Consider the following 70,692-nt stretch of genomic DNA (forward strand, 5'->3'; position numbering starts at 1 on the left):
TACGCAGTAGCCTGACGGCTTCGCTAGCACCCACAGCTTATAGCCAAACTTTATAGGCTTCCCATGAATGTATTGTTTTGCGCCATGTTTTTCAAAGTATGGTAGCCTACCATGCTTTCATCCACACTCACATGTTGTTCAGGTTTGTAGTTTGCAAGGCATTGTTTGTTCACTGCAGCAAAGAATGGCCGGAGTTTGGAAAATTTGTCACTTTTGTCTAATTGCTGGTTGTCAGAAAGATTGTTGGGAATGCTCCCATTCTCAACGATATCCAATTCAGCATTAGCCAACAACTGTCTACCACATAGATTGTCTGGAATACAATCCATTTCACCACCATCATCTTCATCTGTATCCATGCCATCATCTTCAGGAGGAAATATAACTAAATTTGCTTTAGACACGACTTCTGATTTTGATTCTTCATCAGTTTCTAACCTTTCAAGAGCTTCCAATGCTTCAAAAACTGTCAATTTGTTGCTATCATGCAAATGTTTTGCCATTGCTATGCTGCATGAAATCAAAAGATGTATGATATATCACTACTTTTAACTTCAAAATGAAACAGTTATACCATATTATGTTCACCAATTGACCTAGATTAAGTTTTCGTTTCCTAATATATCAACGTTTTGCTTGAGAATCAAAATATTTGCAAAATAACCCCTAAACTCAACTATTCTGCACGTAATTTGTAAAATCATTTACAATTTACATGCTCCCTTCTGCCCCTAGCGTCAGTTTAAACTGACGGAAGCGGAAATGGTACAAAACTTAAACAAAAAATTAATTTCTTCTAAGTATGCAAAATATGGATACAACAATGTTAGTTCTAACTAATTTCGTGGTTTATGTCATTATAACGCAATCCAGTAAAAATTGACACCGCTATAATTACGAACAACAAAAAATATCCATTTTGGAAATTTGATCCGTTATATCCAGTCGAAGGATAAACGGAATTTCACTAAATGTACTATAGTGTTAGGTACAGACCTTACGAACCTCATAACATACTAACTGGGTTTCGACAAAACGGTTTGTAATCTAGAAACCATCTAAATGTGCTGTCAGTTTAAACTGACGGTAGGAGGATATGGGTTAACATGCCTTAACTTTTTCAGAAAAAAAGGATCAGCTTTAACGAAATCATAATATTACTTGCATGAAATATAATTAAAGTTGTAGCTGTTAATGAGATGCTGAGGACAGACTCAACTAAAAGGCTGTTACCTTCCTTGTACTATTGTGACTGAATCATATTAAATTCATTCTACATTTGCACCGACATAAGTTGTAAGCATCCACGCCACGATTTATTTTAAAAATAAATATTTTTGAAGTGTTTATGTTATGCACAATGCACATTGGATATTTTTTTCGATTTGCTTCACTTGACAAATTAGCCAAACTATTAAGTTGGTAATCAGCAACGTCTACAAGCGCTGAATCAATACAAAATAGATTTGGGTAAAACAATAATTTATTGTAAAAGAGTGAGAAGCTTAAAATGTAAATATGTTAAACTCTTTTGCAAGCTTTTGCGTTTTTTAATGATTTAATTTTTTGTGATGTACTCCATTTTTTTATTTTTTTTATTTTGTCCCAATTTTTCATTTTCATAAATTTGTTGATCAAATGAGGAAATTTTCTCACAAGTTGATTTGCAGTTCCACTAGCATTCATCGCTGGCCACTATTTGGCTACTTAAGACAATCGCAAAGCAATGTAGTATGTTTCAATAAACGTTTAAGATTGTTTAGAACAGCAGATCAAATAGTACGTCAATGTTTTTTTGAAAATCTATAAATCAGCATATTGCATTGGTACAGAAATGGTTGGAAATTGCGAAAAATTCACATAACAATGAAATCCTGTTGAAAATATGAGCAAAAAAACTGAAAATGTAAAAAAAGAGGACATTTGAGCATTTTTGGGTGTCCTCGGAGAACAATTTATTTTTCTTCAAAAAAGAGGACAAATCCTCTTAAAAGAAGACATATGGTAGCCCTACTGTCTAAGTACCAAAGGATCGGTCAACAGTCTCAATATTTTATTAGAAATCGATTTCATGAGAGGCCGTAGCCCTCACATCTTTAGTCTCGCATCAAGTCTTGTATCAGTTTTTATCTCGTATTGTAGGTCTAACTTCTACTTTTATTTGACATAACTAGTTTGATTAACAAGATAATATAGTCTCAGTTTTAATTGCAAATCTGCATCTTTTCTTCAAAAATTCCTTACATTTCCAAACTGACTCTTTTTCTTGACCGATTTTTTTTTTTACATCCTTGGTGGATCTTCCATTATTACATCATTGGTGCATATTATTAGCGAATTATAATTCGAAGATTAATTTTCAAATGTTGAATGCTGTTGTAAAAAAAAGCACATTATTATTTCTACATCAGATTTGACATAAATATTTTGATTTATTTACATTTAATAATACTTTAATCATTTTAATGTTTTCATCACTATGATCGAATTAGTAGGCCAATCGACTCCAGATCCACTAACTCAGAGAAGGTCACTCCGTTGATCGGATTTGTTGCATTGACATCGTGATAACGTCAAAATTATCATTATTGATGTGTGAATGAATAATTGTTACGTAATTAATTTAAATTTTCATCCAAATGCTGATGATGAAACGAGAATAATAACTTTTTGATTGATACAAAATACTTTTGTGCAACACTTCAACTAAAATTTCGCATCAAAATTGCAAATAATCGACAAAAGCAGTTTAGTTGAAATAACGTAAAAAATAGTTTTCCATCAAAATAAAAACAACCTTAATTATTATTCACACTTCGTTGTCAACAGTTTTATAAAATTACAAATTTACTGTGTTTATAATATTTACCACTGTCAACAAAAATCACATAAATAAACAGAAAATTAACGCATTTGTAAACAAATTTTTATGCGATAAGATTTTACTTGACTTAGGTTTAAATTTTGGTTTATGGTTACTTACAAAGCTTGTAACAGTTCTAAGCTACGGAATCACTATACTGCCATAGAAATGGTGATGCAACCAACTCCTGAATAATACTGACTTCTTTGATTTCAGCGTGTCCTGCTAGCAACCCAAACATTATTATTTGCACATGGAAACATATCAGAGTAGTGAGTTTCTTATTTTTTGGATGGTGCCATTGTCACGTAACGGTTTATCATTTTTGAAAGAAAAAATGAATGTGGTATTTTTTCAAAATATAGTAAATTATTTCATCGTACTATTTTGTTTATTTAAAGCATAATAATCTTCCTCATTTGCTGCAGTTACGGCGAAATTATAGTTTTTAAGAGAACTCTCAGCATCTTCTTCCTGTTGGTATTGTCAGTTAATAATCAGGTGTTTGACATTTTTACTCAGGCCAATTCACGAACAAGTGCTGTACCTTTCTGATAACAGATCGTCATTCCAACAACCAATTTAACTTTTTTGAAAGAAATTCTAAATTGGTGTTCTGTTACAACAAATCAACTAACTGCCTACTGATGAACATGTAGCGCATGACCTGATGTGAACTTTATTTAATGGCAGATACAAGTAATTACGTATAACTGTATGCAGGATACAGAAAATCAAGAAATATAAGCCTAACAAATAAGACGATTCAACTAACAAAAGTAATTTATGTATTTATCCTCTAATTTATAGGCTTCTCACTACCGTTGCTGAAATATTTTTATTTCTGTGTGAAATCTGTAAACAGTCCTTGTATTATAAGTACGTTTTTAGGTATGTGTTTAAAAGCAGAGATGACGTAATTATAAATCAAAACTTCGTGCATTGGTATATCCCACTTGCATAAGTGCAATAGCGGATTAGAGCATATTTTAGCATTTTTATTAACAAAAGGAAGATTTTTATTGTATTGCTTTATTAATTTCATTTCAGAAAATTTTAAGCTAGCAATACACTTCCTCAATAGATACACTTCAATTTCTTCTATCCAAGCGCAGAACCAATTACTTTAATCGCTATCACCGCAAAATAATAGCTACTCTTTCATAGTCATCATTCCCTTTCATAATGGGAAAGACTTTTCTAAAACTTTAAATTGTAAGGTATTGCCGGAAAATCCAGAACGTATTTTACAATGAAACAATTGTGCTGTGTATCATATGCAAACATTTTGTTATGGTGCGAACGCTAGAAACAAAGAGAGGGTGGTTATAATTGTGTTCAGCTCAAAATTAAAGGATATAATTGAGTCTAAGATAAAAGTGCCCGTTTTTATTTTAAAAATCGTTCAGCAATTAAAAAGTCTTCTAAGGCGGGCATTTTGAGTCAGTTTGCGTGATATTTATAAACAACTTTTAGTGCGCAAACACGATGCCCATCGTGAACGTGATATAGAGCAGCGCTGTCGAAGAACCTTTACAACTGCCTCACGGAGAGATTATGCAAATTACGAGGTTTCAAAATAATGATTTATGTGCTGAGTTAATCGTGATCAATGATCATAATGCAGCATTCAATCTATCTCTAAGTTAAGAACGAAGCAAAACAACATAAGCTACTTGCTCATAATCCTTCGTAAATAAAATTCGCCCAGTTGTGATAGCTGTCCTGCAAATGCCAACACGAGTATCTTGGTTAAAAAAAGTACGATTGACGCAAAAGTGCTTCAAAGATGCACATTAGCAAATTATGTTAGCAGCAAGAACATATTTTATCAATCATAAATGAAGTTTTTTTTCAGTAGCGCATGAAGAGCCTTGTGATTTGATTTTTCGGCTTCAACCATTTTGCGATTAATTATGTTTTAGCCTATTTTAGTTTCACATTAATATTATCATAACATAATATTTTCATTTTAACCCATTATATTTTGATTTCATCTGCAACTATGGACACATTAGAAAATTCATCAGACCGCCCCGGAGGTAAATGCTTTTTGTCACATCAAGGCTTACGCCCGGTGGTTGAAGATTTAGATTAAGTGGATTGGCAGACAAGGAAGCCAATCTTCGTGTCCACCTTTAGGCATGTAATTAAATATCCTAGCAAAGACACATTCGCATGCTTTTGAGCGGTGTCGAACCGACGCCCTTTCAACTGTCGTACCAGGGCTCTCACCACTCAGTGTGATCAACAAACAAAGAAAAACAATGTCGAATCAGTGTGGTCCAAAACTGCGAGCATGAAGGGCCACATTAAGGTTTGAGTAAAATTTTACCGGCAGCACAAAAAAATGATTTTCAGCTTGTTTACAATTCAAAGCAGTGATTTTCAATTAGTAAAGAACATACAACACAGAACACATCAACAAAATAGCGAACCAAAACAATTTATGGTTTCTTGCTGTGTCAATCTGCTTTAAATTTCGTGGTCGCTCGACGTAAGCAGGCAGCCATTGTGTTCGCAGTGTTGCCAACCACGCTGAATGAATGGGTACCAATTTTTTTCTAAATGGGTACCAAATTGATAAACAGAGTACCAAATTTTTTTCACTTTTAAAAAAACCAAAATTGTTACTCACTTCAATAAAAATCCGTACTTTGCTGCAAACTTAACTGTCAAATTACCAATCAGCACCAATTTCTTCATTTAAACCCTCGTCTGGCAGCTACTTTTGACAAAAATATTTTTTTGCTAGGATTCGAAAAAAAAACACCTTCATCCCTCGCTAAGACATAAGTCGACCAAACCGAATACCATTATCAATATCAATACCAATAACAAAAAAATTCTAAATGCCAACTTGGCGCTTTGCTCATTGTCAGGTTGTCAAGCTTTTCCGATGTTGAAAAAAAGTACAATACGAATGATAAAAACCAAAAATTAAAAATGGTACTAAATAGTACAAAATTTTATGCAGAGTACCAAATCATTTTTTAGAGTACCAATGCAGCCAAAATAGTACCAAATTTTTTACTTTTTGTACTCCAGAGTACCAATTGGCAACGCTAGTTCAGCGTGTCACTTTTCAATTACTTCATAATTGAGCCGCTTTTGCAAATATATGTGCTACCAAACATAGAGCATTGGAGCATGTCTTCAGTGCAAAGTCTTTTAAGCTAAACTCCTTGGGAACGGATATTAGGCTACTTGCAAGCACACCACACACTGTAGTTTACCACCGCTATTGGCAAAAAATGCCCTTTTCTCAAATAGAATGGAACTCTGTGATTTTCTTTGACACTTTTCTTTTGACACTCATTTAATTAATAAATTACTTCACTTGGCTAAATAGATAAGTGCAGCTAACTTACGACAGAATTCAAGCGTTTGTGCCAGCAACATAGAGCAAAAATCAATGCAAGTCTATATCGTCACAAACTGTCCAAAAGTCATTATCTACCCTATAATAGTTACCTATTGCACTTTGATGACGTGCTTCTCATTTAGGGTTATGGCTAGTGCAATGCATTTATGTAAAACGCAGGTATGTATAGGTGTATGAGAGCGCCTGTTGATTTTGCACTGGAAAATCTAGCGTGCTGGAAGTGTTCACGGTCCTCACAAAAGCTGCTCACTGGCAGCTTCCTGCTCGCGTGCCAGGGCTTGGACTGTCCGTAGCTAATAGCTACGTCACGGCTGCAAACGCTGGTGAAGGCTTGTTTATTTCACAGAATAAGTCGTTCACAGAGATAGTTGTTTGCTTTTAGTGGTTTGGTGGTAAGAGACTCTCATTGTCACGTCAAAATGGTGTGGACTAGAATCGATGAGGTGTTTACTGAGAGCGTAGGAGTTCGTCTTGAAGACTTAAGAAAAAGAATATTAGGTAGGCCTACTTTGCCTTTTTCTCCACTTCTAATCTTCCTTTCAGGAATACACTTGGACTTTATGAAGCAATGGAGCTGTCATGGCGACTGTACTTCATCTTTTAACAAATTGAAGCCATCACAGCTACATCTGAAAATCGTTCATCCAGACACAAGTTGTGGTATAATCTAAAAAAGATTTATAAAACAATTTCAGTAAAGAGGTTGCTTTATTGTTAAACTACGCAAAACCAACCAGCAACAATACATTTATGATGTTACAAAAAATAGAAAACTACAATTTTTTTCGACTATTCATCATCTAGCCATATTCACCTATTAAAAAGAAAGACTTACATTGCGCAAAAACAAGTAATTTGAGAGAAAATATTACGTCGTATCATAAATAAAGACACAACATGTCATTTAATTAAAATGTTGAGGTTTGTTTGGTAACGAGCACTCGTATATTGAAAATAGCCTTGTTAAAAAGTTATTACTTCAAATTTCTCGTTTTGCTAAACAAAAGGAGTAGCCTACCGTAACGATGAAGATTCTCTTAGTTCAAGTTTTGCTTGATTATCTGCGACCTTCCCACCAAAGGAGGAGTTTTCGTGACCGCAAAGGACTTAGCTGATTCGCATTTACTTCTAAATCTTCGGCCAAATGTCAGCCCAAAACATTTTATGACGTCATTCGTTTATTTAGTCAAAACATTAATCGTGTTTTGAATTTATGTTGCAAGAGGTGTCCATTAATCCAGGTTTTAATTACGTCATGATTATGCTAAAAGAAGAGTTTTCTTTTGTTGAAAGTTTCGTGATTTGTTTATGTTTCTTATATGATTTGTTTATGTCAAAAACATTTTAGGTTAATGTTTAACTATTAGCAAAGATATGGCCTAATGTTATCTTTGTTACGAATAAAATAGGAGCTGTTGACTTTTGTAGTTGCATTTATGTAGCAATTCTTCGAAGTATCTACAAAAATGTTTCAGAGTTAGATATAAGCCTTTAAAAAGGCTTACTTATATGTTTTTCCAGTCAATTATAAAGCAGTTTGTTTATCAATCAAAAGTTTATCTGCCACGATTGGTTATTGTGAGATCAACAATTGCTTACTCGTAAGAACATTACATGCAATCAACTTTTAAGGCAGAAGATGACCTTTCTCGTAATAAAATTATATCAAAGTTAATAACAAAAAACTCAAACGTTTCTGCTTCGTTCGGTTTAATGGTCACACCTCAAACAGCCGCTCCTGGTTATAAGATCAGTTTGTAAATACTGAAAAAAGTACACAAAAACAACAGAACGTAGCCTACACGCTTTTTTCTTGTTTGAACGAAGTGGTCCAGTCGTTCAGCTTAACCAGACCTTGATCACTTTTGAAAGCACGCAACAAATGATAAGATCAATGACGCTAAAAATGAGATATTGTGTTCCTCCACTATATTGCCAAAATAAATAAATTAGCTCATTTTGTACATAGAAACTAATAATTTTTCAACAATATAATTTTTTATTGTTGGTTGTACAATAATAATCAAATGTCAACTAGAAATACGTGAAAATTACTCACAAGCTGTCAAAATCCTACGCAAATCAAATGTACACAAAAAGTAAGTTTAGAAATTTATTTGAAACAAACGTCAAAAAATTCATTTAAAATCGAAAAATTGTCATTCTGTGTTTCTCGCCAGTCACGATTCACATCCATACCTCATCATTTGGAATGGGAAATGCCGTTCAGAAGCACACGCCTCATCATTGATCCTGCATGATAATCGTCGGTATTGCGGTGGTAATAAGCTGACAACCTTCAATTTTGTCTGAGTCAACAATGCCCTTTTCGTTTTCATAGATTGTACACTTATCCTACGTCACAAAAGCTACTCCGCAATAAGCGTTACCACAGCAACCGCAATGTCTATTTTTAAATGATCTAACACTTTACGTCTTGGCAAAGTCATGAGAGCATCTGTGATTTATCTGTTTTGTGGTAGCGAGAAGTTTGACGTAAATTCCCAAACACTACTAAATTTGCATCTATAGAAATATTTTTGCTTTAACAACTTTAATGAACCTTCCCACAACTCTGTGCAATGAAGCGTGACGTGGAAAACAACCACTCTGGCTGCTTCATGGGCAAGCACCAAATTGCTTGTGAATGTTTAATTACTTGTTTTGCAGATAGTAGAATCTTCGTAAAAACGTGGAATCAACGATAAAAAGCAATGAATTGACTGATGTAGCCTATTTTATTCAAGTTTCTTTTATAAGAAAAACAGGCGAAGTGATACAATGATAAGCCACTTATTAATGGGCTTTCGTAACTGTGCACAAGCTATGGCGCTTGAAAGAACTGCTGGTAGTGTGTTACTGTGTTGGTGTGAAAGCAAAATGCTGTTGGTCTAGAATTCTGATAGACTTGAAATTCCATCAAGCTCGCTTTTTTAGCCAAATTAAACAAACTTAGAATAACAATATAGATAACACTGGTTTACATAAAAAAAATTTTGTGCTCCATAGTCTGAACTTTGAAGACTGATTTAGAGTAATTTGGGGTGCTGAATCCGAATCTTACCTCAGATTTATCCTACCACGTCAGGTTTGTGAGATATGACAACAACAAATTGTTACTTTTGTCAAAAGTGGAAAATTTGGCGTTGCGTTTGCCCGTACCAGTGCTAAAACGAAAAGTTAGTGTTAGACAGGCCAAAACAGCCTAAATAAGGTTACTGGACAAGCATTGCCATAGGCCTGCTTAAATCTTTGTGGTTTCATGCAAAACATTGACGGGGGAGGAGGTCAGTTATACTTTTACCCTCCCTTTGCTTATTATTGCTGCCTTGTTACTAATATTGCTGAGAAAACAAATTGGTATCAAAATTATAGTTGGTGGGTGTATTTCAGCTACTTATGCACCACATAGCCTGGATTTCTGGATATAACACAATGTGTAGGCCCAGTGGCGTACGCAGGATTTTCTCAAGGGGGGGGCCATTGAGAGTAGCGTAGCCAGGAATTTTGAAAGGGGGGGTTTTGACGACCGGCGGGCGAAGCCCGACGGCGTTTTCGCTTAAGATGACACCCAGCGGCGGGGGGTCTGGGGGGCCTCCCCGAGAAAATTTTGAAAAATTACTTTGAATTTGGTGCATTCTGAGAGCATTTTCAACAAAAATGTGGGTATGAATATTCCTGTAAAATGGTGCTGTCAGGTGGCATAGCAAAAGGATATCATGTTTTCTTCGGCATTTTTCGGAAATAAAGCTAATTAAGTCTCTATGTTTTCTTGTTGTTAATTCCTGGCTGAGATATTTGAATGTTTGGTATTGGCAAAACTCGCTCTTTTAATGCAGTTTTGTTTAAAATTAGGCAAGTTTTTTTAGACTAAAACCATCATTCCCAAGCATAAAGAAACTGAAAGCATCATTCTCAATATCGTGACGTCACACGCGTGTCAAAGTGGGGTTGTAACCCCCAAGGCCAAACCCCCCCCCTTTGGCTATGCCACTGGCCATTGATATCCCAGACGTCTTCATGATATCCCAGTGTGGTTTTAGTTTAGAATTTATCCATTTCACTCTCACTAATCACTATAATAGGCTTACAGAACACTATGCTACATTGGCATACCTGGGGTGGGGTAGGTGGATTGGGCCATGTATTTCGTATTGGCTTAGTCTATAAAACAACATTGTTACAGTAATTGCTTTGACAGAGCAATGCAAAACATATTAAATGCATTAATCTACGTCGTTAACTACTAAAACATTTTTAAGGGGGGGGGGGGCATGGCCCAATGGCCCCCCCCTTGCGTACGCCACTGTGTAGGCCTATGTGCAATAAACGCAACGTCAAATTTTCCACTTTTGACAAAAGTAACAATTTGCTGTTATCATATCTCACAAACCTGACGTGATAGGATAAATCTGAGGTCAGATTCAGATTCAGCACCTCAACATTACTCTAAATCAGTTTTCAAAGTTCATAGAGCAAAAATCGTGTAGACCAGTGTAATGGCTATAAAATTATATTTAAGGTAGGCTATTAGCCTACGCTGCTGTAGAGGAAGCATTTTCCATGGTTTTATTGACCTTTGCTATGTTGACGTCACATGACGTGTATTATTTTCGCTGTGATTGTCAGAAATAAAAACAACTGAACTGAGCTGGACTGCTATTCAATCAGGGCCGTAGCCTAACTTCTTTAGTTGGGCCCAGATGAAATTATGGGGCCTCCGCTTTTTTTTTCTGTGCATATTATTGTTACCACGAAGCACCGGTGTCTATTGCCGTCAATTCTTACTACAATCGGATGCCGACAAACATTTATTGCTGCCATATAGGCAGTGGCGTACGCACGGGGGGCATTGGGCCATACTTCTCCTCTTCAAAAATGTTTTTTTTTTAGCGTTGTTGTGATTATGTACTGCAAACATGTTACTGTTCAAGAGTGGTCTTGGGTGGCAGAGCCGTATTAACCGCTCCGCATACCTTTCGGGGGGGGGGGGGGCACGTTTGTTTAGGAGCCAACTCATGTCCACTTGTTTAACTTTTTTTGACGATTTAAAATGAAAAAAATGTTGTAAATGCTGCTACAGAAGCTCAATATTATACTGTATCTTAAATTACGCAAGGCCCTATTTACCGCTTCCAAAACCCCAGTTAGTGAGACCACATCTCTGTTTAAGGGTCCACATTTATTCATATTTAGTTGGTAGGCTACAACGTTTTTTAGCATTTTAATATAAACAATGTTACCATATGTACTGTACTGCTATAAAAACTCGATATTTTATAGCTAAGGTTGCATCTATCGGTATCGTATTATTGATCATCATTTGAAATGACTATTTTAATTCAGCAAAACGTTATCGTTTCCTTCCCCGAGCAAAGTATACAGTACCAGTGTATTTATTTTACGTTTACCGAGCAAAGTATATAAAGTATATTTAGCTTGGTCAAAGTTGACACCTGGAAATCGAAGATGCCAATGAAAAGATGAGGAAAAGAAAGAAAAGACCAATCTTTATGTCTACCTTCCTGCCGAAACATGGAGATGTGCTTTTAGAATTGACCCAACGACCGACCATCGATGACTCACTAGACTACACATGCACAGTTAACACACTCTACAGTCTACATAGTCTATACACTATTATAGTCTATACAATGATCAAAATCTAGCTACACTTTTTGAAATCGTTATTAGGTTAATTCTTTTATACATTGTCTATTTTTGTTATTTGGTGTCTTTTGTTGAGAAGGATTTTCTGTAATTATTATAATCAAATTAGGTTGCCATTTTAGAGCCTGTCATCTCAGCAATTTTCAATTTCATAGTTTAATGTAGCATTTCACAACACGTTGCAGGTGTACTAATTTTCTTCACAGCTATTGGCACAAAATTGAAAGATGTTATTATTAATATTTGCTGACTGCTTGGCCGCTCGATGACAACGCCTGCACGACCCTGAAAAGGGTGTCGGTTTGACACCACTAGAAAGCACAGAGCTATGCCTTGGCAGGTCGCTTTAATAAAATGCTAAAGTAGGAGTAACATGTCGAACTATACAGATTGATCGATGGGAGTAGTTTTCCTGACGACTACAGTATTTCACTGCTGCCAGCTATATGTTATGTTGCATGTGAATTCGGCTATGGTACATTGTAAGTCATGTTGCCAAAATGGATGAGAATTAAACCGATTAATTATGACAATTTTTATTTCTTTTCTTTTCTTCGTAACTCCGTAGTCCTGCACGTTTCTATTCAAATGTGACTGACATCGACAAAAGATATTTGTAAACTTCGAATAAAGCGAGGCATTTTAGTGTGTTACGCCGGTCTGGTTTCAGTGGTTTGTTACGCTAATATACATTTATTTTTCCAACATTGTGACTAAGTGCGTGTGTTGCTTGAGAGTCGGTCTCTGTTCAATGGTCGACATTGTCTTCATTTATATGATAAAGCATTGGAAACTTAAAAAAAGTTGATTGTTCAAATCAGTAAACTACGGAAAGATAGCACGTGGTGCACGGCATTCAACATTCATTCAAGTGGGCCTACGTACAGCAAACAATGCAATCACATGGAGGATAAAGGTAGCGATTGCTACTGTTATACTGTACAAGTTATTTTCTGCTTCATTCTGCTGCACTTCAAGTAAAATTTCCTTCTAAATTCATATGTATTTCAAGATAAGTTTGTAAGTTAGAACAAACGTTTATGCCACAAATTAGGGATTGCTTGTCTAAACCTTATTTTGTATACACCTATTAGCTTGCCAAGCTTTAATTCATCGAACAAGAATTATGACTTTCCACTTCACTTTAGCAAAATGCTCTAAACAAGTAATTGTTCTCCTATTAGCAACCCTTAATTAGATGTTAATGTGTGGTTGAAATATTGCCATCCGTTTTATTGGAGTTAATAGCAACTTACCATGGCAAGTTAGTTTTACATATTTAGATTCTTGATAGACTTTGTTTATATTACACGGATATGTGATCTGTGGAACCGTTTTTTTTTTCTTTTCCCTCTTGCAGTTTAACTGATCAACTATAGCGAAGCGAAGGGTAGTTTTATCATAGCATCCCGTCGTTATTTTTCACATCGCTTGTTTTGCAGCAATTCGTTGATGGATATTTAGATTTCCTTTTATGCATCTTTTTTCGAAGAAACGATCAGCACCCCAGCTCCTCGCATGGGTATGACACAAGCTAAACCCAACCATGTCAGATGTGGTAACATTGGTACCGTAGCCTACAGACTTGAAGAACTCACTGCGCAGCATGATCTACTGTAGGCCACTATTTGCATCAGGCTACGATTGTAGTTGTGATTTGGGCCAATGCACTCTCTCCTGGACAAACTTAATTTTTGCTTTGGAAAGCAATGACATTCGATGTACCCACATCACGTGATCCTAATGCGAAAGCCTGTGGATTCGTATTTAATCTACAGATCGAGAAGCTGTAAGTGCACAAGCTGGTCTGACATAATCTTTGTCTGTCATTACTTCGATCTGAAGATGTAGATTGTTGCAAGAATAGATCATCAGAACCGGGAAAGCAAAATATTTACTGTTTATGTAACAATGAGTAGGAAAAGGTGTATTAAAATTATCTGCAACACAATTTGTGTCTGCAGTTGTCAAGATTGATATTATCGTCGCAATCATGTAGTCATTATTTAACACTTTTAACTGGACAAGTTGACAGTGTTGACTTGTACACAAAAGCAATTAGGATGTTTAAAACCTTCCAGTTAAACGGAGCAGCTACGTAATTGTGTGACTTGTTTTCAAATAAAGCAATAGGCTGCATTGTCTAACAAATGGCGATAGGCTACTATGGGAGAAGTTTTCTTGACATGACATGTCACCACTTCGGATAAAGTGTGATCCAGAATCTTTCTTATACGAAATATCATGCACTTTTTGTCGTTATTGTAAATTCAGCTGTTTTCTAACTTCAAATTTCTCAAGATTGTGATAAGTTTTATTTAAAAGTAAACGTATGTCAATTTTTGTGCTGATGTTTTTGAAACTCTAGTTTTTAATGCATTCTTGAAGTTGTAATGAGGATTGATCAGTGCTAAAATTTTCACGGATTTAGAATATCAAAATAGTGCTACACCTTGTTCAGGTAGCTTAGCTTCCTAATTAGAATACTGTACAATGCAATGTCAACTTTTGATCTAAAGACAAGTTTACACAAAGTTCAGCACGCATTTGATGAGAAGTTTATAGCTATAGCCTACTAAGGTAAAGGTGGTCTCATACTTGATTCCGAGTGTCGGATATGAGAAGATAAGATTCGCATTGTATTAAGCCTTCGGCATTAAGGAGAGAAGCTGGCCAGTTCCTTTTTCTTCAGCAATGCCCAATTCATTACATTCTATGTTGAAGAGAGCAGTGTTTTCAACCACCAGCTTAAGCCGGAGTCGAAGTCAAAGTATTGCTATATCATACTATCCAATGAAATTTGTGTAGCCTACATCGTATAGTTTGTTTTCCCCAGTCTCTGAAAATATATAACTTAATTGTAATACTCAGTCAGAAAAGTACTTTTAGTACAAAATGTCCGATTAAAATGAGCGATTGTTCGATCAAAACAACAATCAAAACGTTCAAAAACTGTGTTTTACTACTACGATTTCAGTTCGTGAAGTGGTTTGTTTTCTACGTCACCCTTCATTAGTTGGTTGTAGGAAAGGTCTATTGCAGTGGTGCACATTTTGCACAACCTTTTAGCTATTGCAGGCCGCATTCAGATTAATTCTACAAAGCACGGCCGCTATGGAGTTTTAAATGATTTTTTTAATTTGCGTTATTTGCGAGAAGAATTTATTCGTTAATATTCGTTATCACCATTGTTATGTACAGCGCCCAGGAGCATAGTTTGACTGTGGATGTGGCGCTATATAAATATTGTTATTATTATTATTATTAATATCTACTAAACTTATCATACTTATACCTACAGTAATAGTGCCACGAACCATCAAACGCTTTTTGAAATAAATTGATTCCGTCTGTGACATTGCAACTAGTGACTCCCTTAATTTTGCGAGCAGATAAAATTGCTAAGTTGGGAACCTCGCGAGATACAGTCTTAGTTAAGACTCCAGGTTTCCGTCCAACAATCGCGTTCGGTAGGCTACTCGTTTTTCAGGTACTTCATTTGTGAAAAGGCAGACTCGCACACGTAGCCTGAGTGCTTCCGAAAAGAACAAGAGTTTTTCTTGTCAATTCTCGCAACGTTGGATAACCAAGTGCACTTTTCCACATTTTCGACACAGATTTTCCTCGACTCGCCTAATTGTGTGACATACGACGACGAAAATGCTGCTTTGCATTATCTCCTTTAACAGTTTTAACTACTTGACTGCATATTAGACACATCATAGTAAGCTATCCGCTGCCGTCTCGATCATGAAATAATAGTAGCCTACTATAGAATAATGAAATAATTATTCTCGATCATTGAAATATTATATAGGCCTATAATTACAAGGGCATCCAATGGTTCTAGATATCCCTGTATAGGCCTAATATTTAAAATACATTTTTTGAAGTAATTTTTTCATTTCAACAACAGGGCACGGCCGCCAACACATGCTTATGAAATTACGTGTTAACGGCCACATAATTATTCATCGACGGCCGCAGGTTGAACACCGTTGGTCTATTGAAATACTGTGGAAATCGAAAACCTTCACTAGTGACCTCACATCGTGGAATTAAAGCCAGAAGAACAAGAAGTTTACAGTGTATTTTTAATGTACAGGAGGACTCCATTGATCTTGATATTTCTCTTCAAATTAGCGTGCTAAAATGCGTCACAAGACAAACCACCGGGATAATTATCAGAAGCTGCCTATACATAGTGAGACAACAATAACTTAAAGTCGTCCTACTACGCACGAAAGTCTTGTTTAGATATTTTCAGACTTTTTGCTTCTGATCGTTTCAGAATAATGACAAGCCCCAGACAGACACTTTGTAATCAAAGCGAGATTTTCTAAACATTTTTACAGAAAAATGTATTTCAGCATTTAAAGTGATTGTAATTCTATTGGATGAATGGTTAAATAATCCTTAGTCTGAAATAATCACCACAATCGTAAATTGATTACCGCAAATCACCAGAAAATAAGTCAACTACCTTGAATACATCTTTTAGGGTTTTAAAGCTTCTTAACAACCGATCTATTGCCGTCAAAATTGTTAAATTTTTTATATAAATATCTTGCAGGATTTCGATGACACGCAGAGGAAATTAGCAAACCGTCGATTCGAAATGCCGCACCCACCCATACCCTTTATTTACCAATATCTCAGCGATTTGATCAAATTTGCAATAGAAATCATTTACAGATTGGTCCATAATCATTCACTAAATACAAGGGACAATTAATAAAATGTCACGTTTGCTTCTGTGATTTTTTTCTAAAACCGAAAATTAATTATCTGAAGCTAAATTTATCCAAATTCCAGCTAAGCGGAAATTAGACGTGTCTTATGCGTAAGGCGGTGCTGGGATGGCGCAACGGATAAGACGTTGGCTTTTCAGCTGTAAACCTGGTTCGACTCCAGGCTTCACCTGGTTATTGAAAACACCGCTCACCTCTACCTAGGGTGTAATAAATTGGGTGGGCGTAGTTGCTGAAGTAAAGGCGGCCGAGAGAAAGGAACTGGCCACCCTACTCTCCTTAGTGCCGAAGGCTTAGTACAATAGTACAATGAGAATCTTATCTTCTTATACCCGACACTTGAATCAAGTATGGACCCCTTTTACCTTTTTATGCGTATGCATTGTTTAGCAACTATCAACATTCCTAAGCTCCATGCATGGAGTAGGTATACGTATTCTGCTTTTGCAGTATTTTCGTAGCCTATACGGTAGTCAAAACTTTCGTTTTTGTTGCTGCATTACTTTGCAATTGGCGGACTAGGTTATACCGGTAACAAAAATAAATCAATAAGTTATTATCAATAAGTTATTATTAACAATCAATAAGCCTACAATACAGAAATGGTATAGAACAGTGGTTCTCAACCTTTTTGTTTTGGCGGACCCCTTTTAGTACCTTCGAAGCGGTCGCGGACCCTTAAAAAATTTTTATCTGCAATTTTGGTATATCGCTTCTCTTATGATAATGGAATCAAATGTTTCATGTTTCGAAGGGACACACTTAGAAGAATTTGCTGAACTCGCGATGCACATGACGATTAATGATATTGACGAAGTAATATTATGAGCTTTATGTTGGCGCACTGCATCAAACATCAGTAATCTATATTATGTTCATTTGATGTTTTTCTATAAATTTTATCAAAAATCAATAGAATTTTGCCACCTTTACAAACAATTTCTCTCTTTTTTCATGTCTAATTAATTCTAATTCTTTATAATCTTTGTCATTGCAAAACTGTGAGTGGTGATAGACTGCGCACTGACGTTTGCATTTCTAAGTTAAGCATTGATCAATAGACTGCTGTCTCAAAAGAATTAAGTTGAACATAGCCTTATTAAAAATATGATTCATTTATATGATATTTTTTAGTTAAGAAACCAAACCTTTAAACTTTCAAAGGACATCGTACCAGTTCGTTGGAAAGTAGGCTACAGTTTGAAAATTACGGTAATACACAAATAAAGCACAACCAAACAATTTTTAAATTTCTTAATTTATCAATCATGCTTCAAACTAGGAAACTTTCACGGACCCCTTGAAATCGCTTTGCGGATCCCTTGGGGTCCGCAGACCCCCGGTTGAGAACAACTGGCAGGCCCGTAACTAGGAGGGGCGCAGGGGGGGCGAAGACTCCCCGCAAAAATGTTTGCCCCCCTGGAGAAAATGATGTTAATTAGCTCTGTTCGCTGACTTTTTAGTTTTATATCTGATTTTCTTGTGTTGTTTAATTGTGAACATTGTGTGCTAGTGTGGTTGAATGTTGTGTTAAACAGACAGACTCGAGATTTATTGCTGGTTAGATCCAGAGTATGTACACCAGTTTCCAATTGAGCTGAGCAGTGTGATAGCCGATCAGTCTCCAGAGTAGGCTACTGTGCACTGTGCAGTTGACTGCCACAAAGCGCTATTAAAGTACCTGACAACCACTTTGGCATTTGCGTTCTAGGTAGGCTATGCTTCTATACTTGCAGTTTATAACTGCTGTTTTCGCCATGGAATACTTTGTGTATTCTGCCTTTACTCTTCCTTATGAAGCGTGATTCAGTGACTAACGTAGTGATGATCGATATGATGCGCTTCTGCAGGAATCCAACAAGATGCATGATCAGATAGCTAAAGAAGAATATGATCATGAAATTGAAACTGGTGAAGCACTGTTACGACCTAAACCTAAGCGTACTTTAAATACAAGACTTACTGATTTCCTGGTGATGGAAGAGTTACCAGTTGCTGGAGGAATGTAGAAGGAAAGGGATCTGAGAAAGTTACTGATGTATGCTGTGATAGACAAAATAGTTTTGGACATAAAACTCAGATTTGCAGACAATTCATAGTTTTACACATCTGTTCGTGCCCATTCAAAAAAAAAAAAATTTCTTGGATCGTGAATCGCTCATGCCACTATATACGCACCTGAAGATTTCATCAGAGGCGGAATTACAAGTCCCAAAACAGTTCCTATATATGACCATGACTAAAGATGTAAAAAAACGTTTTTTTTTGTTTTAAAAAAAACGAGCTACTTTTTTTTGTTTTTTATCGTTTTTTTTTTTTTATTCGTTTTTTTTTGTTTTTTTTTACCTATTTTGACATTAAATGTCACAATATGTAGCAATTAGGGTAAACTCATTGCAATAACACAACAGATTATTCATCTGAGGACTCTGATCTTGCATAACTACTTCGTAGCAGACAAATAGACTCTTACCACATCAGATTTTTGTTAATTTCATTAAATTTGTTCTTGTTCCCTATTAAAATAAGTTTTCATCTTTGATGTTTGTTTTGTATCTTTCTCCTGCATTGCGAGAATATGGAAACTTTATACTTGTCAGGAAAAGTATTATGAAGCATTTATTCACTATGTGAACACTGAGCAGTGCTGAAAAACTCCACTTTAAAGGGAAAATTTCTTCATTCAGGGTTGGTAGATACTAGCAATAGTCAACATGGGTGGTGGGCATTTGAAAGGAACATTAACCTAAAACTTTTCTGACAAATGCACTTACACTGACAGCTAAAAATATCAGTGATAAGATCTCTTGCATTATGTCACAAATGATCTGCAAGAAGCATCAATGACAAAGTGTCTAAGACCTTACAACACACGAAAGGAATACTTCTGTTTCAACATTTATAAAGCATATGCATCGTTGCTAAGCTATCAGTTAAAAACATGTTTAAACAAGCTATTGGCAATAGCTTGCATTAGTAAATTAACACAAACAAGGTAATGTGTGTTCTGAATACTGCCATCCAGTAGCGTAGCCAAGTGGGGGGGGGAGGGGTTTCAACCACCCTTTGGCACGAGTGTGACGTTGCGATATTCAGAGTGATGCTTTCAATCTCTTTATGTCTCTAAAACAAAGTTTGCCTAATTTTAAACGAAACTGCATTAAAAGAGCGAGCGAGTTTTGCCAATACCAAACATTCAAATATCTCAGCCAGGAATTAGCAAGAAGAAAACATAGAGACTTAGCTTTATTTCCGAAAAATGCCGAAGAAAACTTGATCTTATCCTTTTGCTATGCCACCAGACAGCACTATTTTACAGGAATATTCATACCCACATTTTTGTTGAAAATGCTCTCAGAATGCACCAAATTCAAAGTAATTTTTCAAACATTTCTGGAGAAAGCCCCTCAGACCTTCCACCGCTGGGTGTCGTCTTAGGTGAACACGCCAACGGGCTTAGCCTGCCGGCCGTCAAAAAAACAACCCTTTCAAAATTCCTGGCTACGCCACTGCAGTGCCATCTTGTTTTTGACAAAATTTCGTTAAATTATTGAGTGTGTACAAGAATAACCAGTGCCGGTATACTAACATCGTAGGCTAACTTCCATAAAGGGCACTTCCATAAAAGGAAAATTAAATTAACTCATCTACATTATGTCATGTATCAAATTGCATTAACTCAATGTTTGTCAGGTCTACTGCCACAAACATGCCTGAGAATGAAGAAAAAAGTGAAACGACGTAGGACTATGCAAAAAACATATGCTACCAAGCACAAACACTTAACTTAGGAATTTCAGCAGACCAATAAAACCATTTCTACTAGTTTAATGTTTTTCAAGAGCACTATAATGAAACTAAGCTGCAAATTGTAAAAACTTTGCAAGTTTTCAAGAAAAATATGAAAAAAAGCAATAAAAACAAAAAAACGCGTGTTTTTTTGGCCCAAGTTTTTTTTTGAAAAAAAACACGTTTTTAAAAAAAAAAAACGGTTTGTTTTTTTGCATTTACATCTCTATAACCATGACCATGTGCAATTTGCACAACACCGGAATTCCGATATGCTGTAGTACTGAAAGAACTGTACAATCAACGACTGGCATTCCTGAATCTATATAGCCTAAGCTTGCCGCTACAGTGGCATCATTCGGATCCAGTGGTGCGGTTTGTGAGAGTTCCCGGTCTTATCTCGGATAGACAAGCTCGGGACTAAGTCCCGGAGACAAGCCTACATGCAGTCTATGTTCCAGACGAGACAGGCGAACTTGATTCTGTTGGGTTTTAAATACAAAATGACCAAGAAAATAGACCTGTACGTTTTTGTTGATAGATTCAGTGAAGTCCATCTACGCTTTTTGTTAACCCATCTATCCTACTGAACCCAGTGGCGTTGCCAGAAAAAAAAAATTGGGGGGGGGGGCAAATATCTGATGAATTGAAGAGAACGACAAAGTGTTTGATTTAAAACATCGCCACCTGATGTGCAGTGGCGTATCCTGGTGGGTTAAGCAAGGGAAGCAATAAAGCTGGAGGGGGGTTAGAGCATGCCGAAGGCACGCGTATTCTAGGGGGGTCCGGGGGCATGCTCCCCCGGAAAATTTTTGCAAAATTGCACTCAAATAATGGATTATAGCACTTTCTGGAAACACTTTCAGGGTAATATTTGCATGAAATTTATTAGCAGATAAACAGCTATTAACTTATTAAAGGTAGATGTTACACACGAACGGGCAAAAACTGCTTCTAAAATTAGAGAACACAAAAACCCAACAAAGTAAGCGGTTCTGAAATTGCTTCCACAGATGTTAAAAGAAGCGTAAATCGCGTAAACTTTGCCCGATTTACGATTTGCAAAATTTATTGGTGTCTTTCTTTGTGTCTAAAACAAGTCCTGGGGGTGTTAATAGCCAGGTGTCTTGGAAAACGATATATATTTATACAAATTATATTATATTTTCAACAAAGGGTTTAACTTCGGAATCCAAACTTTGAAAATTTTTGGGGGGGGGCGTGGTCCCTTTCTCCCCCCCCCCCATGGCTACCTAACCTATCTATGGTCAGGATACATTTCACTGATGGTGGGAAATACATTCTCATTATTATCAATAAAGGATTGATCTGGAAGAGATGATTGTTGATTCTGCACTAGATAAAATGAGGTGCAATGTAGGCTACACATTGTAGGCTACAATTATTATTTACAAAACGATGAGTGACAGGTGCAGCGGCTGCAGTCCTATTTGATCATAGTAAATGCCTATTTTCTATGCATAGTATATTTTGTGTGATTTATGCAGCTGAAAATGTAAATAAACTAAAACAAACCCGAAGTCCATGAAAGGCAATGGATTAACTAACAATGGAATCAACTACAAAATCATAAATTTCACTGTGGTTTTTATGCCAAATTTTAACCATTTTATCACTAGATGGTGGTCGGATGTTTTAAAAATGATTTTGCTTCTCAATTTCTATGCTGTTATAACTCATTATAACTGTTTAAGCTACAGCATGTAATTGACTCTATAATGCCAGTTCACGCTGCTGTTTCTACAATAATCTATGCTAATATAAACACTGTAATACGATTAATGTTTCTGCGTACATATAACCACATTGTGTGCAAACGTTGTTTTCTTACATGATACGGAAGGTAAAAGTTTGGCCCCCTCTAGAATACCTATTGCCCCCCTGGTGCTCCAAGCTAGTTACGGGCCTGACCACTGGTATAGAGCATATAGCCTAGGCTTAAATTGAAACCTGAGCATACTTTTAATTTTTTGCTTGACCTTAAAAAATATTGAAAATCTCTATGGCTATACCAGTGTAGGCTACCTACTGCACTAAGGAGGCCGAAAGGGTGTGCACTGTCTGCAGTTATAGACGCTCTTGGCTTACGCCGATTGAGCACTTTACTGGAGCCACCTTGCTGCGCATTGCGCAAAGCTCACTTATGCTTGCAGTTTGAGCACTTTGGCAAGGTTGGCGGTAGTACCATTTTTAGGAACTGAGTTACCACAAATGGGGAAATGTCGCATGGAGGTATATATCTCCATGTCCATACCAGTGTAGGCTCCCTACTGCACAGAGCATTGTCTGAAGTTAGAAAATGATTGAATGCTTTCCGAAACAGTCGTTGTAAATTCGAAATCTAAAAAGTAACAAATACAGCAATGAGTCATATAAATTGTAGTTGTAGATTGTAATTGTAAAAGGTGAATTTTTTTCTATCACCTAAGTTAAACTGGATGAACGTTTGCAAACTAGGTTATATGCCTTTTACTATCTCATTGTTTAGCACTCTAGCTGATGGTGTCCCATCGCTGCTTCCAAGAGTGAGTTCGATTTCAACTTGGGCCAAACCATCGATTTTAATAGTAAACCATATTTCTTTTGTAAAGATTGGAGGTAAGTAGTCAATAAAAAGCCACTGGTGTATTTTTTGAATTGCGATACATCTTTAATTAATCTACCAGTAGCCTATTAGCCTTCATTAGGCCTACAGGTTATGAAGACAGTCTTTTTTGCTTCTTGTCATTGTCAACCTAGTAAACAACAAATGCGCCACTAATACAAAGCCAGTAATACAACTGTTTCTCTGAAAAAATGGCCATGTCCAAATTAATTAGAATTTTCTTTTTAATTATCAAAATTCACCTAAGTTATTAAAAGCTTGGCTACGAACAAGATAAATGTAAGTTACAACGCATCTCCTGAGAGCTCTTCAGCCAATGTTCATCCTGCACGTTTTTGCCTTATTATTTCATAAATATTTTTGTTGGTGGTGTACGGTAGCTGTTAGTTAGAAACAATACTTTACTACTTTAAATATATGATTGTTTGTGTTTGTTTGGCTTTGTAAGCATGTCTTTCATAATTTATACTTTTACTGCATACAACGCTTGTTCTTAATATAGCAAGTAGCTGATCGGTTGTCATGCTGTGATGTAATCCCAGTCGGCCAATCTCTCCTTTTTTAGATTAATTCAACATCTGCAAATGTTAAATTATCGTAAAAAAGAACTGATTTGGTGCCTGAGATATTCTTGATGAAGTCGACGATTTATTTCAAGAAAAATAAATAAAAGTTTCAGTAACTGTAATCACGTTTAATATTCCAAACAAGACAGATTAATGTTGTAGATAACTTTAGAATAATAATTAAATGAGTGCTTGAATGAGCAGAACAATTGTTTAGATGAGAATTTATTTCGTACTTTTTTTAGGAGGACGAATTTGCAAACAAATAGATTTGCTTTTGGTGTATCAAAAACTAATCGAGCAAAAGCCTGTATTGACAGTTATTTATATCGATGCAGCGATGCAAATAGACAAATGTCCAATCAATGTGATGCGAAAATTACCTATTGCTTCAAAGTCCCTGAAATCAAAGTCAGCTTGTTAGTTTAACATTGGAGCTTACCGCGCCCTCTTGTGATGATGCTTTAACTTGTTTAACTTGGCAGGTTATGCGATTTAATTGTGGATGTTTGGTTTTTAGATTCATTGTTTTGGCTCATAATTTAGCGACATCAAAGTGACGCAAAACACAAACGAGAAGACCAAGAAGGTTTTATCTACAGTAACCCGCAAGCGTTTTATAATATTTGTCCTTCTATTTTGTGTTTCAGTTGAATAGGCTATATCCAATGTAAAGTAGGCAACACAGGTATAACGGTTGAGAAAGAGCGACCTTCCTGGCGTCAGCACTACCTGAAGGTGTTGATGAGTCTAGCCTCATGGGCGAAACACGTGTCTATCGCTGAGTTCTTGCAACACTCGACTGCCGAGAAACACAGGCATAACAATTAATTTAAGTTGTAAGAAATGCCAATGTGGTGCTGGTATGGACGTTTGTTTAAGTTTATTGCTGTAAAATTTTAACAACATATTTTTACTCGTCAATAAAACATTTAAAGCTGGTTATTATTTTCAGTTGAAGTCTAAAACTCCTTTCGACTTATGTTCAAACTTATTGCAGTGGTTCTCAACGTTTTTGTAATGGCGGACCCCTTTTGATGCCTTCGAAGCGGTTGCGGACCCTTTTAGAAATTTATCTGACATTTTGGTATATCGCCTTTAGAAATAAAAACAAATGTCTTATTAGTTTTGAACACACTTACAAGCATTTTCAGAACTTGCGACAAACTCAAGCAATGACGATTGATGCCATTGATGAAGTTACGGTATGAGCTATATGTTGGCACACAGGATCAAAAATCAGTAATCTACGTGCTGATTTAAATGATTTGCTATAAATTTACCGAAAATTAATATAATTTTTTGACATTTACTTACAAAAAATTTTCCCCTTTTTTATTTGTAAGTTAATCAATATTTTCTTGTAATCATAGTCCTGGCAAATCTGTAAGACAGTATAGGCCTAAGTGCTGATAGACTACTGACTAAAATTTGCGTTTCTAAATGAAGCGGTGGTCAACAATCTACTGTCTCAAAAGATTTATGTTGATTGTACATAGCTTTATAAGACGAGTCTTTTTTAATATTTTTTTTTCTTTCAGAAACCGAACCTACGTGATTTGAAATTTGAATAGGCTACCAGGACGTCGCGACGCACAGATTGAGAATCACTGTTGCCTAATATACAAATAAAACACAATCATTTGTTAAATATCGTAATTTATCAATCATGCTGCAAATTTGGAAACTTTTGCGGACCCTTGGAGATCTGCGGACCGGTTTAGAAGCGCTGCTCTAGATGTTAGCTTGAGAACCTGTTGTCTGCGTAACATACAAACGAAGTGCATGATGAAAGAACAAACACATTTTTTTCTGGACCCCAAAATATTCTAAGAAACACCTCTGCGGAAGTGGATCGGTGGACAATCATAGTTAAAAATCATTAATTGTTGGTTTGATGGATGTTACAAGAAAGGATTAACAAATATAACACATTTAAATTAGATTTTTATAGCAAGGTATTTGCTGTTCAACCAAAATTAATTTGAGATTAATTGTTCTTTTTATTGAGTGCGAAGCTAAATTTTTCTTATTTTTTGGCATGTTGATTCGTAGCCTATATAAAGGACTACACCCTATTAAAAACATATATGATCTATTTTACTCAACTTTGGCTTTTTTAAAAATATGTGATAGTTGAAAAATAAGACTAAAGGAGTATTCAGCCAGTGGGATTAGTCTACACGCAGGGCCGTTGAGAGAATAATTTGGGCTCGGTGCCGACAGAAGCTTGTGCTCACAAAAAAGACACTTTTAAAAAAACATAGGGATTCAGTAGGCTACTTTTCCAGTTCAACTGTTTCAGAGCTGACTGAACCAGCAGTAGCCTATTACACAGCTTGAACTTTCTGTAAGTTAAAAAAGAGCGGCATGTTGGTAGGGCTACCTAATTTAGCTATCTGACTCCAATAAATACTTTCTACATAATCGTTACTCTAATTATATTTTTGAAGTTAACAGAAAGTATTCATAATTTTGTAGGTTGAATGAATGAATTTAAACATAACAGGATAATAAAGAAATATCAGGAATTATTACATTTTAACAGTCGTCCAAATTGTTACGTAGGTAAAACTGCACAATCAATTTAACTTAACGTTTACTGAGCTGACCTCTCGCCAAATGCGAACAAACCATTTTATTGTCTGCTCTCTTTTCCTATTACTTCGGGAGCAGGTTGCATGGAAAATTACAGAATCATTAGAATATAACATATAGGCTAGGTTAAACTGGTTCACTATAGATAAAAAATGAGAAATTTGTTTGGATCACAATAATTAGGCTTACCAAGTTACCATACGTCCCGTTTTAGGCGGGACAGTCCCGCTTTTTAACGTCTTGTCCCGGCGTCCCGACTGGTCAGCCAAACGTCCCGCTTGGGCGTTCAGCCAGCCAGCATAAATACAAGAACATTACCAATTAGCATGTTCTCGCTCTCGTTGTGGCTGTGTAGCGTACCGGATAAGAATACTTTGCACAGAGTAGGCAAGTTGAAATGTTTGAGAAATTGAAAAGTTACTTCAACTCCCAAGAAGGTTGTCCTACTTTCATCAAAAAATGCTTCGAAGAACCAACACAAGAGCTCTAGGCTATTTGAAATTTGTTTATGGCAGTTGAAATACTTCAACGAGACTATTCTGGTCCTCATTTTTGAATCGACCTAAACAAAGAAATATCCTGGGTGCGAGTGTGTGAGTCTGCGGAAAAGATCAACATGATGTTTAGGAAGCAGGTGATCATCAGCGACTCTCTTTTCGACGAACAAGTACCAGTGAAACGGCACATGTCTGAACGTTGCAACGAAGATAGCTGGCAAAATGGGTCTTTGGAACAAAAGTGGGTCGAGATGTTCAAAGAATTTGAAAAAAAAATGTATACGCGTTTCAAACTTTCAAAAGCTGATAGAGTTCATATTTTGTTTACCCGGAACATCCGCACCTGTTGAAAGAATTTTTTCCATCATGAAGAGCATGTGGTCTGAGAGCAGAAGCAGGATGCTGGAGCAGAACGTGAAAGCCGTTATCACATGTAAAATCAATACTGATTGGTCCTGCTCTGACTTTTACGAGAATGTAAAATTGAACAATGTCTTTTTGAAGAAGATGTTATCTATAAAAAAGTATGTTTGGGCAAATAAGTAAATTCGCAAATGCTTGTACGCAGGCGCAGTGTTGGGTAAATTCAGTGCAATTGGGAGTTACTTATCGACTTGAAAACCGCAGACTATTTTATTATTCTTTCTTCCTTTTGCTTTACAGAAAAAATCTAAATTCGAATTATTTTGTATCGTTAACGTCAATTCCTTTCTATTTTTCGAACTGAAACCGATATTTAGACAAAGAATATGCGCATGAACTCTCGATGACAATACGGTCAATGAAAACAGCCGGGATGGCTTTAAATGTAGGCCTATGTAATAATATCGAAAAATGTAAAGTTAAAAAATCACAGCTAAGTGGTCTTGGTCTTTGGAGGCGTCCCGTTTTGAAGTCACAAAAATATGGTAAGCCTAACAATAATGGATCGCTATACGCAACTACCGCTCTTAAAAAGCAATCAACGCGAGCCTTTGCACCCCTCTGTTTTAGATATCCGGTATCCCTGCAGTGGATTATGGTTAATACTGTCCAACGCTTTGGAGAGGTCTAGGAAAAGAGGGTATGATATGAGACCTCTGTTTTTGATGTTCTGCAATGAGTCATAAATGTTACACACAGACGAAAGTCGATAAGTGTTTCTAGAAGTCTTCATTCTTCAATTTCTTCAATGGGGCTCAAGTTGTCAACCTCCGCGTGGTGAGCCCTGGATTCGACTGATGACAACAAACCGACAAGTAACAAAGAGAAAGCAAAGCTTATCTGAAGCAAACAATTTCTTCAATTTTATTTTTCAAATTGACATCACTAATTAGTTTGTATTTGTTAAGGTAAAGAGAAAAAATTTCCATGTAAAAATGGTCCACGCCATGCAGCTTTTATTTTTACTTTTGAAGCACTAAAAAAAAGAGACAATTTTCAGGTTTGGTGGCCGTGCTTAACTATATTTATCCATGCATAGCCTATACCGCATAATTAGATCTTTTCATGCACGTCTTAAACCCTTAAGGTTTTTCCAATTTTTCCTTTTGTTGGTTTTGTTACTGTATTTCTTTTTCACAATATCAGTTCTTTTGCATTCTGACAAAGAAAAATAAATTGAAATGAATTGTTTATAAAATTCAATATTTTTCTTTCAAATATGACAAAGCCTCGTGTTTCATAATTTCACGCTAAACTGTGCTCAATGGAGTAGAACGAAACTCATGGCGTCACATTTGCAATTGCATTCTTTGTTCAAAAAGCAAAGCAAAACGATGGACCTTGAAGCATGGTTCAAATTGGTTTTTCACAACCAAGCGAAACCTGTGGATTGCCTAAAAATAAGAAAATTCAGGCTTCGGATCGCGATTAGAAAAATAGTATTATTGCACAGCTTTGCTACACAATTACTGTAATTACGCAGGTAGATCATGCAATTTCACTAGGCTATGGGCTACCCAAAGAATTACATCACAAAAGATGCAACTTTCTTAAAAAGTAAAATATATGTTGAGTAGTTATGCAAAGGACAGTTGGCTTTATATGTTTTTTTGAAAATAGATTGCATGCTAAGTTGATTTATCGCTTGCCAGTTGTTAATCGTTCAAATAATAATCATGCCTCGAAGAAAGCAGGACCCTCAAAAAGTTGAATCTGAAAGTAAACGTGCAAAAGAAGATGACGATGGCACTGTGGTTCTTAAAGAATCTTCTGACAATGTGGAGGAATATGCCAACTTAGAAAATGAAAAAGAAACAAATAAAATTGTGAATTACCGTATTCATATACCATAGTTTTTATTTTATGATTAAGTATGCCCTGCAATACATACGGTAGTTGATGTGCTGGATTGATTAATTTAAGTACAGGATTTGGTGTTGTAGGTCTGTATAAACACAATCATAACGTTTTTGATTGATTGATTGTAACGGTTTTTGCTGTCCATGTTTTTGGCTTTGCTTGCTGAATAGACCACTTTATTTGCAACTGCTGTGTTTTATTTCTGCATGTATATTTTAATTTAAAGAAGTGGCTATTTTTCCACAATCAGGTGTTGCCAGAGTTAAGGTTAAAGTTATGAAGGGTTAAGGTAAGGGTTAGAGTTAGGAATAAGATTAGGGTTATGATCTTTCTAGGCCTAAAAAAAATTTCCAAAATACAAGTTTTTGTTTTCAACAGCTTTAAACTTTTCTCAAATTAGGGCAAAATTTCTTATCTGGCAACACTATTCAGGCTATTATTACACTATATATAGTGTAAATATAGCCACAGCTTTTATTTAAAGTATAAAAGAGAATACCAGAATCTTGAGTAATTTTATGTAAATAAAGATGATATAAAATTTCATGGTTTCTTGAATGTCAATACTGCCCCTATTTGGTTTTAGCTGAAACAATCGTAATCATAACATTTTTCCATTGCTTTTTAATACTTAGAAACTCTCTCTTCCTGGGGAATGCGGCGAATTGCTTTTAACTGGAGGAACAAACTGGAGTGTGAATGGAAGAAGGAATGCCAGAAAGGGGGATGGTGAGATAAAATGTAATCTTAAACCTTTGCTTATGAATAAAGTTTTGTGGTGATGTTCCTTTGTTCTTTGAAGTCATTCTGTTGTTCCTTTTATACTGTAATTTGGATATTTATTTCATTTATTTTGAGATGGTATTGCTATCGTAAAATCAATTTTTTTTATGTAATGAATAATATCAAGAGATCAGTATGGAAGTATGCAGGCCTCGAAATTTGTCCTTTTTTCCGGCACTCAAGCATGTCCTACCAGACTGGCCCTTTCAGCGGACATTTAATATCTCAACCGGACATATTTTTTGCATGTAGATTTTGCACAAAACCACACTACAGTAGTTGTGTTTGTGGATTTTCTACAACAGAATCCCTCTGCAATGGTTGATGGCTTAATTAACCGACTCTGAAGTATACTGGAGCAGATTGCTTGCAAATAAATCAGTGCATCCGTGGCAGTCGTGTAATGACGCAATAAACACAATTGAAAACAACAATCCAAATTTCCTTATTACAAAAGCAACTACGATCACTTATTCCGTGATTTTCGCGTTATAGAATAGTTGTGCCAAGCGATTACTGCTGGCGCGGGGTCGTAAATCTCCAGCTCAAATACAGCAGCTTCACCAGAAATTCTATTTCTATCTAATGGTGTGAGACAAATGTATCTAACACCCTCCCTTCTATGCAGAAATTATATTTCTATCAGTACCGTATCAGCGTGAATAAGGTCGCCAATCGCCATATTCGCAAAGCACCTGCGGAGCCCAGCTGGAACTTGCTTCTCTGTGACGTTTCTTTTTAACGAACGATCAATGTAACGCAATAATCCTCACTGTTAAAGTTAGAATACATATTATCCTGCCGAAAAGTTCAGACAACTTTATTTCAAGGCAACATTGCAAGGCGTTGAAATGATACTAAAAATGGCTACTTTTGCCATCAGCTCTTTAACCAGGCCACTCTAATGTGATCTTTAAAGCAATTGCCTGTACAGTACCGTACCGTTATTGTTTCAGCTCCGTATTTGTTCACGTTAAACAAACGATTGTTACAATTTAAATTAAAAATATATTTTTGTTGCATTAGCTCTATTTTTGTCAAAAATTTTGCGGCGGTCATTTATGACCGACCAATGAGTCGGCTTCGGCAGACATTCGAGGTCATTCCGGAGGTCATGACCGCCGGATATTTTGAGGCCTGAGTATGCATTAAGAACTAACAAGTAGCCTAAATAAAATCAGTTTGTTGAGAAACTATAGGCTACTTCATCATTTTTAGAGCTAATTTGGGGAGTGCCACTTAGTACTATGTAATTAAAAGTAGCATGCAATAATTTGTTGAACTTTCCTAATGTTTTTAATGTAACAATATGTTTGAGTTTTTTTAAATGATAGATTTTTATTTTTAGAAAAATATGACAACATTGGAAAGAACTTGTACAAACCTCATCGTTACACAGCCATGATCGGGGTTAAGGTTAGCAGAGTGATAGCTGGGTGTTCCAGTAATCATAGCATCTTGCTTACCGATGAAGGAAAGATCTATTCATGGGGTTAGTGCACTGTACATTGTATAATATGATTGATACAATGTATATACATTATAGGCTATTTATATTATGCGTTTGTGCGTTATTGCTTCATCGACATCGTATATTCAAGTGTTATTAAATGTACTGTGGTTAAGTTAGCTTATAATGTTTTGTTTGATATCAGTTTGTTTAAATGCTGACTTTGGTTGCTTTTTGGTCTTTCACTGTCATTCTTATTGTGCGAAGTATATGTGTGTGTTTATTGTGTTTGGTATAATTTGTTTTTTGCCAACAAAGCAAATAAACTTAACTGTTTATAAGCAGTGATTGAACTCAATTTTTTATCACTGTAGTAGCCCATTCTTTTTAGAGTGTAAAGATTTAATGATATATTTGTTAGGGAGGAATGAATGTGGGCAGCTCGGTCATGGTGACCGACAACGATATGATGTCCCAAAGCCAATTGAACCATTGCAACAGTACACAATTGTCAATGCAGCATGTGGGAAGAATCACACGTTATGTCTCACTGAAGATGGACAGGTGTTTGCATTTGGAGATAACACTGTAGGACAACTTGGTTTAGGTAAAGAGTTTAAATGTATTTTTTGAGCTTAAATTAATTAATGAGTTCAAACTACATGTATCAGACAGTGGCACATCATTTGGAGCAGGCGTAAATATTAAGTTGCTCCAGAGCTCTCTTTTATCATAAATTATCTCCAGCTCCTGCTCCGGAGCTTAATGATACCACAGCTCCAGGCTCCAAAAAGTGCTTTCATTAAAATAGTGACGACATATCAACTTAATTTCTAAAGCTTAAAATTGCCTGCAGTCAACTGTTGCTAAAAAGTGGCACAACTTTATAAAATTTAAGGTACTTTCATCAAAATGTGTTGCGGAACTGCGTTTCAAAACATATTCGTTAATTCGACGTCTGATTACGCAAATAATTTCTTAATTTTGTGAAGGGTTGCTGTTAAATATTGTGAATTCAGCCAATGTTAAACATTGAAATTTCAAACAACTGGCTCCTGCTCCAGCTCCGTTGAAAATGTACGGCTCCGGCTCCAAAGTCCTGATTTGGTATATTTTTTTCCTTGCAATGCTCATAGCTCAAAGTTGATACGAGGGAGTTTTATGTGGTGTAAGGTGTAACTTACATCTTGCAGGTCTAATATAGTTCGGCCCTTTGTTTCATAAAGTGCTTGACGCAGCAAGTGGTCCTTTTCATCTTCGTTTTAGCTGCAATTATATATATTCACATTGTATAATATGAGAACAAATATCATTTATAAAATAGTGCTTACTATTGAGCTGATCATCAAGGTCCTTTCTGTTGACAAAATGCGATTCTTTTCATTATTATATATATATTATTAATATATGAAGGGAAATCATGTTACAAGGGTTGTCTAGTCTTTAGCAGAACTAATGTATTTTGTGGGATACTCATTTAACGCCGTTTGAAGTAAACAAAAAATATTTCAAGTAATACTTATCAAAGTTAGTAATGTCCAAAGTTTTTCCCATAAAAAGTTACCTGATGAGATAACAGTACTATCACTTGGCATCCACACCATGTCACTCTTGCATTCAATGTGTACCATAGTTTAAAATGCATGGGAATCAAGGTATGGGACAGTTTACCCCAAAATATGAAGAAAAAAACATGAAAAAAGGCTACAAATTTTTCAGTAAAATGTGAAAAACACTTCTTCAATAATCAAGAACTATAGAAACGACATCCACTACCTGACTTTATGTTCATTGTTATTATTTTTTGTATTTCTTGCGTCTGTATTTGTTTTTTTCCTGTTCTTCCTTCCTTTTTCTTTTTTGTGTCAATTTGCTACAGTATTTAAAAACGCAGTACTTTCTTTCGTATAACTATTTGAATGAGACAGTGCAGACTCGACGACCTCCTACGCCTTCTGGGCTACGGTCTCGCACTCTCTCATTGGATGCAGTTGCACGCTACGTTTTTGTTTTATGTACGTTTCGGCGTTTCGTATCCAAACAAAAATAACATGACCATCCATCCATAGCAGTGTAGGATTTCAATGTTAAATTCGAAGCGTTTAAAAATTGGTTTCAAAATTTGTAAACCTATCTGCTTCCAGGCGCTTTAGGGACTACTGTCCTCTCACCTACGAAGCTACAGTACCGTGGCCAACCACTGGTGGATGTTGGTTGTGGAGGAAACTTCAGTGTGATTTTGGATTGCGAAGGAAACGTTTACTCATTCGGGTGTCCCGAGTACGGTCAACTTGGTGTGTCTGATGGACTGCGTGTGATTTTATTTCAATAAAAGTTATCTTAATGCTTTGCAAGTGAAACGTGTTGGCAATTAAGAACGGTGTCCGACGTTTTTTTCGTAAACAGTTTTTTGTAAAACAATTGTTCGTAAGCAATTGTTCGTAAAATCAATTCTTCGTAAAGCAATTCTTCGGGCATGCAATTGACCGTAATACTAATTGTTCGTAAACAAATGTTCATAAAAGTTAGGCTACAGCTTTTTTTAAAAACAACAGTTACAATTGTTTACGAACAATCAATTAGGGTAGCCTATATGCTAGAGATGTGCTAATTGTGCTTAAAGTCGTGCTGTACCTGTAGAGTGTAGACGAGCAGACAGAGTGTAGAGTCCCTGATTCAGAATGGCATTACAGTTTGTGAGCAGCGAAAAAGGAAAGCCAAAACTTTTGTATAGTGGCCACCTTTATTACAAAGATTATAGTGCACTTAACGCACAAGGGCAAGAAACTACTTATTGGAAATGTGAGCATTTTAATAAGAAATGTCCTGCACGAGTAACAACTGCTATGGCAGCCATTGTACAATCCAGAGGTGAGCACAATCATGCTGGAGATGCTGGTCATGTCGAAGCAGCAAGGGTTATGGAAAATATTCGTTGTGCAGCAAAAGACAGTCGTGATGCCCCAAGTTACCTCGTCTCAGCAAAAACTATTGGACTCAGTCAAGCCACGGCAGCAAAACTGCCAAGTGTGTAGAGCATGAAAAGGGCAGTCACCCAAGTGCGATTGAAGGAAAATGTAGGCCCGGCAATCCCACATTTTCTCCGTGACATTGTGCTTCCAGTAGAGTACAAGCAAACGTTTGCTGGTGTAACATTCTTGGCCTATGATTCTGGGCCTGGAGATAACCGTATGGTCCTCTTTGCCACTGAAATAAATCTGCAGCTCCTTGCCCGTTCAAAGCACTGGTATGCTGACGGCACCTTCAAGACAGTGCCTTCAATGTTTGAACAGCTTTACACAATACACGGACTGAAGGAAAACACTTTAGTGCCTCTGGTGTATGCCCTGCTGGGGGACAAAAGGAGAGGGACATACATTCATCTGCTGCAAAAGATCAAGGAGTTGTTACCTGCTGTTCCAGAGACAATCATGACTGACTTTGAGATGGCCATGGTCAATGCAGTAAGCAGAGAGTACCCACTTTCAACTCACCGTGGCTGTTTCTTCCATTTGTGCCAGTGCATTTGGAGAAAGACGCAATCAAGTGGCCTGAAGGAGCAGTACAAGACAAGTGCAGAGTTTGCTCTGAGGCTGCGCATGTTGTCGTCTCTGGCCTTTGTGCCTATTGATGAAGTCAGCCGGGCCTTTGACATTCTCATTGATGGGAATGTATTACCAGATGTTGCTCAGCCAGTAATTGACTACTTTGAAGACACTTGGGTTGGGCGCCCAGATCGTCGTCAAGGGCGCCGTCCTCCAATGTTTCCAATTCAAATGTGGAACTGCTATGATGGCGTCCTCAGTGGCCTTCCCAAAACTAATAATAGCATTGAAGGATGGCACAGAGGGTTCATATTCCAGGTATCTGCAAATCATCCAGATATTTGGAAGTTCATATCTGCAATCAAGCGAGAGCAAAACCTAAATGAGGTTCGCATTGAACAGTATGTCAGTGGCCAGGCAGGACCCCCTCCAAAGAAGAAGTACAAGGACAGTGCAGAAAGACTTAACTAGAGTCGTCCGAACTTGGCGTCAAGATTTTCAAGATGATGAAATTTGTGATTACTTGCGTGGAATTGCACACTATACTTCATACTAAACTTGGCTCGTGGACAATTTGTACGAAGTTACTCAAAGTAGTATTGGTAGTGTAAGCAAAGAATTGCTAAACACAGACAATTGTTGTATTCCAATAAATAACAAAAATGCGCTTTTTCATTGTGCTTGTTTGTTTGTGTCGTCGTAACTTGGTTATTCAGGAAAATTTGCATTACGCACCTTCATCGGAAATTGCAAGACAAACCTTGCTGTTGCGAAAAATTGTTCACGAACAATTCACCTATCACCTGTTTACGAACAATTCACCTATACGAAGAATTGATGTATACGAACAATTGCTTTACGAAGAATTGATTTTACGAACAATTGTTTACGAAAAATTGCTTTACGAACAACTGTTTACGAACAATTCACCTATAATCATTAAGAACAATCTATTAACTTGATAATCACCATGTAGAAGGTGTAACATGAACACTATTAGACTTAAATTAAGTCATTTAGAATGTAAAATACAAATGTGCTTGCAAAGAAAGTGTATTTTCACGTGGAGAGTGGTTTTGTTTAGTTTATGGTTCGTTGGCAAAATCAGCCTACTTATGTTGTTCCAATGTTTCCGCATGCCATCGTTCCAACTGGGACAGTTGCTTCTGAGTCACATATGCCGAAGAAAGCTCGATAAATTGATGATTGTTATGTTGTTTTTAGGAAACAACACCGATGGAAAGTACCTCGCCAAGGCCAACAAAATATCCTTCAGCAACGTCAAGTCTCCATTTCGAATCCCGCTCTGGGTGGAGAAGCTCAAAGGGGGGCAAGTTGTCCCGATCAATGACGTAAAAGTGACCAGCATCGCCTGTGGGTTGAACCACGTGGTAAGAGGAAAGAATTGTAATTGGCTGTTCCAAAAGCGGAAAGTGGACCAAATCTGGTGTCACGTAGACCCACGACATTATGACGCGGTTCGAATAACTTTAACCCGAATGACGCGAGACTTGAAATAACCAAGTCTCTTATCTGCGTGAAGTCTCTTCGCCGCCGTAGCATTCGGGTAAAAAGACATTATAATCTCACGGCATCAGGTATGGTTGCCGCTCTGCTACTATTCGGAAAATCTGATTCAGAGAAAGCCTTTTTTTGGAGAATTCTAAAATTCCACAGCGGCATCTGTTTATTCAAAGGAATTTGCTTATAATAGAGGTTAACCAAGTAAAGTGTCAGCGAAAAAATCTCCACTAAAGTCTCAGTAAGAAAAAATAAACAGTTATCTAACATTAAATGGCCTTCGATACTACTGTGCCGGTAAGCCATGTTGGACCGGCTTTCACAAGCCCGCATTTTTTTATTCCGTTGGTATTCGAAATATTTCTCAGTTCACTCGCATTCGCAATATTTTTTCACCAACAAAGCAAAGTATAAGCGTCGCTGTCAACCTATAAAAACTCGAAGACTAGCTCTACTTCTATGTGGAAAGCAGTGCATGTACTATGTTTCAGGTCCTTGCTCGCGTTCTTGTGAACACAGTGAACGCAAAAACACGATATCTATTAACAGATTTCTATAAACACAACTTTTTAATTGATTTTTTGTTTTGGCTCCCGGGCGCGAGAATTTAGCCGCCGTGATGCAGCTCTGGTAGGCCATGCTTGGTCTTCGGAAAAATAAACGCGCTTAGAGGCCTGCTAGAGTAGCCTAGTTAAGCCAACATCGAATCCTATTCGATATATTTCCGCCATAGGAAATGAAGTAAAGTCAATGTTTTGTTTGCGACAACAGATTATTGCCTCCCCATTAAACGTACATTTTTTGCAGTTGTACACTGTGTATGTATATTTATTTTTTATTGTCGGAATGCAGAAGAAGCATTATTGTGGAAATAAAATGCTGTACAGTGACATTTAACCAACAAAAGGAAAAGGTGGCAAAGCCGTAATGGTGTAAGACATGACTGCAAAAATCCAATTCCAAATTCATACTTGTTGCGCATGAATCATTACCACGGTCGACATATCAGTGGCGAATCTGGCAAATCGCTTCCTTAAAAACGTGATAAATTAACTTTATTTGCTCAGGCAAGCTTGTGGCTGGTGGACAGCTTTACAGAAGCAGAAGGTCAATGTGTACCTCTCTCTCCTCATATGAAGCAAAAATTTGTTTCGATGATGATCAATCAACCTCATCTTGGTCTTGCACCCATACTTGTTGCAGTCGCTCTTGCCAGCTATGCTAATCATAAAAATACAGCAACTTGAAAGCAACCACATACAGTTTAAGCTTCCAAAACAATACTAATTTTAACCAAGCATAACACTGGCTGCGTATTGATATTGAATTACATACTTGGTCACCAGAATTACTTGGAAATGATTGTTAGTTTGATTTGTAAAAATTTCTTTTTGACCAGCGTTATAGGTTGGTTTAATTGCCTAATCTTTTGCATGGATAAAGGATATGAAAAGGTAAACACAAAAATCGCCTACCTAAATAATCCTTACAAGTTCTCAAAAATTATCCGAGTCGGTTTACTCCGAAAAAGGCAGTCTCCAAAATGGGACTTAACTCCGAATTGGAGTTGCCGAAACTGGCCATTCCGTATGGTTTCATACCCTCCGGATAGTCATAGACTTGCTCCGCTATTACTTCTCCAGCTTTAATTTTTACCATTCAACTGACATCGTTGAGAAAGTGAAATGCGTGATATGATCTCATATTTTTACAGGTCGCGTTAGATTCAAAGAAACGAGTGTTTACCTGGGGTTTTGGGGGCTATGGAAGATTGGGTCATGCCGAACAAAAGGATGAACACATGCCACGATTGGTCCAACTATTCGACAACCCCAGTCGAGGAGCAGTCCAGGTCTACGCAGGAACCTCGTACTCGCTTGCCATCAATGAACTCGGTGGGTACTTCCACTGGTCTCTGCTTTTACAGGTTGAGTAAAAGTTTTTGGCAGCCGATTGTAGCATCGAATAGACAGCGATAGACACGTGTTTCGCCCATGAGGCTGGGCTCATCAGTATCGCACCGTATTCTCACCGTATCATCAGTATCGCACCGGTTGAGTAATTCGTATTCGCACCGTATATATCGCACCGTATCATCAGTATCGCACCGGTTGAGTAAAAGTTGTGAAGCTTTGCATTCCATTCCAATGCAAGCTTTTTTGAACTTGTTGAAAAGTAATAATGCTCACATGTTCTTGTCAAAATTGTGGCTTCAATTTCAAGTAGTCCTTCTGATTAACACAAATATCAGGCTGTGAAGCCTTTCTAGGTATCACAGAGGTTTTTGCATTGTGGTTAGTTTGTCAAACAACAAGCTTTTAAGAATTGTACGATACTGTCTCAGGCTGCACCTACTTTTGGGGTATACTCGGGAGCGCCACCACACGAGACACCACTATGTACCCGAAACCGGTTGCGGACTTGCAGGTGAGCCTACGTTGTTGCAGTGGTGCGTGGTGTAGATTTGAAGTATATCATTGCACATATTGTATGCATCAAAAATGCAGAAAACGTACTTACTTGCACTCTAAATCAATAACTGCTGCCGCTGGGTGAATGCTTGTGTTATTTTGAATCTTGTGTGTTTTTCGCTTACCTCTACCTTGGGTTGGCTGAAGGAAAGGCTGTCGAACGAAAGAAACTGGCCACCCTACCCTCCGTTGTGAGAAGAATACGTTCTTGAGATAATGAGAAGATAACGTTCTTGCAATGAGAACGTTATCTTTTCATCCTCGACACTTGAAATCAAATATTGGACCACTTTTATGTTATATTGATAAACTGAATGTGATGTGTTTTCGTAGATTGTTTAGTTTGGGTAACAGCTTTTCGTTTGTCACGGTGACCTACTTAATGACTTCATTTATATCCGCGACTAACCATTTATTTCAAAAGCCATCAAACACCTGTATGCTTCTCAGGGATGGGCAGTGCGTAGCATCGGTTGTGGAGGAAAGCACATCGCTGTTGCCGCGGACGACAGCGTCATTACGTGGGGAATAGGCACCATCAATGGAGAACTGGTAGGGGCGCTGTGGAGTAAATGTGGCTACAGTTCAAGTATAAAACTAAAGCATGTACCGTTAAAAGTAATGTTGCTTCAGTTATAATTTATAAGATTACTATATTATAGCTATTTACTGTACTTACGTCTAATTTTCACATGCAAGTTAAAACAACAAACTATTTAATCAAACATAATTCAATTGTTTTAGTGGAAGTAAGCACAATTGTTGAGTTGTTGTCACAAAGAAGAATTTGTGTAAAGTATTTTATTACAATTTCCGAGGATGAGAGCTCAGTAACACAGTCGTAACGTTTACAGGAAGAAAATTTAATTTTCCTTAAATTTTGCACCAGCTCAAAACATCTCTCTTGTTTTGCAACTCAGGGCTTAGGGGAATCCCGGAAGTCGAGCGCCAACCCTGACATCATGAAGTCAGTTTCCAGTCTGCAAGTACGTAGGATATCATGCGGCCAGACCTACACGATGATGATAGCGCGGACAGATGGGGAAGGAGACGCCGAAGCATTGAACGAGCTTCCGCAAATCGACCCTGTTCTGTGTCCCTGAACACTGTGACACAGAAGAGTTGCAAGGTTGCTTTCTAAACACTGCCCGACAGGTTGGAACTTGGAACGTATATTTGATGTCCAGTCTCAGGTTCTATCCCCATGCAGGAAAAGTACACTCACTAATCGATCTTTCTTCACTTACTTGCTGGGCTCAGTTTTGATATTGCATTTTAGCTTATTTAGAGAAGGATAAGTCCACTCAATATTTCGCTTGTCATCCGATGAAAGATTAGATGTGAAATATCGAGTCTGAACATGAAGGTGTCGCCCACATAGTCCTGCCACGATCATTGATGTTTTAACTGCTGAATTTCGGATTTTAAACTTCAATGTTGCATCATTTGTATTGCGATCAAGGCAATAGTTCGAAACACTTTGTCGCTGGGTTCATTTCTTGATTGTGATGTCATAATCTATGCTTTATAAGCTTTGTGGATTTAGTGTGAATCTTTTGGTACTTGGTGGGTTTTATGCTCGAAAAAAGCAATAGCAACTTCTGTAATCTGTGTAATCATCGGCTTTACCTTTATATTCGAACTGGCAAAAGCGTTTTCAGAATCTTGAATTTAGCAGGTTTGCATGTGTGTAAATTTCTTTCCCTTGTCTGAAAAGATATGTAGCATTCCAAAATTTTTGGTGAGGTTATTTTAGTTGGTCACATCCTATCTGCTTGAGTTTTTCAACTCCGTTTTAGAGATTTTTTGGCCTCTTCGACTTTCCCGCTATTGAGTAACCCTCTATGGAGTGCTTTAAGGTTTTGCTTTAGATGTTTCTAATCTGATTACCACTTAGTCCTTCACCATAAACAAAAAACATGTTGGTTGCTTGTTTCTATTTGTGGGAACGCAAGCTAGAGACACTGTCTGTGTAGTTGACAACTTATTGTAGCAATCAGTGGACTATTCCATTGCATGTTTGTAAATGGCGTCTGTCTTTCTATTCAGAGGTCGTGTTTCTGTTTCTCGGCAGTCGAGTGTAGCATTGTAGCAAGAACTGATTTTGGCCATTTGTAATTGTTGTTTCGGAAGGTTATTGTGGCAATTTTCCATTCTGTTTGTTTCTTGGGCTTTATCGGCCAGCTAGTTTGATTCAAAATAGAGTAAACGACTCCTCAGTCTGTGGAATTTGTGAGCGTTCAATGTTTGACCTATTAGCCTTTTCTTAGACTGTGTAAGGATTATTCAAGGACGTTTTGTTTATTGCTCACACGGTTGAACCATTCCGATAAAAAGCAACTGTTGTCTATTTTCTGTTTTTCCGTAATACAGTATAACGTTCTGAAGGCGTTATTTTCGTTTTGCTGGCGCTGTGGTTCCATCTTGCATGAACTGGTGATTCGCCGTCTTTTGTACATGAACTCGAAATGACGCACTATCAAAAATCCAGGTTTAATGTAATGGCTTGGCCATTGCAGGTTTGCACATGAAACGAGGTGTTGTGATTTGAGAAAGCATGAATAGATTTCCAAAGCTTGGAGCATGGTTTACTGCGATTTTTATATCTTTGCCGAACAAGAAAACAAACGCAAGCTTGTGATGCCCTTGCCATTCGAAAACGACACAAAAGGGCGTCACAACGACTGTTGGGAACCTCGATTGTGCTCGCGTATCGTTCTTCACTGGCTGATGTTTCAGCGCAATGCGCTGTTGTCACTGATGTCCTGTGTTTGTGTTCTATAAATTTGTTCATTAAAGTATCCATTCGATCGCTGCAGTGTGAAGATAGATAGAAAAGTTCGTGTTTTTATCCTGCACGATGTACGACGATGGTAAAGCCGACTGACAATAGCAAAGGTAGGCTATCTATGATTGTTTCGCGATGTAAATCATGTGTATTGTCTGTGCTAGCCGAATGGGAAAAAATGGTAGGTCAGCTTTATGTGACAAAAACACATGTACAAATTTAACAAAAAAATAGGGGCCTGATTTTAAAACCTGTAGTCTGCAAATTATGACGTTGAAACTCTGCATAGTGCTTGTACAATAATTATCACGTTCAAAATGTGAAAGTATAAGAATCACTTAATATGGTTAGAAATATCTTCAGCCACACATGATTTTAATTGGCTTGAGACAACATACTCAGAACTGCAGCTCATGTGAAGCCTTGGCGATGGAAAGGATTCGTCAGCAATTCCACTGATTATTCTGACGCACACGAGTTTTAACCGGAACTAGATGATGCCAATATATTACACAACAGAAGATAAATAAAACCAAATGGTAAATGCATTCACCTGATGCTAAACAGAAAAACGGTTCGACACCTGTCGGCTGTGACATGTAGACTTTATGACGTTGTGATTATGGACATCGATTGGCTTGTTTTCCTTTCAATCCACGTCTTTTGCCAGTGGTACTTTTGGATCGGGGATGATTTTAGAGATCCGTAACCTTTGCAAGGTGATCGGAAACCACTGCATATTTTTTAGAAGTAAGCCACGACTTTAGGCCCGAAGATGTCATTGGTACCGGGCCCAAATTATCGTCTCAACGGCCCTTTTAACCACCTCTAAAAAGAGGAACTTGCAACAATCTGCCTTGGCAGCCTACAGCTTGTTTCTACTATCAACAGATAGTTGCGTCCTAAACGTTTTACATTTACAAAATTGCACGCGTTATTAGCTCTGCAGATCGTGAAGTTGGACAAGGCAATTATGTGGAAACAAGGAAATGCAAGCTACAAGACCATAGACTCCATAATCGTGCAATGACGATAATACTTTGGAGTCGGTTGTCATATACGTAGATTATGTCTGCATGAGATCAGTGACATACTTGTTATCAAACATAAATGTTTTGAAGTCTTTTAAAATTAGTTAAAATCAATTATGGCTGTTTTTATATTTTTTGTTCTTTCATGACAAGCAATTTGTAAGCTACTAAGCTAAACACTTATTACATAGGCTATTTGAACGTAAACTGATGTTCCAATGATAACTTACAACCCGTTTTGGGAATGTTGACGAGATAATTTAGTTCATTACGTTTAATGAGGAAAGTGTAGCGATCCATTATTTCATCGAATAAGTTTTCCTGCCTTTTACTAAAGTTTCTGTAATTTTCCATGCAACTGCTCCCAAAGAAAATAGAAAAAAGGGCGCACACAATAAAATGGTTTGTTCGTCCTTTGACGAGAGCTCTATCAAATCGGACTAGCTCACACGAAACCAGCTCACATCAAACCAGCTCAGTTAGACCAGTTCAGCTCTCAGAAAAACATTAAATTGATTGTTTAATTGAAATGTAATAACTCGTGATAATGTTTCACTATTCTGTAATGTATAAATTCAAATTGTGTTAGAGACCTACAACATTATATGAACACCTTCTGATAACTTAAAATCATAATTCGAATAACAATTGTGTGGAAATTAGTTCATGGAGTCAGATAGCCAAACTATATAAATTAGATAGATAGAAATTTCACCAAGCAGTTAGACAGCCTTCATCTTAATTCAACTTATAAACAAACCATTCTTATAACTTACTTAAATATAAACTATCCTTATACGTTAAATATAACGTAAAATAAAATATTTCCACATTGGTTACTCCGCACGGAAGTAGGTTTTTAAAAATAAAAGTAAGTTTAACAAGATAACCAAAATATGGAGACTCTGGTAAGTACATTATGCTACAAAACTTTTATTTCTACGTCAATAAAAAAAAAACACGAGCTCACAATTATTTTGTAAAAACATGTCACCTTTTATGATTTCACGCGTCGGTTTTCAATTTCACTATTCTGTAATGTATAAATTCAAATTGTGTTAGAGACCTACAATATTATATGAACACCTTCTGATAACTTAAAATCATAATTCGAATAACAATTGTGTGGAAATTAGTTCATGGAGTCAGATATATAAATTAGACAAATGAGTGTGAATATCCTTGAGACAAACAGAGTTTCATTAGACAGCCAGTTACCTAATAAATTAACATTTTAAACCATCGCTTAACATTCTCACGCGTAAAATAGGTATAACAACAAAAGAATTGAATTTTTGATTACCGGTACAAGATTTATCAATAATTAATCTATGGTGAGTCATGTAGAAGAAGCATTGGACTTTTCTCAAAGTAGTGAGATAATAAAGATAAGTTAGGTTATGTTTCAATAAGGCAACTAATAAAAATATCTGTCGCTTTACTTACTGTAAATAATTACGCAATCGAAGTAGGCCTACTAGTAGCCTACTCATGTTATTTCTTGGCTTAATGTAAAATTGGATTGTTGCAAATGTTTTGCAAGGTTTAGAGTTGAAACATTTCTCGTTTCCGCACTTTACTGTAAGACGTCTTTAACTTTGAACGCACCAAAAATTATGGAAACTGATGCCGTGTACGACCAGCCTGAGTTTGACAGAGAGAATTATATGAGATACCAACCTCCGAGAAACTACATCAATATGAGATCCCGAGAAGTTGGAAATCTAAGCGATGGTAAGATTGGTTCTGCGATATGATAAAGATGGTAAGGTTGATTAAAGATGATAAAAATGAATCTAAAAACTTGTAGCCTAAGTCCAGTGCTGTATTCGTAAAAAAAGCACAGGGTATACTGTCTTAGATTTGATAAAATGATAAATACACAACTTGCAAAATACTAATCTTTATTCTACCATAACATGAATTATCAACATCAAAATTGGACGAGAGGTACAAAATTGTTTATTTTTTATGAATAGGCCTACATTCCAAACAGCCTGCCGAGAGAAATCTACATCTTTATCCTCTTTACAAATTTGGGATTTAGTATCCTTAGCTGATCGGTGGTTCGGCAGCCAGGATCTTACACATTTTTTAGCAGTAGGCTAAATTGAGCCACAGGTGGTCCATTGCAATTAAGTTTAGTAAACATCGAACAGCCCACATCAATAGCCCACATCAACAAGCAAAGTTGCTCTTGAACTTGTGATAACATCGTTCAATAAACTGAAACCACATTCACATTCTGCTGTAGAACAAGGAAAGTTGAAATAGCTGTCAAGAGAGGCTTCAAATTATTGGACACAATTTCAACTTTTTCACTAAAATCTCTTAATCCTTGGATTGATTGTATTTCATCAATGTCAAAGCGTCTAAAAATTCTTCTCACCTCTGCTTCTCGATGACGCAAATATCCTTCTATCATTTTTTCAGGTTGCAAAGTTAGCAATATCAACCAGTAGCTGACCATTGTTAGTATCGGCATTAGCACAAAGTCTCATTTGCATTCTGCTAACAATGCTCTGAATGAATTGATTGAATGATAAAACTCTCAGAACGGGTTCATGGTACACCCATGTACCATTGTACATCCGTAGGCTATAGCCTACCATTGGTCCTCAAAGGGTTAAGTAGTTAGTCAGTAGGCTAGTTGTCAAGAATCAGTAGCTTAAGGATAGCATACGCACTCTATTTGGAAAACCAGAGGGTATACTATAGTTGCTTGAAAAAGCAGAGAGTAGCCTATACTGCGTATACCACCGTATACCCTACGAATACAGCACTGCAGCCTAACTTATCACAACGATAAAATGAAGTTGGGAGGAGTAGCCTACAAGAATCGTTGCATGGCCTACTATCAGCAGTAGCATAGCCAGAAAGTTTTATGGAAGGCTTGACGTAGCAATGTTATCTCAAAACAGAGTTATATGGGCCTTGCATAACACATAGGCTACTATTGCAGATCTTGTAAAAAAAAAATTAGGATCACCATGGTTGAAAACTAAAGAATTAGCAAAAATTCTGAAAAGGATCAACAATGTAAAAGTTGACTTTCGAAGAAGCAACAATTTTAATAGGTGGTCTGATGGGCTTTTTGGCAAACTTGGTTGCCTTTTAAGTAATTGGCATGAAAAGGGGAAGGCTTACGCTCTGCAGTGGGCTCTCACAGGCTGAAAATGATGATGATGAATGCTTTCGTTTAGGACGCACTTCAGTTTGCATTTGACCATATTTGTCAAATTAAACCTAGGCTATATGCCCTACTATATTTTCGCATTAAAGCGAGTTAAAATGTTTGGTTTAGAATTAAAAATAAGTAGTAAAACTTGAAATTGTGTAATATAAAAAACAAAAAAATAACCGATAAAAACAACATTCGTTTTGAATTTCGTAACGTTAAAGCGGTTTATTGTCTATTATCACTGTTAGTAGTAGCAGCCAATTCGAAATGTCTTTTTATTATCGTTTTAAAATTTTAAGTTTCAAATACATTGAATTTTTTCAAGTTCAAACTTGTGTGTAGAGATTTTCATTAGTGAATTTTCAACTTTAGCCTACTGCAATTTGCACAAAGCACAATTTGCTTTGGTACAAAAGTTAATAGGTTAATAACTGATAGCTTACTAATTACGTAGTTTCATTTACGTTTTTTAGGAAGAAGAGCAGATTGTTATTCACCCGCCGAAGATCCTATTGTGATGAAATCCGCAGCAACTGGGGCAAAGAAAAAAACAAGTCCGACATTATGGAAAACGTTTGCAATAGTTGCCATGATTCTAGTGGTCTTCCTGGTAGCAGCAGTTGCAGCGATGCTAGTCAAAGTAAGCCAAACCATCAGTGGCGGCTTGTCCTAACAGGCTGCAGCCTACCATGTGAAGATAAAATTTGGGTTTTTGGTGATTGAATCTAACAATTTTGTTCAGGTGTACACCTATACAATGCACACCTGTATGCACTATATGCAGGGCCGGATTAAGGGTAGGCTACTGTAAGCCTAAGGCTGTTTACTGGAGAAGGGCCTACTTTTTAAAACCAAGCTACGAAAATTAATAAAAATACATACATAAAAAATTGAAATTATTTACTGCAAAATAACATAAACATAACAGAAAAATGGCTAATGATGGCGCATAATTGGTTTTGGAAGCAAACACAGTTTTTATTGTCAAATTTGAAGCAGATGAAAAAAATTTTGGAAAAAAAGAAATGGATAGCAGGTACCTATGGTAAAACTTTACCTAATGACACTCTAAACCAGAGGATTTCAACGTTTATTCCACCGCGACCCCTGAGAGCAATCAATGTAGCCTAGTCTCGCGCCCCCCTATAAAAATATTCAACAAAACCATATTTAATGCAAAATTTGACTAAATTTGATTCATGCCGACATCCAGTTATTTTTAGTTTTGCTGTTCCAACGTAAACTTCCGAAACGAAAAACGTTTTTTGCGATGTAATTACGGCTTTTATTACATTTCCTCCGATTGTTATTTCCATTTTCTATCAAGCTTGGCTAGATAATAGGAGAAAAAATAATGAGAATAATCTACGTTTTCGCACTTTCACCGGTTGAATTTATTGCAATCTTTTATGGATTTATTTAAATCAATTTCAGTGCGATGGTTGTTGCTGCATATTTTTAACTATTAAGTTTGTCAATGCGTGCACCTGTTGTTGGAAGAACTTTCAAACAAAACAGCCGAAATAAAAAATAGCCGACACTAATTTTTTTCAATGCCATTGAAAACGATAATACTGAGAAATCTATATTTTGCATAGGATTCTGCATAATTTTGCTTTTTTACCATTGCGGTTTTCTGGTTAAGTTTACTCTGCACAAAACAACGTACAAGAACTTGGTGAAAAATATCGAATGCTTTCCTATAGTTAAAGCATGGTTAAAGCCTTTGCAACGTTTGAAATCTTAAACGATAAGTTATAATCAGTGTTGTACGCGTCAATGAAATAAATTGACGGCGTCAGCGTCAGCGCGAATTGCCTAAAAACTTTACGGCGTAAAGTACTGCGTCAGTTCTTAAAGAAATTGACTGCGTCAGCGCTAATTTCTAGCGCTATTTTAGTCAAGGTCTCACAAAAGGGAAGTATTGCAACCAAGTTTAGGCTAACAATGGCTATTAAAAGGGGCAGGTTTTATGTTTTGAGACTGTATTGTAATTAGCTGCTTAGCTTATTAGTTATTTCTGGTCACAACGGTAAACCATAATCTCTTCGTGGAAAAATTGTAACATAAGATTCCTGGATCCGTTCGTCTGTATGCAATGACCGAAAGAAACACTCTTTTGAAAACGTCTATTCGAAAAGTGTATTTCTGTAAAAATAACCTAAGGCTGTCGAAATTGAGCTGCAACGCGATACACCACTAAACTTGTCACTACAATGCAAATTACTTGGATAAAGACGGAAATTTCGTCCAGCTGGCAAGCACTAAGCAAAACAGTTAAATATGCGACCAACTCTCAAGTAACAATTTTAAGAATGACGAGAATACATTGCAATATCTCAAACGCACGTAGGCAGCTACTGTGACGTAATAATGATAACCAATGATAAGTTATTCAAGCACCTGTTCAAGTTTGGCTTACACCTGTTCAAGTTTGGCTTACACCTGTTCAAGTTTGGCTTACACCTGTTCAAGTTTGGCTTACACCTGTTCAAGAAATTAAAGATTTAACGATGATGTAATGTTATGCTGCAGCTGCAATGTTTTACAGGTCTTGCAAGCAATAATGCAATCTGCTCATTTTTTAGAAATATTCCATTACGTAATACGCTAAAATTCAGTAGACCTGAACGGTTTTACATGACGTTTGATTTGGTGAACAATTGTCTGGAACATAGCGGCCCCTAGTTATGACAGTCTGACATGGCATAACTAAAAAAGAATTGACGGCAATTGTGAGCCAATGAATAAAAACACACGATACACAAATTGTTTGAATCACTCACGTTTAAGTTAATACGTAAATACAAAGGGCATGCAAAGAATGAACAACAATAAGAATAATACGCAACAAATTGGTACCATAGGTACACGCAAAAATGACGCTATATACAATGGTTGCGATAATAACCGAGTGTTCTGGGCTCAGACAAAGGTCGACCACCGCAGACAGAACCAGGCTCAAACCCTAACACTTAAGTGTTCTTTTCGGGGGCGAGGCACGAAATATCCCTCAACACGTAGTCTACTTTCACTTTCCCCGTACTCTCATTATAGTTGCAGACGGCAACTTTAGCTCTACGAACCACAGGCTTCCCTTTCCTAATTTGTGGAACTACCTCATGCACCCTCCCAAGTTGATACTTTCCACGTTTACCAATGTCTTGGAGAGAACCCACCACTACAAGTTGACCAGGTTCCAAATTTTCGGCCATTTTTAACCATTTTTTCCGGCCTTGAAGCCCTGGCAAGTAAAAATCTATCCATTTGCTCCAAAACTGCTGAAAAAGTGACAAATTGAACCGATAATCCCTTCTTAGTTGGTCACGATCATGTGATTGCCCAACAGCACAGTATGGGTCTAAGTATGGGGTCAAAAGTGAGGCAGGGGTGATGACAGTAAAATCCCTAGGATCGTCACTCAAAGGTACCAAAGGGCGTTCGTTTACGATCTGAACGGCACTGCCTGTGTACGTAAGCAGTTCAATAAAATTGGGCTTGCGTATTGAAGTGTCCAAAATGTGAAAAAAGTACTTGGTCATATCGGCCACGAAACCAAATCTACTAAGCCGAAATCTAGCCAAGATATCTGCCAGAGGGTTTAACAAATCAGGACCCGAAAACATTACATCATTAACAAAAGTTCCTCTAAATTCAGACTTGCCATCGTAAACAATGCGCTTTTTTAATTGTGACGTCACAAAGTATGGTAAATACCACTCAATCCCTTTACATTTCCTGCTTCACCAGCACGCTCAATATAACCATTAGATTTAAGATCTTTCATGGTGTCAGTAAGGAAATCACAAAGTTCAGATTGTTTTAAGGCCTTCTTTCTTAAAGCAGCAGCTCTATCTGACGCCAACACAAAATTGTTAGGTAAATCAATAACTTCCTTCAACGGTACAGGTATCTCAAATCGACCATCTTTCAACTCAATATTCGGTTCAACAAGTTCTCTAGCCAAATTATCATTGCGAGACAATTCACAGGTTTCATTTTGCAAGGTCAAATCCTGAATGACTTTATTCAGGTCTGCTATTTCCATATCACGAGACTCAATTTTACGCTGAAAGCCAGAAATGACATCCGACTCTGAAGACGTCTGCACTCTGCACACATTAGCAACGCTTTCATCTAAGGGTGACTTACCACCACAAGCCAACCAACCGAGAAGAGTGAGTAAAGCATGTGCTTCACTGCAATTTTCACCAACACGCTCTTCTTTAGTCCACATCAAATAAGCGTTGTTGTTGCCAATCAGTACATCTACAGTACTACAATCATTCAAATGAAACATATTCACGTCATGAAAATGACGGAAACCACTTAAATCCTGCTTATGCGGTAAAGTTTTAACATCGTCAGCCCAAGCTAGGCCACCGAAGTTATATCACAAAACAGTTCATCCGTCTCTAACGACTGGATGTTGAGTTTAACAAGGTTAGCACAAGTAGGTTTCTGACCAGCCAGAGTATCCATTTTAAACCACGCTTTGTTATACGGTTTAATGCCAAGTTCGCACACTAAATCACTCAAAACAAACGTCAACTGCGAACCAGGATCATGCTGATAATAAACCAACTTCGATTTGCCAGTCATTGGATTCAAAACACGAGCAGCAGTAATGCGGTTAAAAACTGCTTTAACATTTCCAATCTTAACATTACGCACAGGAACTCTGGTACCAGCATCATCTTTCATGCAGAAAAAAAAAGTGTTTCCTATCGTCGTTAGGCCCACATTGACGACAGTTGTTTGCATGATTACAGTCCCTAACCATATGCTGGCGCAAACAATTCAAGCATTTTCCAGCTTTAACAATAACATCTCTCCGATCTTTAGGTGTCAAGCGCAAAAATCTTTACAATTAGACAAAAAATGATATTCAACTTGACCACGTGACGAACAATAAATACATGCCGGCATGTCTCTACGTCTGGCCACACTACCGCACGGTGCACCAAGAGCAGTCGAGTACTGCGAACTCCCTGAAATCACATTGTCATGGGGTTTTACCGACGTCTGCCTAACCGGACATGAAGGCAATTTTTCTTTGCCAAACTTTTTAAAATGCTGCGACTCACCAGAATCGCCCATTAGCATAATGCTAAAATCAGTCGACTTACGCGTTTCCTCCCGTACTACAAAAAAATCGAACAAACTCTGAAAAGTAGGCTCATTAGTCATTAGTGCTACGATACTGATCACCTAAAAAGTCAAGATAACGCTGCTTAGCGTCAAACGGGAGTCGCTTAGCCAAATCCAAAACAAAACGTCATTCCAATTTATCGCGATGACCGTAAGCTTGCGCGTAAAGCAGACACTGCGACAATTCATGTTTAAACTCTTTCAAATCACTGGAAGAGATTGAAGTTCATTTGCTACCATAGCGATACTTTCTAATTTCCGGTTCGGCGAAAAGACCTCCACGAACTCCAAAACGTTGGGACAAGCGAGCTAACGACATTTCTATCCTGTCTTCCTCTGACAAGCCAGGAGTGTCAGAAACCAAATTAGCAATCGTTTGAGCAGCTGTTCTAACACAAGCTGCTTGTAACAAAGTCAAACGAGTTCCTTTAAAGGGCGAAGCTGCCATCAAGGCCGTAACACAATTTTTAAAGAAGATAAATGGCATATTATTACCATCGTAACCAATCAAGGCCGCCTTATCGAAAAACGTCCTACTATTTTGGTATTCAAAAAAGCAATCCTGTTGTTGACAACTTGATTTAGCGGGAGAAGACAAGCTATATCCCTTAAGGGGCTGAGGGGGCTCAGTCAAATGCACAGCCCGATCACGATCCTCACAAACGTTAAAATCAGTAGACGCGACACGCCTCTCACAACCACTCAAATTACGTGTACCTGGGCAATCAAAATCTAGCGGCGCAGAAAACTGTGAAGAGGGCAAAACATTACTTCTGATAGCGGCCCGTGACCTGTACGCTCTGGGGGAGGAGTTCGGCTAAAATTCGCTGGCCTTGGCTTTAGATCCTTCGGAAGATCCTTAGCTGCGGCCCTGAGACCTCCTGAAACAGCTTGAAAACATGTGGATTGTACTGGTCCACTTACAGATTGAACAGGCGTTTGGAAAAGGTTATGTAAATCTAACCGCGATTGATGTTCACTTCTGGAATGCCTAGAAGATCCCTTCTTAGAGTTACGCCGGGAGCCCGCCTCTGATCGATATTCAGCTAAAGCTAGCTCCTTACGTTGTTCAGCCCTCAACTGTGCGTCTTTGAGTGCGAACTCAGCAGCTCTCGCTTCGGCTCTCGCGGCGGCCTCAGCTCTCGCGGCGGCCTCAGCAGCTCTCGCTTCGGCGTCAGCTTGTATCTGGAGCTCCTCTCGTCTTAACTGCAGGTTAATTTGTGCCACTATCCGTGACGAGCTCTCAGACATCCTAGTGCTTACATTTGAGGCGCTATCCTCAGGATGTATGTCAGCATCCAACCTATCTGAGAACTCACTTACTTTTTGTTCGAAGTGATTTTTTAACGAGTTAAATTCAGGATCTACCCTATCACGAAGTTCTGCCAAGATTGCAGAGTTGAAAATTTTACTCAAAAGAGCATGGAAATGCCGTAATTCCTCTTCTACAGTAAGTAGGTTAGATCGAAAAATTAACAGTTTCTGCTTATCACTCAAAGAACCTAAGGCTACAGAAAGTTCTTCAATTTGAGTCAAAATATCCCTTCTAAGATGCCGGGCCTCTCGAACTGACTTAGCCTCATCGTTACTGGGTCCTCCCCAGAATGGCCTGCCCGACCGCAAAGAACATCATCAGGCTTAAACTTAGTCGAGTCGACGGCGGCTGAGTCCTTGTCGCCACCGAGTGTAGACATATTAAATGTTGGGGCTAAATTTAACAATTAAAAAATTAAGTTACACAAACACACAAAATATTAAGTTATAAAAAACTTAACTGCAAAGACCGTAAAAATACAAAAAGAATTTAAATGCACAATACCGTCGTTGTAGGGGTATATATATGAAGTCTTAAAGTTCCACAAAACTTGCTTGGATTCGTCCACTTGAATCTTCAAGCACAGATCGATTGTCTTTAATTTTCTTTTTTCTTGCCAATGTATATCAATGCTGTTTTTTTTTGATAACCAACAAAGAAACGTCTTTAATTTTCAGCTTGAAGTTCTTTAGTACCAACTGAGAAGAAACGTCTTTATTATTGTGCTTCTGTAGACTACCAACCAACAACTTCGTCTTTATTATTTATGGTCACAACGGTAAACCATAATCTCTTCGTGGAAAAATTGTAACATAAGATTCCTGGATCCGTTCGTCTGTATGCAATGACCGAAAGAAACATTCTTTTGAAAACGTCTATTCAAAAAGTGTATTTCTGTAAAAATAACCAAAGGCTGTCGAAATTGGGCTGCAACGCGATACACCACTAAAGTTGTCACTACAATGCAAATTACTTGGATAAAGACGGAAATTTCGTCCAGCTGGCAAGCACTAAGCAAAACAGTTAAATATGCGACCAACTCTCAAGTAACAATTTTAAGAATGACGAGAATACATTGCAATATCTCAAACGCACGTAGGCAGCTACTGTGACGTAATAATGATAACCAATGATAAGTTATTCAAGCACCTGTTCAAGTTTGGCTTACACCTGTTCAAGTTTGGCTTACACCTGTTCAAGTAATTAAAAATTTAACGATGATGTAATGTTATGCTGCAGCTGCAATGTTTTACAGGTCTTGCAAGCGATAATGCAATCTGCTCATTTTTTAGAAATATTCCATTACGTAATACGCTAAGATTCAGTAGACCTGAACGGTTTTACATGACGTTTAATTTGGTGAACAATTGTCTGGAACAATTTCCTTGTAGAAAGACAAGCATTTCAAAACGTTTGTCTGACAATCTGCTGCGTTTGGGACGCATAATGTCCTTTCCTAGTAAAAACATGCGTTCCACAGCAGCGCTGGATGGTATTGGTGTGTTGTATTTCAAAAACAAGCCTTGAAAACGTTTACTCGGAAAGGTATCACTGTTCCAAGCGTGCTGTGATGGTTTGGCATATTATATAAATCTTTTAACGAGGTCCACTGCACCAACATCGCTCTTTTCAGGGGCATAGAGCTCTTGAAATAAAGTATCTTCAAACCTCCTCGATGACATTCATTGATTTTTCGCTTTTTCTTTCTGGTCCCTCGTTTTCGATACTGCTCATGATATGAGTGATCACTAGGGCAATTTTTTTGTAACCTAAAACACTCAAAAAAGTGACTTTAATTTTAAGAAAAAGTAGCCTAACCAAAAAGTAACTTTATTTAACGAAAACAAGAAAGCGAAAAAAATAGCATTAATTCAACATAAAAAAGCATCTAAATTAGTTTCAATTTGTACTCAAATCATAATTACACATTCAAATTACGCATATGTAATGTTTTACATTCTCTGGCAGCAAGTTTCTGTTAATGAAACACTTTAGCTATTGCAGGGAAAACAAGTGGTTAAATATAGCTAACACAATTTGTTTCATCGAAAAAAATTACTTTACGTAAATTACAAGTTTTTGGGAATGGGCTACATGCGATACGAACAAGCATGGGCTCGTGCAAACCTAAAATCCATAGCCTACCATTGTAGAAGATATATTAAAAGCCTTGGCATTAGGCTACATAGAATGTAAATTTATCTCTCCAGTAGTAATGAAAGATAAATAAATAGAGGAATTAGGCAAAAAAGTATGCAAAATAAAGTGACCAAACAAATGAAAAGTAACCTAAAAGCACAAAAACTGACTTTTGGTAACTTCATAACTTCTTAAATATTGACCCCACAACTATGAAATTTTGGTTCTACATTTCTTTTGTTATTTGATACAACTAAAAAAAAAGTAACTTTAGTTACAAAAAATCGCCCTAGTGATCACCATTTGGCGAACTTCTTCCGCTTGTACTCCAGCTAGCCATTCCAACAACGCGAAAGCGGGTAATTCGGATGAGTCGCCCTGGCCAGAATACATAGTGAAACTCTCATTTTGAAATGAGATTTTTCATGAAAACAAAAAATGACGCATAGCGCTTGACGCTTAAAATCGGCAAAATAGTTGACGGCGCTATCACTTCCGTCAACTAAAAAATAAACTGACGGCGCTAGCCTCAGCGTCAACGTACAACACTGGTTATAATACCCTCAAGTGGAAGAATGGGCGATTGCGAAAAAAACACAGTTTTTAATCTTTTCTGACTAAAAAGAATAAAAACAATACACTGGAATTTCAAGCGCCTCGCGAATCTCCGAAAAACAGCTCGCGACCCCCAGGTTGAAAATCCCTGCTCTAAACTCAATTTCGGTAGAAGTGACGCCTATATACGTAGTTTTAAAAATGGGCTCTTCATGTGTATTGACTCAACTCAGTCATTCGCTTAAAGCTGTAGGCCTACTGTACTGGATTTGTATCACTATCAGCCATACAAAAATTGAGGGCCGAATTTTTCCAGGGCCTAAGGCTATAGCCTTCATTAGCCTAATGGTTAATCCGGCTCTGCTTGTATGTCATCACCACAAAAGTGCACAATTCAGTTAACAATGATGTTAATCCTTGGTAGTTAACCAGGCTATAGTAAGTTTTTAAGCTGTTTCAGTGAAACATTTTTCGGCCCTCCCCGTTAACTCAGTGATTACGCGCCGGCTCAAGATCACGCGGCGCTGGTTTGACTCTCGGGGTGTGCGCTTGAGCAACGCATTTCAGGACTGCTCTCCTTTCAGCGACACCGAGTGAATGGAATAATTTCCCTGCAAGAACACTTCAACAATCGAAAATTTCACTGTATCAATCTCGGTAACCGGCCCTGCGTCAAGAGCCTCTACAAGTATGCGAAACTACCAGGAATAACCAATTAAGGCTTTGCCTGTCCGAGTATAAAGATTCAAAACCGACCAACCAGCCTATCTATTAAACATAGCCATGAGCCGTCGCTGCAAACAATTATCTCGTATAGGGTGAAAACCATCTTACGTTGACAGAATTCTTTGCTTTAGATGTAAATTAATATGCAGTTAGTTGTATTAACTACGAATGTTTAAATCTATTTACACGTTAAACTTACTCATACCAAGATGTTTTCTTACGGAATTAATAAAGTGATTTTTCTGTTTCTATAACTTCTGGGCCATTCTAACTTGACCGTAACATTGGAGCTGTCGCAATTTCAGCTTATGGAAGAATTTTCAAGCTGGAACAGTGCTATTCTATAGCTGCTCTAAAGCTCTGGTATCAGTAGCCTGCGATTTTCTATGATATGCTTGAAGATGCTCTTGCCAATAAAAAAATAACTCAACGCTATTTTTGCTGCTTTCCGCATTCAGTTTTCTATTTTTGCAATGGGCTAATGATTAAAATATTGACCTCTAATTCAGATCCTGTATCGGTAAATACATTTTGTTTTTTCTAATGCAACAATGTAGGCTATGTATATATAGGCCTACTTTAGCGTTATTGAGTTGTTGAAATTATTATCACAACAGAAATGGAATTGAGATATTTTTACATCACTGTTTTTGGTTATTGATGCATCATTAAATTTTGCAGGTTCACCAAACTGAACCCAACAAATCAAGTAAGATAGTTAGACTTTCAGTTGAGAAGTTTCCGTTTGATAAACTTCAACAGTTCTTTGTAAAATGAAACCCAGGGATATCTAAAGAAGGGGATACGAAGGCTTGCAGCAATTGCCTTATTCTCACGACACTACAATGGCGGTAGTTTGAAGCGAGTTAAACATGTGGTTCTTTTTAAAATTGTAGAAAGTTTTGTCGTGCCGCTGGTACAGTCAACTGCAGAAGACAGCTAGAAAGTGTTATCATATTTAAAAAATACTTGTTTGAAAAAACAGTTGAAAAGTTACCACCCAGTAAACATTGATTGTTGGGGCAACATTGGCAAGAAGTTGGCCGCAACATTGGCAAGATGCAGACGCCAACGTTGGCAAGATGTTTTATGCACCATTTGGATGCATCTGGCCAGCGTTGGCGTCTGCATCTTGCCACCGTTGGCTTCTGCATCTTGCCAACGTTGGATTATGCATCTTGCCAACGCTGGCTACTGCATCTGGCCAACGTTGGCTTCTGCATCTTGCCAACATTGGCAAAATGTTTTATGGACCATTTGGATGCATCTGGCCAGCGTTGGCGTCTGCATCTTGCCAACGCTGGCTTCTGCATCTTGCCAACCTTGGCTTCTGCATCTAGCCAACATTGGCTTCTGCATCTTGCCAACATTGGCAAAATGTTTTATGCACCATTTGGATGCATCTGGCCAGCGTTGGCGTCTGCATCTTGCCACCGTTGGCGTCTGCATCTAGCCAACGTCGACTTCTGCATCTAGCCAACGTTGGCTTCTGTATCTTGCCAACATTGGCAAAATGTTTTATGCACCATTTTGCTTCATCTTGCCAACGTTGGCATCTGTATCTGGCCAGCGTTGGCAAGATGGCTTGTGCACCATTTTGCTTCATCTGGCGCCTAAATTCTGGTTGACTTTTATGCACCATGACGCTGCTTCATCTGACCTATTGACTATTGTGATGCCCGCGCTTTGACCAAGGTTGGCCATGCGAAGCAAGCTGGTGCATAAAACATCTGAACAGCATTGGCATTTACATTTGCCAATCGTCTCTGTACCTAAACCTCGCTCATCACCAAAAGTTTATTGTTGAACCTAGCTAATCCTTGGGCGAAAGAACAGCAGCAACACGGATTTATAAGCAACACTACTCCCTTTGTGACAAAGCAAAGTAACAGCCGAGCTTCTTATATTTTCACATTTATTAGAAACAAGCTACATCAAATCGTATTGACAGATGGATATTCATTGCACATCAGCAGCTTTTTCTTGCGTATCTTTATCATTCTGAATTCCTGCGAATGAAACAAAAATATTTAATTCAAGAGGGCTGTTTGGCAACAGTGTAGGCTTTTGATCAGTTGTTGTCCAGGATAATACGAAGTTAATTGACAATCTGCAATATCAATGTAATATCCATGGTAATATCCCTCTCTCCAACGTGCGTGACAAAAAACTTATCATTCGATTCTGCGCCACGCAGTGCGATAATCAAGTTCCAATACATTCTAATTGCGTGTACAGATAGTTATTCAACAACTAAAGCAACACATTCGCAGTTGTCTTTCAAACATACAACAAGCTCACCAAAAGTTAGTTTTTGCCGTTTTCGGCCACCTTGCCTGTCCTTCCAATTTCGAAATCACTCTGAAACTCTTCATCAATTTGCTGCATGGCAGCAGCTTTGTCGTGCGCCATCACCATGTCTAATCATGAAAGTAAAAAAAGAAGTGTTAAATCAGCATATAATGCCGACATAGCCTACTAACCACCATGTTCGTTGTTCACATCAATGCGAGTACACCACTAAAACATTTTCATACATTACTCAATACTCTTCACAATTACATCATACATTAATCAAAAGAGCAAAATGGCATAGTTATGACATAATCGTTTAGTCGTAGTAGAAACATTCATCCGTACTCACCAAGAGCAACCTTTTTCAGATTCTTCTTTAAACAATCAAACGAGTGCTTAGACTTCACGATGTTTTGTTTTTTTCTTTCTTTGTTCTCGACATGACTTGAACTGTGTTGTGTTCGATAATAATAGTTGGAATAAGTCCACTGATACAATCGCTTGCATTTTTGCCAACAACTTAACTTAAATTTGCCACCTGCAAAATGTAAATCGAATGTAATGACAGGGGTTTCATCCATCATATTAAAAAGCTTCAGCACTTGTTACAGAAATTTTCGACTGTTACAAATGACAGCCAACGTTTAAAGTTTTATTTGGGATTCCAGTCGTGTGTTGCGTATGTAGGTCGCAGTGTAGGCTACTGTAGGCTATGTTGTCGCAATGGGCGCAAAATAAAACATGTTATTATTATTATTATTCAGTTGACGGCAATGAAAGCTACATTTGCAAATACTCTACAACCATCACAGACCTATCCACACGACATAAAAATACAAACACATTCAAGCAGTCAGGCAAACACTGCCGAAGCAGCAAAATCAAAGATTGAGCAAAACCCTACACATGTTGTGGGACATCACAAGCGCTGCTACTTTGCTGATATCTTCTTAGCACTCATCTAAGAGCACTGGCACTAAATTTGTCACGAGAATATTTCATATGAAAGTTTTCCATTGGTCATTGAGTTTTATAACTTTCTCTAAATTGAGTTTTATAACTTTCTTTAAATTGTGTAAACATAGCCTAGTGACAAAAACGACTTTACACAATTATTTCAGGTTCAATGAATAAAAGACATTCACTTACCAGGTTTTCATAAACATTGTCGTAAGTCATTCCTATAGTTTCATTTTGATCATTTCTAAAACTTCTTTCGGCTCATTTCTAGTTGATCATTTCTAAAACTAATATCTCAATTGAATTCGATTTTTTATATTTTCGATGCAAGAAGCGAAAATTCCTCTTAGCGTTGTTCACATAAGCATTGTGCTTTCGCCTCTCCGGCTCTACACGTAATTGTGTATTGCGCACAACCGCCATGCTTGAACAGTCGAAGTGAATCGAGTGACGTCATAATCCCTTTAGCAAAGGATTAAGTCATGGCCTTTGTCTTCCTTCATCAAAACAAACCAAGTTCTTCTGCTAAATTGCATCTCCTCACGTTGATATAACACATCGCCGCATTCTAAAGCTTTGTTGCCTATTTCACTTCAACACGTCATATTGCCCAGTCAAAGTTTAAGTAGTGACGTCATAATGAAGTTTTCACAACAATTATTGTGCCTGCAGTGTTTTTCTATGCACCCCGGGAGGAGAAAAACGATTTGCCGGATCGTTGAAAGTAAAAGTAGCAATCGTTTTGTGAAATCTCGCTTCAAGAAATTGAGGAGAGATTTCGACGCAACATGACTGCTCCTGAAGCTGGGAATTGCCCACCAGTAGCGGTGTCAGGGGAGTTCAGGGAGTACTTTTGAACTCGGGCCTTGGATAATGTTAGGAGCCCGTAACTTCTTCAAGGTGTCCGGAAAAACAAACAAACTACCGCGTATATTTAGATGTAGTGCGTTATTTTTAAAACTGTTTAGAGGCCCAAAGATCTCATTGGTACCGGGCCCAAATTATATTCTCACTGGCCTGGTCTGTAGCAAATGATGGTGTACATTTGCATAAATTGAAAGAAAACTTTAGAATAGTTGTTCAACTGGCACAACGTTGGCAACATTTCTAACCGATGCTTGCTCACAGAAACATATTTTTAAACAAAACCGCATAAAAAAGGTTTGTAGGCTATTGATATTTTTAAAAATGGAAATAAGTAATAAAAGCATTGGCTACACTTCTGACCAACGCTGGTCTTAAATATTCATAGTATACTTGTACGGTATCAGAAAATAATAACAGCATTGATAGCCTATTATTAAAATTGTAGCAAAATGATGGCATAGCCTACATTTGCATAATTTGAAAGAAAACACCAAAATTGTTATGAATTGGCACAACGTTGGCAATGCTTCTGACCGATGTTAGCCAATCACACAACTGTGTTTTGAAGCAATACCACATGAAAAGAGGTTTGTGTTAGTATTTTTCAAGTTTAAAACAAATAAGCTTAAACCTGAAATAAAATCTTTGAGATCTTTTTGAACGCTTAATAAGAAGTATTGAAATTGTTGGCGTATTGTTGGCAATGTTGGACGAAATTGCCGACCTTGTGCCCTCACATCCAGCATATAGCCAACGTTGCAATTGTTTATTTTGTGGAAACGTGTAGGCTAATGGAAACTTTAAACTGTTTCGGTATCAAGCACGTTATCGCGTTCGCGTTTTGTTGCTCCTACCTTTTTCTAGACCTCTGCTCAGTTTGGCATAAACAAACTGAAATGAAAGTACTTTGTTGGCAAAGCATTGGCTACTCTTCTGGCCAACGCTGGTCTTAAATATTCATAATATACTTGTACGGTATCAGAAAATAATGACAGCATTGATAGCCTATTATTAAAATTTTAAATTGTAGCAAAATGATGGCATACATTTGCTTAATTTGAAAGAAAACACCAAAATTGTTTTGAATTGGCACAACGTTGGCAATGCTTCTGACCGATGTTAACCAATCACACAACTGTGTTTTGAAGCAATACCACATGAAAAGAGGTTTGTGTTAGTATTTTTCAAGTTTAAAACAAATAAGCTTAAACCTGAAATAAAATCTTTGAATCCTTTTTGAACGCTTAATAAGAAGTATTGAAATTGTTGGCAATGTTGGACGAAATTGCCGACTTTGTGCCCTCACATCCAGCATATAGCCAACGTTGCAATTGTTTATTTTGTGGAAACGTGTAGGCTAATGGAAACTTTAAACTGTTTCGGTATCAAGCACGTTATCGCGTTCGCGTTTTGTTGCTCCTACCTTTTTCTAGACCTCTGCTCAGTTTGGCATAAACAAACTGAAATGAAAGTACTTTGTTGGCAAAGCATTGGCTACTCTTCTGGCCAACGCTGGTCTTAAATATTCATAATATACTTGTACGGTATCAGAAAATAATAACAGCATTGATAGCATATTATTAAAATTGTAGCAAAATGATGGCATACATTTGCATAATTTGAAAGAAAACACCAAAATTGTTATGAATTGGCACAACGTTGGCAATGCTTCTGACCGATGTTAGCCAATCACACAACTGTGTTTTGAAGCAATACCACATGAAAAGATGTTTGTGTTAGTATTTTTCAAGTTTGAAACAAATAAACCTGAACTAAAATCTTTGAGACCTTTTTGAACGCTTAATAAGAAGTATTGAAATTGTTGGCGTATTGTTGGCAATGTTGGACGAAATTGCCGACCTTGTGCCCTCACATCCAGCATATAGCCAACGTTGCAATTGTTTATTTTGTGGAAACGTGTAGGCTAATGGAAACTTTAAACTGTTTCGGTATCAAGCACGTTATCGCGTTCGCGTTTTGTTGCTCCTACCTTTTTCTAGACCTCTGCTCAGTTTGGCATAAACAAACTGAAATGAAAGTACTTTGTTGGCAAAGCATTGGCTACTCTTCTGGCCAACGCTGGTCTTAAATATTCATAATATACTTGTACGGTATCAGAAAATAATGACAGCATTGATAGCCTATTATTAAAATTTTAAATTGTAGCAAAATGATGGCATACATTTGCTTAATTTGAAAGAAAACACCAAAATTGTTTTGAATTGGCACAACGTTGGCAATGCTTCTGACCGATGTTAACCAATCACACAACTGTGTTTTGAAGCAATACCACATGAAAAGAGGTTTGTGTTAGTATTTTTCAAGTTTAAAACAAATAAGCTTAAACCTGAAATAAAATCTTTGAGACCTTTTTCAACGCTTAATAAGATGTATTGAAATTGTTGGCGTATTGTTGGCAATGTTGGCAAAATGTTGGACGAAATTGCCGACTTTGTGCCAACATACCCAGCATATTGCCGATGCTGGCCCAGCAATCAATGTTTGCTTGGCAGTAAGCTGTTTTTCTTAACAAAGCCATTCGGCTAGATCAGTGGTTTCCAGCTTGGGGGTAAATTACCCCCGGGGGGTAATTTGCTTGTTTTTGAAGGGTAGCGAGACCCGATTTAGAAATAGTGAAGCAATTGAAGGTTGTGAACTTTATAAAAGCGAAGGAATTGAGCAATGAACAGCCGTCTTTTCAAGGAACTGTGTAAGAAGATAGGAGAAAGATACGAAGCAATACTGTACGACACAGAAGTACGATGGCTGTCTCGTGGCAAAGTGATAACCCGCCTGGTCGAACTTCGTGAGGCTGTTCATGTTTTTCTGATAGAAAAGAAGTTCGACTTGGCTGAATACTTCTCTAACCAACAATGAATTTCTCAGTAGTGCTACCTGACTGATATCTTTGGTGAATTGAACAAAGGCAATCTTTTTATTCAAGGCAAGAATGTAACTGTGATCAACACCAAAGTAGCTGTAGCAGCATTTATCGCAAAGGTTAAATTGTTGAACAAGCGAGTTGGAAGAGTCACAGCTAGGGCGCAGTTTCAGACGCTTGACATGTACCTCGAAGGCAATAGACTTGAGTTGACAGCGGCGTTGAAGGAGGGCATAGCTGACCACTTAGGCCAGCAAGCCAAGAAGATGGACAACTACTTTCCAAATTTGGACACGGCTAGTCTCCAATGGTGCACTGAGCCCTTCACATGTGATGACAGCCAGGTGGATGATGACAACTTTCCGACCAAAGACGAATTTATCACTCTCCGAATGAACGAAGCGTTGAAACTTGATTTCAAGGGGAAAGGCTTGGAACCCTTCTGGTTTAGTAGACTCCAGGATGCACCATCATTAACAACTCGGGTATTAAATATCCTGACATCTATTTCAACAACGTATCGGTGTGATTAAGGATTTTCAAAAGACAAAGAAGCGCAATCGCCTGGATGTCGAAAGCGATGCAAGAATCGCCCTCGCAGTACCACAAAGCCCAGGATCACAAAGCTGGCGGCTGAAGTCCAGGCCAACCCTTCGCATTGAATATTTACCACGCATTGTTACCTTGTATTCAGCATTGTATTGCATTTTGATTTTCATTGTTAGCCCTTTCCTACATAGCAATAAACACTTTTGTTTTTGAAAATTGATCGTAGAGGTAATTGGCTCACTTCAGGGTTGAGATTAGGTTAACAGCCAAAAAAAGGTTGGGAACCACTGGGCTAGATGTAAAGCAAGGATGTGTGTAGTTGAATTAACAAGGAACTATGAGCATGCAGTGAATATCCAAGCTTAATGCTAATAATGCAATGCAGGTTGTCATAACAAGATTTATTAAACTACTCTCGGTGCCAATCAATTGTCATTTTACGATAAAAAGAAATTATTTATGATAAACAGAAGCCCTTCTATTGTCAGACGTAATAAAAGCCTTTGTATCTCCTTGTTTAGATATAGCCTACCTGGTGAAACTAATTTAGTTAAACAATTGCGTTCGAAGCTGCAATTGTTCTAGTTTATCTGTAGGTATAATAGCTTACTGCTGTAGCTTACATGAGATATTCTAACCTTATTGGACCACTTTTATATGTGAAACATGCTTTGCTGGTGTGAAATGTAAGTAGCCTACTTAGTTGAAAAGCTAAATAAGTAATAAGTGAATTGCTTCAATTGTTTTAACAATCATCAATATTCGCAGGAGCGCTGCAAGCCTCAAGTGGCTCTTTCACTCCTTCTTGTCTCCATCTGAGAGAACAAGGAGAAACTAAAAATGGATATTACGTAATACAACCCGATGAAAATACACCTTCCTTTGAAGTATGGATCTTCTTTCATTGCATGAACAAGCTTTTTAATTTGAACCTTATTTTGTTTTCTTTGATAAGCTATAAATTTTCATTCTTTGATTTTTTGTTACGTTTGCTTTAAATTTAACATTTCTTGAGGTGTTGCAACCATGCCAAAATCCTTGTATTTAGTTTGTTTTTTTATTAAATTATTTTTCTCACGAGCAAGCTTCCACGTTCGTGTTTTGTCGATTTTACTTTTTTCCAGACCCATGCTTTGTTATGATATGTTTTTTTTTTGCTTTGATGGTCTGAAATAAAAACATGAACATAGGCTATAAAATGATGACGTGGTTTTACTTCATCTTTTGAAACATTTTTAAACAGTGGCAAAACTTATTTTTTTTAAATTGGCAAACAAAAACAGCAACCAATTGTTTTAACGTTTTAACAACACACGTTAGGGACAAATTTTTATTCAGTGGCTTCCAGTTTTAGGAACAGCTTGCCCAAAAATGTTGATCTTGATGGCTACAAGTGACACTTTGGTGATTTGAATTATGAACCTAACAATCCGATAGCTCAGTTGGTTAGCGCATGACTTCTGAAACAAAGAAGCTTCAAGATCAAGCGGCGCTGGTTCGACTCTCGGGGTGTGCGCTTGAGCAACGCACGTTAAGGACTGCTCTCCATTCAGCGGCATCTAATGGATGGAATAGTTCCCCGGCAACATGACTTCAACAATCGAAAACTTCACTCTGTCAATTTCGGTGACCGGGCCTGCGTCAGTAACTCAAAGCCTCTTCAAGTATGTAAAACTGCCAGGATTAAGCTCTGCAAGAAGCTTTCCCAGTCCGAGGATAAAGATTCAATCAATCAATCCCAGACCAGACGTGGTAATTTCGGAAAACTTTCTTTTCAGACATACTGTGATATGACGACATCTGGGGGTGGTTGGACTTTGATTGCCAGCGTGCACGAGAATAATATTTTGGGAAAGTGCACGACAGCTGACATGTGGTACAGCCGAGAAAAAGAAAACACCATCAATTTCAGTAGCGTTTAGTTTTATTATTATCAAACTTATTGCAGTAGTTTCAAATTTTACTGAGAACCCGAATTCATGCATTGATCTTACTAGGCTACAGATGAGATTTCACCCAATTGAGCATTCAGAAACACGACATAGAAAATTTGTGTTGCTTGTGGCTTCAATGAAACAAAAAATGCTTAGTTGGCTACTGTAGCTTATACCAGGGCTTTGGAGCATGCGTAAATATTAAGTTGTTCCAGTTCCAGCTCCAGAGCTCTCTTTTATTATAAATTAGCGCCAGCTCCTGCTCCGGAGCTTATTGATACCACTGCTCCGGCTCCAGGCTCCGAAAAGTGCTTTCATTAAAATAATGACGACATATCAATTTAATTTCTAAAGCTTAAAATTACCTGCAGTCAACTGTTGCTAAAAAATGGCACAACTTTATGAAATTTAAGGTACTTTCATCAAAATGTCATGCGGAACTGCGTTTCAAAACGTATTCGTTAATTCGACGTTTGTTTGAGGATGCAGATTCAAACCAACAGCAGTTGTTTTTCAATCTCAGTGGCGAACCTTTTTATTCAATGAAGTAGTGTGCCTGCCTCTGCACACTATTGTGTATGAATGTGTAGTTAGATTTACTGTGATGGGGTGGTGGCTGACTAGATGACTGCTTATGGTCTTTCGCTACCATCCTGATTGCGCCATAATCTAACCAACAGTTGTACAATGCATTGTTTTGACAACTACATTTTACTCTGATTGTTTGTTAATATATGGCGCTGTTAAAACAAAATAAATTGACTTGACTTGACTTGATTACGCAAATAATTTCTTAATTTTGTGAAGGGTTGCTGTTAAATTATATGAATTCAGCCAATAGTAGTAGCATCTTATGAAACACATCGGAGCCGGAGCTATTTTTCAAACAACTGGCTCCTGCTCCAGCTCCACTTGAATTTCACGTAGAGCTCCGGCTCCAGCTCCAGCTCCGGCTCCAAAGCCCTGGCTTATACAGCTACTTTTGGTTATGTTTATACTTATACTGTAGCCTATACAGTTTACAGCGCTTTTGCATTTTCAAACAATCTGCATTCTCTAAAAAGTAGCTCAAAAAGTATTTGTTTGCCCCACCCTGTTGTTTTGTAATTTTCTTTTGCAGCGGTTGATGCTGCCGCCAATATATTCGTTACGAATTTGATAACTTCAACCATTTTGTTTTTCTGTTTCAAGGAATATCTTAAACGAGGAAAAGAATAGAATGTGACAGTTTAAAATAATTTTAAAACATTTTTGTTTCCAGTTTCAAGGAATTGGGAAAATAAATTCACCTTTGGAATAGCAAAAAGTGCAACTACCAGCGATTACAAGAATGCGGGATATTATGCGATGAAAGTAATTATTTGATTCATGTCAAGTTAATTGATAACAGTTGACTGCAAACAAAATCATAGCGTCAATGATATGCAATTTTTGAATCAATGGAATAGAATGCTTATGTTAATCAGAAGCTTCATTCCAAAATGCATGCCGACTTGCAGATATTTTTACTTTAATCCATGGCATCTGTTCCAAATTGTAGTTTTATAAACTTCTTTACTTGTATTTTTCATTTGCAATTTTTAATCATTTTAATTCTTGTTGAGTTTTGTGCTATATAAGGTTAGTTGGTTTTGAGTGGTTGAAATTCAAAGAATACGTTGACATGCTCACTATTTTTTCTTCATGCCGCGTCATGTTTAGGCATCTGACGTCATGATCAGACATTCTCCAAACAATGAAGAAGTTGAAAAATCTAAAGGTGCAACGTTTTTGGAATATCACACCGAAAATAAATTTCTAAAAAAGTATGGTGGAAATCTTCACAGCGTCTACACTCGTCATTATAATTTGTCCAAGATATCCCCAGGTAGGTATAAATGCAGTAGCGTTGATAGGGGAGTTCAGGGGTAGTTTTAGATTCGGGCCCGGGAGAATTTTAGCCCGTAACCTTTCAAAGAGGCTCGGGAATTGAAGAAACCACCGCTTATTTGATGCATATAGCGTTATTCTTAGGAGTGTCTTGGTGATATTAATTTTGGGACCCCAGGATCTTATTGGTACCGGGCCCAAATTATCCCCTCAACGGCCCTGCCTAAATGTAACAATGATAATAACAACTTTAACAGGCGAGTTAAAAGACTTAGCTATAAACAGTATTCTGTCTTACGCTTATGCGTAGCTTCAAACTCTTTCCTTGTTTGCTTTTGAGGCTCAGCTTTCATATACATTAAGTTTTTGGTTGATGTTTTTCTCCACAATTTAAAAATGGCCTGTTCTTTTCCCCTTAAAATATATTTGTATAGCTATAGGCAAAGAAAGTTTTCTTTGCAAGTAAACGGTCACCTGATAGAGGTTTCATTTCCATCCTAAAATTTAAGAAATGTAAATATTTTTGAGGTTTTTTATATTCAATATATCTGCTTTAGGCGAAGTCTTCTTCACCGAAAACAACGCTGAGATGTTGGATGCGTTGTCAGCCAGCGCTAGTGACATTATAAGCGGAATTCCGGATTTTTATCGCTACAAGTACGACAGCTTCTACTCAAGCTCGACATCGGGAAGTATGAATGACGACTTGTTCTCTTCTGAAGGAATGAAAGTAAGAAGTGTAGCCTAATTTGCAAATCACCTAAAAAAAATTCATTCCAACAACGTGATTTTGTCCTGTCTGTAAACGAAGAAGCAATTTTTGTTTTTGTAAAACAGTTTTTGAAGTTTTTGTAAAACCAAGTAATGATCGTTCACCTTTTGGAGTGTGTGCAGTTGAACGACGCACTTGATAACAAATATAAGAGATTGGAAAGGAAATAGTATAGTTAGGCCTACGACTGTTTGCCTATTTTGGATCTAAATTTGTGTTAACTTAATAGTTTAATACGGTTGATCACGATTTGTTTTCCTTTTGAAATTACTACTTCGATTGCGTTAAGCAGGGCCGTGTGAGCACCATTTAGGGCTCCCTCCAAAATCCACTAGTGGGTCCCTATGTTTAGTGATGGCTCTTAAAAATATGACAAGAAAGCGTTAAGTTATGGCCACAGAATCGTTCAATGTAGGGAACAAATTCATGTTGATCATTTCAGCAAAAAGTAAACAACTTAATTTTTCTTTTTCAAAATAGTAAAATTGCCGACAATGCAGTAGCGGATGTGAAAAAAGTTGTGGAAGGACCAGAGTTTTAGCAATGCAAAACTTATACGATGAATGAACAATGCAAAACTTAATGTCCGAAAAAAAAGTTACATAGGATGCGTGATGGGAGTTTGCCTCCCGGAAATTGTTGACAAATATACATGTTATTTTGATCACTTTTTAGGCAATTTTGGTGCAATAATGTTTTTTGTTTTTATCAAAATGCACACTTTGTATGTAACCATGGGTCAATTTGTACATATCCAAATTCATCAAATTAAAATTAGATTTGTGTAAAAGTTTTGGTTTTGAATTTAAGTTTGACTATCGTTTCAAAGAAACTTTATTCACTACCACAGAAGGATTTCAATAATTTATTTCTTGAAAATTTACATAGCCTGGTATGGCGTAACCTTTCAGCACGCTAGAACTTCGAAAATCTATCCGAGGTGTCTTCACATTCGCTTCACATAGTATTTTCACGACACATTTCACTTTATAGCTTTTTTGAAATTTATCAATTTAAATGTAGTCTAACTAGGTTATTTAAGTGGGCAGTGTTTACTTCAGAATATTACATTTTTTGTTAGTTTTTGTGGAACACATAACTTTTTACTCTCTTTATTAATCAACAAAATAGCAAACTAAAACAATTTATTTTTTTTCTTCTGTTTATTGTGTCGGCTTTAAATTCGGTGATCGACCAAAGTAAGCGAGCTTTCAAGGTTTCATCAGCCATTTTATTCAGTGTGTCACTTTTCAATCACTTCATAATTGAGAAAATGCTTTCGCCAATGAATGTGCTACCGAACATGGAGCACATCAAACACTGTGGTTTATCATTGCCAGCAGCGTTGACAAGAGGTCAAAAGAGCAGCCTACTTTAGACCCGGGCCCGGGATATTTTTAAGGGCCCGGGACCTTTTCAAGGAGCTCAAAAACATGAAGAAACCGCAGCGTATTCTTATAAATATCTTGATTTGAGATCCAAACATTTCATTATTACCGGGCCTTAAATACCGTGCGATCACATCCAGCAATGAAACGATTTGTTTGCAGCTTTGGCTACTGAGTGGAAAGAAAATCCTTTTTAATATTTTTTCAATTTCTAACAGGTTGATATTCCCGAATGCGGCAGCACGATTTATGGCCGTAACCAAAGGTAAATCATAACTTACTGTTGATTCCCAATCGTATTTTTCAGTTTAGTTCCAAAACGGTGTGCTTGTTTTCCCTTGTCTTTACATTCAAAGTGCAGTCAAATTGATTAATTCCTAGAAATTTAAGTAAAGTAGCTGTTTTGAAGTAAAGGCATAGGGGCTATGTGACTAAGCTCATTAGTTCTTCATACAATAATATACGTAAACCGAACCCTATTTATTAAAGTACACATGAAGCTTCGAATTGTCTTCGTTGTATCACAATGTCACTATTTAAAAGCATTTCTTAATTTTCGAATATTGTATGATATGCTACGGTATGGGTGGCTGCTTTCTAGATCCGACAAGAAAAGTCATTCTATGGTTATTTTTTGCTCAAAGTTTTTGTTGTTTAAAAGTACTAGAAATTTTCTGTATGTATTTTGATAGCCAAATGCAAAGTAGCAAGAATTGACAACGATAGATACGTGTTTCGCCCATGCGGCCAGGCTCATCAGTATCGCACCACTAATTCATGCTACAGAATTGCAAATGTCGCTTTAACTAGTCAGTTAAATCCTTGCCGTTGCGTTAATGATAAAGGCGACATTCGCCATTCTGTGGCGACATTCGCGCATGAGAAAAACTCGGGTCTGTCGCAGTCAATTCTTGCAACTTTAAAATCGGCTCCAACATAAGTATTGTTGATTGGATATTCTTCATGGCTAGCCCAAAGGCTACACCGTTATGGTAAGCGTAATAGCTCACTGTTCTAGCGAGTACTCAGCCTTGTGCTGTCTGCCAGGAAAATCGCTCCTTTCTACAAAATATTTTCTGCTTGATTTATCGTCAAAGCTTTTCAGTTGTCCAGACATGGATGTTATTGCTTCAAGTAGAAAGTCTACTCCTTTCTTCTCATTGCTGACCATTGGAAACAAACAAAGAAAGAGATATATATTTTCTTACGAAGTGGGTTTTTATGTCTTTTATGTTAGTTTTAATCTGCACACTTCTGTTTATTAGAAGCTAGCCTCCTTGACCCAGTGTCAAGTCTCTTTTTAAAATAGAAAAAGATTTTCCTTTAAAATTGAACAGTTGACATGTGATTCATTTGAACCACTTATGTTTGAGGAATATTTGTACACTTTTACGATGTGTGTGGATTTGTGATACTTACACGAGGCTATAAAACAAATCAGACGTTGCTGAGTTTAAAATAAAATGGTTCAATTAGTATTGGGCACACTGCAG

General features: G+C 37.3%; 2 protein-coding genes across 2 annotated transcripts; one reads left to right on the forward strand and one right to left on the reverse strand.

The window, feature by feature from the left end:
* The first annotated feature begins 28,792 nt into the window (after nucleotides 1-28,792).
* On the forward strand, nucleotides 28,793-41,610 carry LOC145765044 (protein RCC2 homolog). The gene is made up of 10 exons (XM_082576782.1): nucleotides 28,793-28,994; nucleotides 29,664-29,757; nucleotides 31,160-31,303; nucleotides 31,683-31,868; nucleotides 33,406-33,555; nucleotides 36,031-36,197; nucleotides 38,042-38,222; nucleotides 38,672-38,754; nucleotides 39,249-39,350; nucleotides 39,719-41,610. The coding sequence occupies exons 1-10, from the start codon at nucleotides 28,845-28,847 to the stop codon at nucleotides 39,899-39,901; spliced, it is 1,440 nt and encodes a 479-aa protein (XP_082432908.1). The 5' UTR covers nucleotides 28,793-28,844; the 3' UTR covers nucleotides 39,902-41,610.
* Nucleotides 41,611-57,612: 16,002 nt separating this feature from the next.
* On the reverse strand, nucleotides 57,613-58,824 carry LOC145787136 (uncharacterized). Its single transcript, XM_082598865.1, has 3 exons — nucleotides 58,329-58,824; nucleotides 57,986-58,104; nucleotides 57,613-57,693 (listed from the first exon to the last, which is right to left on the reverse strand). Exons 1-2 carry the CDS (start codon nucleotides 58,561-58,563, stop codon nucleotides 57,992-57,994), a joined length of 348 nt encoding a protein of 115 aa, XP_082454991.1. The 5' UTR covers nucleotides 58,564-58,824; the 3' UTR covers nucleotides 57,613-57,693; nucleotides 57,986-57,991.
* Between the last annotated feature and the right edge of the window lie 11,868 nt (nucleotides 58,825-70,692).

This window comes from Aplidium turbinatum, chromosome 2, assembly GCF_918807975.1.
Source record: "Aplidium turbinatum chromosome 2, kaAplTurb1.1, whole genome shotgun sequence".
Classification (NCBI taxonomy): Eukaryota; Metazoa; Chordata; class Ascidiacea; order Aplousobranchia; family Polyclinidae; genus Aplidium; species Aplidium turbinatum.

Bases quoted from the DNA above. Each gene is read 5' to 3' on its own strand.
- LOC145765044 (XM_082576782.1), top strand. From the start codon at position 28,845: ATGCCTCGAAGAAAGCAGGACCCTCAAAAAGTTGAATCTGAAAGTAAA. The intron at 33,556-36,030 runs GTGTGTCTGATG...TGTTGTTTTTAG, and splicing joins TCCCGAGTACGGTCAACTTG to GAAACAACACCGATGGAAAG. The intron at 38,223-38,671 runs GTGGGTACTTCC...ATACTGTCTCAG, and splicing joins GCTTGCCATCAATGAACTCG to GCTGCACCTACTTTTGGGGT.
- LOC145787136 (XM_082598865.1), bottom strand. From the start codon at position 58,563: ATGATGGATGAAACCCCTGTCATTACATTCGATTTACATTTTGCAGGT. The intron at 58,105-58,328 runs GTGAGTACGGAT...TTTCATGATTAG, and splicing joins TCTGAAAAAGGTTGCTCTTG to ACATGGTGATGGCGCACGAC.